Below are 72089 nucleotides of genomic sequence, written 5' to 3' on the forward strand. Positions count from 1 at the left end.
CTGAATTAAAGGAACTTGAATTTGAAAAACAAAACATTAATAGCAAAAAATTTTTTGTCTTCATTTTCTAATCGACTCCGTTTTTTTCTGTTTGCAAAAAATGGCCCTACATATTCTTTTTTGCATCTTATATATTTTGTCAATATGTGCCTTCTACGTGTATTCATAAATTAAAAGACCATATTCTATTGTAGATTTCACATAATCACTGAAAAACGTTAGCATTTGACTTTTTGTCAAATAATTTCTTGCCTTATTAACCAGAAAATTTTATCAATGGTTGCTCTTCAGATAATTTTTTATACCTTGTTTAGCCTTTGACGGGCTGGAAAATAACGTGCAAACGCAATTTAACAACCCTGGTAGAGAATGGATGGTTATTTAGTAGGAATCTGGCAGATTCTGGTTGATTCTTACAAGACGATGCATCTTCTGCCAGAAACTTCTTGAAGATTCTTACATGATAACCATTTTTCCTCCAGATTCCTAAAAGATAACCATTTTTCTGCCAGATTCCTACAAGATAACCAGTTTTCTGCCAGATTCCTACAAGATAACCATTTTTCTGTCAGATTACTACAATAGAACCATTTCTGTGCCTGGGTCTTACAAGATATCAAATTTCTGTCAGATTATCAAAAGATATCTATTTGTTTTTTAAGATTCCTGTAATATGAAACTTATTGGGAATTCTTTCGGGACTGATTCTTCTCTGGGAATTCGTTTATGTAAGTTTACTGTGCAACAACATAACATTAAGTGTGCTTGTAATGTATTCTGGCAAAAATTAATAAAATTTATGAAAAACTGATGAAATGAGATAATGAGTTTGTTGTAAAAATTTGTATTTCATTTAGACACAATAAGCATGTCATGTACACTACGTAAAATATAGCCAACTGAACATTTTGAAAAAGCAACTCAGCAAACCATCATATCAAGCAACTTTTCGTCAATCACTGTGTAACATTTTTTGCAAAATTTTTCGTGCTCTTTTATCAAATCAATAAGACAACTGTACTGCAAATAATTTTCTGAGAAAATAATTTGAGAAGATTAGATATTATTAACCAATTGAAATGCAGCTCAAATGAAACGAACTCATCCCCTTTAATCGGAATCTTGCAATATATCCATTTTTCTGCCAGAATGTTACAAGATAGCCATTCTTCTAGCAGATTCTGCCAGATAATTATTTTTCTGGCAGATTCTGCCTGATAAACTTTTTTTGGCAGAACCTTGAAGATTGTCATTTTTCTGCTAGATTTTGAAAGATAACCATCTATCTGTCAGAATCTGACAGATTCCATTAAGATAACCATCCGGTCTCGACTATGCAATTCTCCCCGTTTTGCATAACCTTGCCCGAGTCTGGTAACATTACCGTCAGATAACTGCAAAAAAAATTTGGATATAGTATTATCATGAGTGTATAACTTATGCTTATAGCCATTCTGCGAAATAAGGACTATGGCGTGGAATGTGCGGTGTATTTTGCGTTTTTGGTATACCTGATGAGCCAAATATAATTACCTGCAAGAACTGCTGCGGTCGCCAAATGAAACTCTTCCCTGCAGACAGCGGAATCGAAATACTCGTCTGAAAGAACTGCGAATATTACAGTCGATCTCTCCAGTGACTCATAGATAGCCTGTTCGATTGAAGATGATTGATGATGTCCAATATATATTTTTTTATTTTCAAAAATGTTTCATAACAGTGTGAATATGCATAGTTTTTAATGCAGCTTCGATCTTAGAACAAACATATGCGCATACATGGAACGACAACGTAAATAATGAGCAGTTATAAAAACCGTTATAATACAAAACCGTTTTGACGCTCAGTTTCTACTGCATTGAGAACCTGTATGATAATGCGGAAATCGAATAATTTATTGAATACTTTTTTCCGCAGTGGATAATCTTTTACGAAGAATTTTAGTCAAGCAAATTAATTGTTCTGTGTAAACCTATGGGAATTGTTTTGAACATCAGTTCTCCAGAGCTGACTACCCAAATTTTTGTTGGACTGTGAGTATATCCAGAAGTATTTAGATCATTTTTGCATTTTGGCAAGATTTAGTCATATTTTACTTTAGGAAATTTATACTTAGAGTCACTTGGACGTGAAGGTGAAAAGTAAGAAAATTGCCAATGACGAGCCAGATATGATTCGATTTGCCTTTTGCTAATAAAGCTTATAAGTTGGACATCATCATGATTTTCAACCTGTTGCCACTGGAACCCATGACGTAACTCCTCGCTGTCTAGAAACACCTGTAATGACGGGTCCAACTTCTCTCGGATTGAGTTCATGATGTCTTTATTTTTGTGGGCATAGGAGATAAACACATCGTAATTCGGAACATAAGCTGCACCTTCGGTTTTAGATTCGGCTGTCATTTTGTCGCGTGGAATTTTAGCTTCCGCTATTAAAGCGTTGTAGATCTGAAATTTGCAAAACCTGAGGTTTGGTTAGAAATTGGATGCTAAAGAGCTTTATGGTATCTATTCTGTTTCGCCCTCCCCGGCTTAGTGAGCTGAGCATAAATCTTTTATGACCCCCAAGCGCACGTGCTATTTTCTTACATAGTAACGTGCTATATAACAACATATAATTTGTAACTGGGGGTCATAAAAAACACTGGGGCGAAACAGAAAAGATCCGCTTTATGATTTCTGTAAGCTCCGACTTGTTTCAGGCCCTCTTTCGAAACACAAACCAACTTTTGAGTTTTGTCATAACAACATTAAACATTGACTAATTATCATAACTAAAAAATAGCTAAGGTGTCCATAGTTATTGTGAAAACGGCCATGATTATCGACAATTTTACTTAAATTTTTTAAAAAATAAAACTGATCGTTATTTTTGGCTTTTAAGGAAAATATAAATTATGATTAAATTATTAGAAATTTTATGGCAAACTCCACCATGATCTTCTCAACAAGCAATCCCACCCCCGGCGCCTCCGCTTCTTACTTTTTAAAAATGATCTGTTCTGTTTCGCCTCACTACCGTGCGCACGTGCCCGGTTAGCTCTTAAAGAGAAAATTAGCAAAGATTACTATGTTTTTCCGTCCTGTTTGTTACTTTAGCTGATTGGAAGTAATTTTGGGTCTTGGGGCAAGATGAAAAATGGCAGTCCCCCGGTGAGATTGTTTCTATTTTGATAGTATTTGGTTGCTCGTGCGGTTGTTTTTTTTTCAAGTAAAGTTCCCCCCACGTTTTTGTTATTCATTAAGAAGAGAACAACAATATTTATAGATATTTCAGTATCCGATATTAAAATTTGTGACGCAGTCAGCAGCCCCAAGATAATGCAAGAAAAATCTTTCGATATATAAGAAGCTACACTTTTTATTTGGAAAATAAGAACGAGAAATGGGAAAGAGAAACGGAAACAAAATGAAAGCTTCTCCAGTTCAAAGTAATGAATGTACAACAGCAGATAGTTCTAGTTTTGTTGAAAACAGTGTGTTATCAGACACTTTAAATGAAGGAAACCAATCCTCTGGATTAACACAGTCAATGACCAACTTGACAGTTGACGACTCTGATCCCCGTTTTCAAGTTCCTGTTGATACAGTGCTGTTTCATCCTGATACAAAAGACAGACCGTTTCAATTAACTGTGAAAAACCACAAAAACAACAAAACTTAAATCAGTTATTCAGGTTGGGGACTACATTTTGATAAATGGGTGTGCTCACGATCCATTTGGGCATACGCTCAATTTAGCTCCTTATTGTCAAACACAAAAAAGATTCCACGTGATATAGCAGCCCGCATTGACGAGATAGTTTTGACTGGCGAAATAGAAACCAGTTTAAGTAGCGCCGAGGTCAGTCCTGGTGCATCAAACATAAATCCTATTGGACTGCAAGACATGGAAACAATTTGCAGGAAACACATTCTAACACTACGGTACATACCGGTCAAATTTCGACTCAATTGGTCTGACGTTCTCACCAAAACTATTGAGGGATGTATCTCACAGGCAAACTGCTCAGAAAACTGCAAGAAGCTTTTTTCCATTAGTAAAAGCACATTAAGAGCATCTAATAGGGGTAAAAATAACCAAAAACAAAATCAGGAAAACTTACTGTCAAAAACGTTTGAGCGCTGGAAAGCTGGGGACTACGCCGGAGTTTGGTATGAAGCTGCATCGATGAAGCAATGAAGAAAAACTGTTACTGAAACCATAGAAGCACTTGCAGCTCGTGCTAAGGCGCTGTGCCTCCAAGGCCAATTCGGGAGAGCAGCAAAAATTCTATCATCCGATGGAGTAGCGCCAGATAATATGCAAACATTCAGAGGGCTCAAAACTCTACACCCTTTGGAAGAAAAACCCCGGCTGCGGTTTCAAGATTACAGCTCTCAAGCTCATAAGTTTGGTGAGCCAACTGTATTTGGCCAAATTGAAGCCTTTCCCATTTTCTCAGCTGTTGGTCCATCTAAAATGTACCCTGAACACCTTTTGCACGCAGTTAATTGCGCTGCTTCTGATCAACCTAAACAAGCTATTACAGGCATAACAAAGCTAGTGAATTTTGCCAGCAGAGGTCAGCTCCCTGTGTCAGTGGCACCTCTTTTCTGCAGTGCTTCTTTAACTGCTTTAAAGAAACTAAAAGGTGGTGTACGTCCGATAGCTGGGGGCAAGGTCTTGCGACGTTGGGTTGCAAAATGCATAGCCAAACAAACACAAACAGAGTCGGCCAAACTGTTCTCATCTAAACAACTTGGTGTAGGAGTCAAGTGTGGAGCTAAAAGTACAAAGCACAGTCATCTTTATTATAGTAACAAATCTAACGAGTCAATCTGGAGTGCACCAAGAAGAGCCATTGGGTCCTCTGTTGTTCTCCCTAACCTTGTGGTCTATAATAGAAGAGATTGAATCAAAAATAAATAATCTTACCCATAACTGATGGTACCTTGAAGATGTTATTATTGCTGGAACAGAACCCGAACTGAACGAGGCTTTAGATATATTGACTGTATTGGACAAAACTTGCGGCCTAGAACTCAGAAGAGACATATGTGAGGTCTGGTCAAAAAGAGCTCTGAACACGATCGATAGCAGAATTAAAAGAAACAGTAGAGAGGCACTTTAAATACTGGGTGCTGCTGTTGGATCCCCCGCTTCATTGCTTCCTTGATACATAAACGTATTCAAAAGATCGAAAATTTTCCGGAGAACCTCGAGTACATAAACGACCCACAGTGTGCTCTTGGCATTCTACGTAATTGCCTGGGTACACCAAAAATGGTGTATTCACTGCGCTGCAATACACCATCAGATGAAGCTATAAATAATTTTGATGAATTTGACTCGCTTCACATGAAAACTTTTGAGAATATACTGGGAACAGTCTTTTCCAATTAATCATGGCATCAAACTTGTTTGTCTATCAAAAAGACTGGAATTGGAATCCGACGAGCGTCTGATCAGATAAAAGCAGCCTATATTGGTTCGATATCGCAGTCAACTACATTAGTAGAGCTTAAAGCTGGCCAATGTCCGACAGCAGATCACACTTTTACCAAAATGATTGATGAAATAAATGGTTTGTCAATATCGCAGCTTACTCAAAGCAAAATAAAGGAAGTCCTCAAAGAAGTTGCTCTCAATATATTACTTGAAAATCAAACGTCCGAAAGAGAAAAAGCTCGTTTATTGTCACTCTCTCATCCTCAATCAGGAACGTGGTAATCGGCAGCTCCCATACCGGCTCTCGGCCTCCATTTTATGCCAAACGAGTTTCGTGCAACTGTGAAGTACAGACTTGGCGCTCCCATATATGAAAGAGAAAGGAAAGGTCCCTCTTGTAAAAGAGGATCTTTGGATACACTCGGTGATCATGCTGTTCGGCGTCATGGGCGGGGCGATATGATTTCGCGACACGACCGCCTAAGGGACATAATTTTTCCACTTGCAGCGCTGCCAACCTGTTACCAGTTTGCGAGCAGAAAACCTAATACCAGAAACAAATTCTCGACCTCGAGATGTGTATTTACCTTGTTGGTCTGCTGGGCAACCGGCAGCTCTGGTTATAACCATTACCTCCCCACTGCAACCAAGTATTATTTCAAATGCGGTGAGGAAATCTGGTTTTGCCTTGAGAGCTGCGGAAGACAGGAAGTTGGAGCAATATTCCCAACATTGTGCCAACATAGGTGTTCAATTTATTCCCATGGCTTTTGAATCATTTGCAGGACATTCTGAATTGGTCAGAAAGACGTTGAAGCGCATAGCTCTGCTCACTGACAACAGAAGTTTGGACTCAGTTGGTTTGTCAGTTGCTTTCAGCAGACTTGCGCAATCGGTTTCAGTCACACTAATGCGAGGAAACGCTATAATGTTGAGAGCAAGAAGTGCAGAACTGTGAGCTAGCTGCAAGTAAAAGAAGACTCCTCAATGTCTCATGACTTTCGATTGTGCGGGTTTCAGTATCCCATTTGCAAACCAAAAAGTGTGGGTTCCACTATCCTAGTTTAAAACCCGATTGTGTGGGTTTTACTATTCCAAATGAAAGCACGATTGATTAAGTTTAATTAATTATGAGTTTTTATTCTTACCTGACCAAAGTGGGGAGAATAGAAACATAAATTTCATATCTGGAAATGGACTATTGAAAATTGATTTATTAAACTGGTGATCTGCTGTTTTATAAACCTAGTCATGGTAACCAAGTTAATTGTTAATTCAATTTTTCCTATTCTAAAAAAAACTTATATGGAAGTTATGAAAAAGGCGGGTCTTTCCCATTATAGCCCCCAGCTCAATGGTCAGATAACATATAGCCCCGTCCCCCAATCATGGTAATTATACCATAATGGGGGGTTATAATTTCAAGTGGGCTAATGGGAAAGACCTAAAAAGGCTATTCAAAGGGTATGCAAAAGGCTAGGAGTAGGGGGAGTGAAACAGAGTAAATCCAAAAGAATGAAATGTTGATTATTGTTGGTCATATTTTGAAGAACCCTAATTACTGAAAATTTAATGAAATTCAATGAGCCCAAAGCTGATTGGAAGTTAAATTTTATTGTTGTTCTATAGAGAACAGGATGTCTACTTCAACTTCAAAAAGAGTGAGTAAAAGAGGCTCTGAGCGGATTTGAACCACTGATCTCCGGTTTACAAGACCGGCGCATTAACCACTATGCTACAGAGCCGGTATCTCTTTTTGCGTGATAATGATAATGAAGAAGTCAATAATAAAGTTATGCATTGACGTGTAACTCGGCGTCCAGGGCCATAAGACATATATTAAATGCACGTTTGAAAAAAAAAAATGACGCTTGTTTTTATATAGTAAATTGAAAAAAAACTGTAGATGTGACAACGTTAGCTTCTCTGTTATATTATATCGGACAAGAATGAGCATTAAAGGATTTTGAGCGAAACAGAATGGATCCAAAAAATATGAATCGTGCGACATATTTAAAAAGCTTCTTTTACCTGTTTGACAGCCTGTGCCATTTTGTTCATGTCGTATTTGTGACAGTTGAACCACTGGATCGACTTCATGTAGTTGGGCAAGGCTGTCCCTTCGTCCAGAAAAAGGGGAGCTAATAGACTCCCAATAGAGTTGTTCAGACAGTATGAAATGTTGAACTGCTCAACACACTCTGCTGCCTTAAAATTGAAGAATAAATATGTGGGACTTCATAAGTTACGAGGATTCCATTCAAGTAAGTACGGTAATAGGCATCATAAACAACCCGGTTTTACCACCAAGATAGAAATTTACCAATCATAAAACGCATTATATGGATTTTACGGAAACTTACTAAACATCCCAGGTTGTTGTCCAGACCAAAATCGTCTCTGATCAGACCGTCAAGACAAAAGTGACCTCTGATCATACCGACCTAGACCGAAGTAACCTCTGGTCAGAATATTGCGCGCTCAAAATTCCTCGTGCGCTAGAAGTGTTCTCGAAAGCCTCTTCTGATCAGAATGACGTACGGTCGAAAGCCAATCCTGATCAGACAAATGTGCGCTCAACTCCGCCTCTGAGCAAACAAGTGTGCGCTTGATTCAACCTCTGATCCTAATCAAGTGCGCTCAAAATTGCTTCTGATAAGACTCAAGTGCGCACAAAATTGCCTATGATCAGATTAAAGTGCGCTCGAAATAGCCTCTGATTACACTCATTCCATATAAATTAATGTCTTTTAGTAAAACTTTCAACTAAGTAAAAGCCAATCCCACGAGTATTATAAATGAAAAAACCAAAGTGTCCAGAAAATAATCTAGTTAGTATGACTTTGGTGCATATTTCTGACTCGATAGAAGAAAATTAGACACCTTTCCATAAAAACATTTTAATCAACAGTTAAGGGAATTTTCCTCCAAAAAGGATTGGCGTTTGCTATCAGCTGGACCCCCTGGTTCTGATCAGCCCCACCAGAACCTAGATAAGTCTTCAATAAAAACGCTGCTGTATGGTTGCCTCTTGGCGGCGCCAGCGTCCCTCATGTTAAAAAATGTTTTTAAAAAATTAACTAAAGAGTGCGCTTAAAACAGTTTCTGATCAGACTAGTATTTGCTTCAATCCGCCTCTAATCAGACAAGTTTCAGAGCATTGTACAGACTAAAGTACTCTCGAAGACTTCACAGACCATGTAATACCTGCGCACCATGTACGAGCGTGCGCTGGAAGATGGCCTGAGCAGAGGTCTAGTCAGTCTTGACACGTCGAACTGGGATAGAACGATCGTAAAAATTTATATATGATACATTACTTAACACAGAACGGACCACATTTGGTCCATCGAGCTTTTAAAAAAAATGCTTGTGTCAAATATTCATATGGACACTTACGTACCATAGCGAGTACCATATATGGCGCCTTAGTCACCACAACAGAAACATAAACAAATTTTTTACTGGCTGTGATTGACCATATATGGTCCTTTCTATGGTGAGATAGGTACCATAATGGTAATTTTTATCGTATGTAAGATTGCTCCCCCTTTAGACCGAATGAGATCAATCTGCCGAATATTTTAAATGGGAAAAGATAAAAAGGAGTTATATGCATATAGACACATTTTAAACTGACTAAACTGACCTTCAAGTAGGGTGGGCTAAGAAAGTGAACAACCTTCTTAGACGCTTTGACATTACTGTACATCTTAGACTGCCATGAAGACTCTTCAGAAAGCGTTTCTCTCTCGTCAAAGAAACGGATAGAAGACGCTTGTGCCTTCATCACTCTAAACACGATTGCAGGATTAGAAGCACGTTTAGTTCAGCTAATAGTTCAGTTAAACAGGCAGATACGTTTGGAAGCATGTTTGTTCCAGAGCATGTGGACATGTCAATCAACAGTTGACCGAGATTTCAGTTAGACTTGAAGTGTTTAAACAAAAGGATGCATACAAACTGCTTTGTGTTTTTGCATTAGCCGGTGAGGACCATCAATTGTGTAGCATTTCAACAATAAATGTTGGCATAGCCTGTTAACGGGTTGAATTATCCGGTATATTTTGAATATACCTTTATGAGAGGCTAAAAAAAGAGTGGGGTTGCGAGAAAAAAGCTTTAGAGATCTATAATAGCAACTTGGTTTTAATCCTACTTGCTGAACTGTTTTGCGTATTTGTCGTCCTGTCCACTGTAAGAAAGATAGAAGTCAAACGTCTCTCCCGTTTCGTCAGCTTCTGTTTGTTTCTTCACAAGCTCATTTATTTCACTTTTGAGATCCCCAAAGTGTTTGATCAGTACACTGTACGTCTGGAACATTTAAAAAATTTCCGCATCATTGCAGCACTTTCATTACCCCCCCCCCCCCCCCCCGAACATACTGAGTATCTTGAGTGGTGATCGCCGTATTGGCCGACAAGGCGTTCAGCCGACAACCAAAAAATGAGAAATTTAGCCGACAATTTAAGTAAAATGAGCGATGAAATTAATTCTGAAGCTCTGTGATTGGCTAATTTAAATCCCTATTTCCTAAGCGGACAAATATACCGTCAACTAGCGTAACGAAGGTCTATCCGAAGGCCTATCCGTGGTGATAAAACTATCGGCTAAATTTCTCATTTTTCCTTGTCGGCTAAACGCCCTGTCAGCCAATCTTCCTAGCACCATTTTGAGTACTTCGAGGAAACATATCTCGGCCGCATCAACACAAATTGGAATAGCCAAAAATAACGCTTTCCTCTTGTAATGTGGAATGTGTACCATCAAACTATAAAGCACCCATCCAGAACCAAGAATGGTTTCCAAGGAAGGATTTAGGTCGATGATTTACACATGTGAGCCCGAAGTCTAAAATTCTCGCAGGCCTTAAGCGACATAGACAACAGGCGCCTCAACAATTTGCTGTGGCTCAACAAAGAGGGGAAATCACGCGATTAAAGAAAAAGATAGTTACTGCCATTGAAGTGAGCCCCCCCCCCCCCCCCCCCCCCCTCCTAGAATCTGCACACGAATATCAACCAATGAAAAATTGCGAGCAAGTGCGTGGAAATTATCGTTTCGAAAATCTATTTAAACTTTTCGTTTTTTTTACTGGAATAGTTATTTTGTAATCTAGTCCATTCAATTACAACTATGCTTCATCGCTTCGAAAGTCAAGTGCGTAGGTTTTTAGTCGTGGGCTCTTTGGGGACTTTTTCCGCGGGACGTTTTTCCGAAACTACTTTAAAACGCTCAATGAACATTCAAAATAGCAGAATTTTTGGATTTTTTTTCCGCTTGTGCCCCCCAGTACGTTCGCCCCCCACCCCCTCCCCCCTCCCCAGTTACAGAGCACGCGCCATTACATGGTAAATCATTATGTAAAAATATAGCACCTGTGTCAGGGGTTGCAAATAATGAGCACCCACTAAGCTGGGGGGGGGGGGGGGGGTGCACAAACGGAAAAGATCCGAATATTTATTCAAATCAGGGCCATTATAGATATAAATTGAAGGAAATATTACTGAAGTGCTTAAATACACACATTATAACCAATTTATTACACGTTTATTGATTCAACATATTAGAATAATTTGTTTGTTGTAGGGAAAAGAATTTTGCAAACAAAAGTATACCAATCTGGAGCAACGGGGGCTCAAAATTTTCACAGTTGTGATATAAACAAGGATCTGATCCTTTTTTCAATATTATAAACTTCGCTCAAACTTTTGGTTAACGATGGCGCGATTTTGTGATCACTAGCCATTATAACATAAACTAACATAGCTTAAAGTATGTCATTTTAAAAACCTATACTGTGCGCGGAACAGATTGTTCCGACATTAGGATATACACAATTTAATAGATCACTATATTAGAAAGTGCAATGCAGCCAATTTTTTTCTTCCAAAAGTTTTTGATCAAAAAGAAGGCTGGCAAAAAATTAACGATTTTTTGAGAAGTTTGATTGAATCAGTAACAGCTGTTCAATATAATTGTTAAACCCAATGTTAAACCTGTTTTTAGTAGTTATGGTTAAAATATTTCATACTAAAGTATGCCATACTTATCTACAGTGTTGCAACTGTTTCATCTTGTCTTTCATTTTCTTTTGCCAGTTTTAAAAATTGAATAGCTTTATAGTTTTTGATTTGCAAGTCTCAAAACGCGCTCTTAATTCAAAATTAAGGCAGAGAAATTTGCCCTATAAGTGTCCTTTATCTTCTTAAAATAACTGGTAACGAATCATCTCGTTCTCGTAGTTCTGAAGAGCCGGCCAAATTTATTCAAAATATTGACAACATTAAGAAGATCAGTGCAAATTATTTAAGAAGAACAAATTATTTAGCTCACGCATTGCCACGCATTCTTTACATTTTTTCAATGTTTTATGAGATCTGTTGCTTAAGTTTGAGTTTTTTAATCAATAAGCACTAACGGTTCTAGTTTGATCTGAAACTAGTATTCTGGACGATACAATTTGTCCGGATTTTGTCACTTTAGTTTTTGAGCGGAATGTATTAAAATCAAAAGCAGCAGACATTAACTCTTAGAAGAAGTCTTTGGTTTTTGTTAAAGGGAACTAATAATGAACTTTGAGTTTAGGTTGCCGACGCTAGGTAACAGTATAAAGAAACAGAGTTTGACACCGCGTTTGAGTTTTGGGTGATAGCGCAAACTGATCAATAAGAAAATAGAATCAGCAAGAAATTAGTCACAAGAAGTTTTGTTATAACCCGGGTCGTGGAAAAATTGGAAAAGTATGTACGATAAGTGGTGAAAAGTTGTTTTTTCATCGCACATTTTGTACATAATTTTGCGGTGAAAAGCGGCGAAATTATGCAACTTCATCGCTATAGTAAGCGGTGAACTTACAAAAAGTCACCTCATTTCACCGTTTTCGAATCTCACACCTCCAGCATGTCATGTACTTCTTCTGCCGCTGCGCCATCTCTCACTAACCTGTAGTATTTTGGTTTTTAATATAAATCAAATTCACTCTACTTTCTGTAAAACATGCGAATTTTTTTGAGATTTGCTATTTTTCGCGGTGAAATTACATATTTTAATGGTGAAACGTGGGGATTTTTTGTTAGTTCACCCCTTACTCTAGTGGTGAAATTAAGCTGTGATTTTATGTAATTCCATCGCAATCAACGCTTATCTCACATAGTTTGGACACTTTTTCAAGAGCGCAGAATTTATGTAAATTCACCGCTAAAATCTGTGAAATTTTGGGCTCATAGAACATTAAAGTGATTCCACATACATTGGTCTGGGATGCCTTCAAAAGAGTCAAAATTATTCTAAGCAAACACAGTTAGTATACTGTGCTCACGGTTATTTCAAAAAACGTGGGTAAAATTCAAAACTATAAAACTAATAAAAAACGAGCAAAAAATTCGAAAAATGAACAAAAAAGGGGGGTGGCATGAGAGCCTCCCATTTTTTCCCCAAAAAGGTGGGAACAAGATGTGAAGATGTGACTTAGTATAACACTGAGAATGGAAAAAATTCTATAATAACTTACCTTTTTAGCAGCTTCCACGTCTCCTTTGCTGAAGAGGACAATTGAGAATGTCTCAATGGGAAGTCCGGCCACCATCCAGTGAGCACAGCTGTTCACCATTGCCTTCAGCATGACTTTTTTGTCATGTCCACTGTCACCTGTTTTCAGAAGAGAAGATACCACTCTCAAGTCACTCCCCATGTTGCTGAAACAAGGAGAAAAAAATGTTTAAATGGCTTCTATTTTATATTTGTAAACATTTCAAGAAGTGTTTGCAACTGCCTTATCCATTTCATTGTTGGTTTCTTTTCTCTTGAGATATGAAAGAAGAATAAGCTGTTATTGTAAAAACAAAAAAGGAACGCTTTTACTAAAAACAAACAAATACATCATTTGCAGTAGCATGTTTTTTGTGTGCAAAATTGGTATGCCTGTGTGTGATTTTTGTGTTTTTGGTCCTATTTTTCTGGGGATCTTTCCTTGAATACTAATGAAATTTGTTAATCAATAAAATATTTTCTTCATTCATTTACTCAGAGGTTGAACTGAACTAGGAATATACATGTCTTCATTCTGTCCATGCCAACTATCCTACAAGGAAACAAAACTAACCGTACCAGATTGATGTAAAAAATTTAAACTTTCCGTTGCTAACCCATGCATGGGATCCGACAACTCATAAATAAAATAATCCTGAAGCGCTAAGATTCACTCTTACAAAGTTTATGGTCCTTGTCAAAAATCACAAATGGTCCTCGTATGCAATCATGTCATCCTAATCTGAAACATAGAAAAAACTATTTGATAAAAAAAGAAAACCCAAATATTTTAACATCCTTAGTATGACACCAAAAGGCTTTTTAAAGACGGTAGACGCTCCTCATATCAAATAAAGATAAAACAAAATTACAATAGGAACATGCTAAGACAAATTTGTGTTTAACTGGGATCTTAATAACCCATAACTGATCATTGTATGAAACCAAAAAAATGGGTTCTTAGGATGGCACTTAGGAAGATTAGGTTCTTAGAAATTCTTGAGGGGAAAATTGCATCTTCTATTTTCTTAAAAGAAGTCAAATGAGAGTCTAACTACAGGTCTATGGAGACGAGTATTATTCTGAATAGTAGTGGTTATGCTTTCATCCCAGTAACCATCGAATTTCACGTTTATATGTTCAGAGTAAAAAACCTGGAAACATTTTACACAAAAATTTTTCATACTTCGAAGGAGTAAGAAAGTTTGATCCCGGACTAATCAATATATCAGAAATGCCAACACTGCAAAACTTCCATAACTAAATATATATTAGTAAGTTAAAAGTTTGTTTAATATGTCATATATTTATATATATATATATATATATATATATATATATATATATATGCATATATATATATATATATATATATATGTATATTTATATGTATATGTATATATATAAATATATATATGACAAATTAAACAAAATTGTAACTTACTATTATATTTAGTTATTGAAATATTGCAGTGTTTGCGTTCTGATATATTGATTAGTCCGGAATCAAACATTCATACTCCTTTGAAATATGAAAAGTTTTTGTGTAAAATGTTCTGAGGTTTTTACTCTCAACATTCTGCTGTTGACGATCACTTAATTGCAAGCAATTTTTACGCAAAAACTCGACATTTTTTATTCAAATGAGGGACAAAACTGCACAAAACAAATGCTTCTGGTCGTAAACAATCAAATATTTTTTCATCTAACATATTTTTCAAATTTTTCCAACCAAAGGATTTTTTGGAACCAATTTTTCTGATTTCCAGTGTTTTCTTTTAAATTTATTGTTGTTGATATATTGTCTTGAATAAAATTTGAGTATCTAAATTTTTTCCAGGTAACTATCCTCTTTGAAAATTTTGGTTCTAAATATGTAAAATGTTAATGCTTCGTCAAACTTTTGATACGCACAATTTTGAGAGGAACAACAATTTGTCCACTTTTTTTAAGAACTAAACATTCAGTAATCTTTGTATGAGACAAAAATATTTGAGATAAAAGGGCAGAAACAGAGCGAGTGTCTTTTTACGTCTTAATTATTTTTTTGCAGTTTCTATGAAGTTTAGTTTTGCACCCTTACGTTCTGCAAAAATTTCTCAAGCAGCTTGGAGTTCATTATTCTGCTCAGAGTTTTTCAAAAAATATCAAAAGTATCCGGAAGCACCAGTAAAATACGGTCACTGTCAAACATTTCAGATCAAAAACGTTCACAGGCTCACAAAAACTCTCTGCTTAAAAACGGTTAATAGTTAATTTAGTGGATTTGACTAGACTAATTTCACAAATTTCCCTTATTGAATGGATTTTTAATTATAATTACCTGAATTTTCAAAAATCTGCTTTCATAAAAGCTGTAAATATCAAAGGCGTGGACATCAATTACACTAAGCGAAAATTTTGAATACATTAAAAGTGGATTTTAATTACAAAGCGCGTGGAATTTAATTACATCAAATCTTAAAAAGTACTAGCGTTGAGAGCGTGAAATCTACTTGCAACTTTTCGTAAGTGTTTTCAAAATTTCTTTTCTGTGAACTTTGCTTACGGTTTCTTGCTTATATATTTCAAAATCCAACAAAAAAATTTAAGGTAAGCGTTGCTCACAAGTGGCAATTAAGAATACATGTATAGAGGTTGTTTGTGAACTCCACTTACAAATGAATGCAAATTTATTCGCAAAATTTAGGGTCATATAAAACGTAAGGAAAAGCGCTCATTTCCCCCAGTCTTGATTGGTCTGCTCAAAGTGAGGATTGTCACTCATAGTTTAGATGTCATAGTTTAGTTTGCATTTAGTTATTTTTGTTACTCAACAAATTAGAAAAAAATGAAATATTACGAACCTCACAGTTGTCAATCCTCTGAACATAGTTCCGACTTCGGCAACTGGGGTTGAATTGCGACCTGGTGTGATCGGGTTCTCAAAACACATCAACCTCTTGAAAGGGCAATCTTTCGCTTCCGTAATAACATCCGAAACGGGTTTCGAATACCAGCAGTAAAAATGGGCGCGTAAATCTTCCTCTTTTTCCTTCGACAGTTTCCGAACGCTTATTCCTCGATTGTTCAGAGCTCCCACGACCGAACTTGGAGTCGGGGAGTAATCGTTTGGAAAAGCCGAAATTAAGAGGAAATCGGTGTTCCACTCATTTGGAACTCGAGATAAATCTCCGGTACATAACCGGATGGATTTGGTTTTGGAGTTGCACTGGATTTCTATAGTGTCAAAAACATGCATTTTTAATTTTAGTTATTTAAAAATCAAAAACCGACAGTAAATAAAAGCAAACACAGTGATAATGAAATTTAAAACAGAAGCGCTGAATAATAAAGTCTTTATTTTAAAAGGAAATACTTAATCATAGAAACCGTTCTGCAAGCAAGCATTCAAATAAAAAAAATGAACGAATGTTATTTTTGTATTCAATATTACATGCACGTGTATTTTAATGCATGCTGTAACGTTTTAAGTATATAACAACAAAGAACCAGAAGAATATAGAGCCAAAGGTAGATTGAGTATATATGCTAGCATGTATTCATCTTCATCGTATATTCACTATAGATCGTTCCAGCACTATATAGACTTCAAATAATATGACGTCATCAGTATACCAAATTCAATCAGTGCAAGAAGCATCTATGGTATTTTGAACAAACTTTCTATTGAGAATTCTTCCTAAATGGTTAACAATTTCTGTCTGGCTTGCAACGAATCGCATGGAAACTTTGATAATGGTCGTATGACGATCCGATAAAAAATTACGCAAGATCTTAAAAGCCACGAATAACGTCATAGGACTCACCAGAGAAACGAAACTTGATACACCTTGCCAAGACATGCATGAGCTTGACAGTCTTGACAAAACGTGGATTATCTTACCCAGATTTTTGACAGGACAAAAATTCTTGGTACATCTTGATAAGATCTTGCCATGATCTTATCAAGCTGTATCAAGAAAATTTGTCGATTAAAATTGCTAAAATCATGGTTAGACATGGCAATAAAATTTTCACTGAAATTGAGAGGCGTAATAAAAAATCAAAGTGTTGTGATTGCTCTTTTCCTGAACATTATTCGTATTCAAAAATGGAGCTTTTTTCTTGATTTCTCTCTAACTTGATTTTTTTGGTTCCCTGTCGTTCAGGACGTGTTAATTATTGGTTGTATATGTGTCCGATGCTAAAAATAACTACAGTTTGTACTTAATTGTGGTCTTTAAAAGAAGAGTTGTCTTTCGTGGGCAAAAATTATTCTCTCTCAAAAAGCGTCTCATTTTAAAAGTTAAAATTTTTGTATTCCGTTCTTTTCCGCTTTTCGGTCCATGATTCATTGATATCAACAACACGGATTGCACTGATGCGCCTAAACCCAACGATTTGTTGATTTTTAGAAAAAAAAATGATTTTTTAAAAATGATTTTTGTGGTCTTTTTTAGTTTAGATGCTTTAAGTACTGTAGTTGCTTTGATTTTGATCAGTTTGCTGAATTTACCGAGTCTTCCTTCATTTTATTTATTGTTGCTATCTGTTATGTTAAAAATTTTTTGTTTTTAGGTTTTTTACATGGAACCCTAGTGAGGTCCTTCTCGTTGGCGGTCCTGTATAAGGTGTGTACTATGTACATACCGAGCTAGCATCTACTCAAAAATTTCAATATACTGGAAAAAGCGGCTCATTTGTTGGTTAACAAACTAACGGGAGCTGCATTTTCCGACATTCTTGATAATTATTAATAATTCTTGATAAATCTTGATAATTCTTGCTTAATCTTAAGATTTCGTGCTAATTGACGTTTTTGGGTGCTCTTGAATTTTTAATACTTGGTACGTCTTGCCATGTCATGGTTAATTTTTCTTGGAAATCTTGCCAAGATCTAGTTTCTTGACACCCATGCAAAGATCTTACAAGTTTGTACGTATCTTGATATTATCTTGCCATGTAATATGGTAATATGTAAGGTAATATGTAAGATCTTGGCAAGAGTTTCCATGATTAAATATAATTCTTATCAAGGGTTTCCAGTTTCTTGTTACTGGGTCCTCATACCCGTTGTCGTTTGGATTTATAAACAATATTCAAAGAAAATCAATCATATGGAAAAGATTTTAGCATGATAGACCAACTCTTTGTTTTTAACAATTATTGATTAAACCGAAAGCAGCGCTTTCCGAGGAAAGCAGCGCTTTTCAATCTGGAAATTTTTTTTGATGGTATTTTGTAAAAGAAAAAACAGAATATGAAAACAAAAATTTCAAACCAATATGAAATCACAAACAGCGTAACACTAACACTTCATTGATAATATTAGAGAGAAACGAAATCAGTAATAAACCGATACAAAAAACCGAAAAACAAACTAAACAACTGATTATTGGAGGCCAATAATAATACAGTCTACTACATATAAGAAGAGAAATGTCTTTCAATAAAATTTTAACTAAAAACACCTTCTTGTAGAGTCAAATGTTTAAAAAAATTCGAAATTCGATAACCAAACTGTCGAAGGCACAATCAAAAATAAAAGAAAAATTGTTGTGCCCAAGAAATTGGCCCTTTTAAACAAATACTACTTACCGTTGTGATGAACCTCAAATTTTGCTGATGGTAAAATTTCCAATGGAAAAAAACATAAGTAGTCCAGCGTGAGAAGGATACTCAAAATATCACTTCCGTTTAATTCGTGAAACTTTAAGACATAGCGGTTTACTTTTTATATCTTACAATAGAAACTAAAACTGATATTCCGGATAGTTTTCGAATCACTATTTGGCAAAATATGCAAAATGTCACCTTAACAGTTGAAAACGTGAAATGAAAAACGAAAGCAAACTCTGCGTACTGGCAGGAATCCGTTTGAATAGAGTAGTCACACACCTGAAGTATTGCTATTTGAGAGGAGACAGTATTCATTAAATCAAACTTGAAAGCAAAGATAACTTCATTAGAACAACTAATTTAACAAATGTTTCAAAATAGGTGTCTAATGTGGAGACTAAAAATATAATCCGCAGAAGCACGTTTATCTGAAGTTTTGCGTAAAATTTATAATCAAATTTAAAATCAAAAGGAATTGCAATCTTTCAAAAATTTTTTGGAGGGCAGAAAAAAACATTAAAAGCTGTCAAAAAATTAGTGATTTGTAATTTTAGGTTCATCTTATTCATTTTTTAAATGTCGATGAAACAGTTTGATGATGAAACAAGAAAGCTGAATTACATTAGATTGTTAAAAATTTTCTCTTTAACCAAGTTTTCTAATAGTGTTTTCTCAGTGTTTGCACTGATTCAAGTTGAAGCCTGAGATAATCTTTACACATCAAGTTATGAAGTTGTTGTTCTTTTAATGTAAACAGTATATCAGTTAGGCGCTGAATAGTAGAAAACTTGAAATCATTTGTAATTAGGCAGGTTAATTTTGTTAAGGATAAGCACTCTCTTATTCTATTAATAATTTCGCCATTAGAAAATTGTAGGATTATTTTAAGAAAAGCATTACAATTGGAAAGCATTAATAGATTTATTGATCCCATGTTTCTTTAAATAATGAGAGTTTCTCCTGTGAAAATGAAAATTAAAATTGAATTGATATGCTCTGACAAAATGATTTCAATAGCTCTTACTATATTCATGTTTACCTTCAGAGTTTTAGGTTTGTGCGGAAAATTGTCACAGTAGGCTAATTAGATTAAATTTGCTGCAGATTTGGATATTTTTGTCGCTGTTTTCATAAATCCTTCGTTTTGTGCAATCGAGGAATACAGTGAAAAACGGCAAATGTTTTTTTCTTTTGTCGACGCCATTGTGGTATCTAATAAATACGATAGTGTCAATGAGACCAAATTGAAATTAAAGTTATTTGTTGTTTAATTTCAGAATTGTCTGCCGCAGATTTAATAAAGAAAAAAGTTTTGCAATTACCCAAATCACTTTTCACAAGCGCTATTAAGTCTTTGAAATGGGCCTCAAGTCATATTAAATCAAATCCGAGCAATTTTATTTGTAGGTTTATTAGATGCTTAAAGTCGTGGAAACAGGTGGCGTTATTCGTGAAAACAAGTGCGAAAAAGTCATGTCTATCGCTGACTTTTATCACAATTGACATTCAAGGGCTATATCCACAAATTTATCGCGAATAAAAGTTAGCAAAGTGAAAATTGGAGGTATTATTACTCTTTTATACGAATAATCAAATTCACTCGAAAAATAGCAATGTAGACATCTAACAAGTAAGGCAACCCCAGCTCACTTCTGAACTCAACAGGTTATAGCCAAATATTTCTTGTTAACGTAAAAAAAATGCAGTTTTTACTAACTGCTTACGTTTCCGATTAGTTTTTGTTAACTCTTTCGTTAGAGCATCGCCTTTTTAAAATACATTCAGTTATTCACTTGTTCATTTCATCTGATCAATTGGCATTGAAAGTCGAACTAGTATAAAAAACAGATGTTTCGATATTAACAGATCGCTCTATATCAAAATTGTAAGATTTTTCCGTATCTTTTGACGCATTTGTCAAGCAAATTTGAAGGGCGACTCAAGCATTGGTCAAGCAATTTTTGGGAAAGGGCCCAAAATTTCTTACTGCAAGTCAAAAGTTTTCACAACAGAGCAGTAGCAATTTTTACGATAATTGTTAACCACTTATGAAAATATCAGCAAATTAATTCCTATAGAGTTACACATTATCAGAAAGAAAAAACATTAGTGAGTCAAAGAATTTGTCTAATATACCTGTATGAGAGTTCTCTTTACCACTCGAAAAGGAGTATTTATTGAGATTCTACAGGGTTTTTTTAGCTAACGAAAGTTTGTTCATGACTTGAAATTTCACTTCTTTCGTTTCGAACATTTACCTCCGTTTTTGATTGTTGACTTCTGTTTTCGGACTTTAGACTTTCACAATAGCTGCTTTTAATGCATAGCAACTGGGAACTACTAGTATTATTCAAGGTGAAGAGGTCGATATGAGAATTTTTGATCCCATTTAACCACCTCCTACCCCCCCCCCCGTACCCACTCACCCTCCCCCACGTATCCCCCTCCCCCACGTACCCCCCAACGTTCCCCCCACCCCTCACGTGCCCACCTCCCCACCCATGTTCTAACCTAAACCCTGCCCCTCCCCCAACCCCCCCCCAAAAAAAACTACCCCTAACACCCAGCACATACCCCCTCCCCCAACACCCCACACCTACCCCCAGCTACCCCCGACCCTCCTCCCATTTATCCCCGTCCCCACCTACCCATTTCACTAAAAATTGATTCTTTTTCTCACTGTATATTGCTTTTTGTTCATATGTCTTAGGTTTCCTTAGTTTTCATGTTTTTATAGGTGGGGTTAGATAAGAGATATTTTGCCCGACTTTTCGAGTCGTTTGCGGTATTCTACAGGCTACGTTTTGTATTCATCCCTTTCGAAATGTTTTCGTTTTCCAAATGAATTGACTTTTGATCTTTTGTCAAATTTTCAGTCAAATTCAGAGGACAGTTTTGTTTTTATAAGTTCATTGTCTCGACAAAATGAATTCTTCTGTCTTGGTTTATGTTGGAACCTTCAGTGACATTTCAGTTTGTTTACTAAACACACTCATAACCATTTGACATAAAAGCGTCTCAATTATTTGATGTCAAAGTTTGTCGGACGAAGTTGTGCCTTTACGATAAATTGGTCTCGCAAATTTTGACCGGCAAATTAAACACGAGATGATAGCCATTTCAGCTGTTTCAATTAGTTCGCTCGTTTTTCTCTGCGTTTTGGTTAGTTGTCAACACGAATCCGATGAAAATTTGTTCGTGTACCCAGACGTGTTCTCAGATCCGACTAGAGATGAATTTGAAATTGGGTCGTTTCCGGAGGATTTTGAGTTTGGAACTGCAACTTCATCATACCAGATAGAAGGAGCTTGGAATGTTGATGGAAAGGTGAGCATTGCGATGGAATTAATTGAGAAAAAAGCACTTGAACTATCAGTTTTTTTGCATAGTTTAGCGCCATTCATTGCTGAATGGAGCTATTATTAGAGGTTTTTGAGTATATGTAACGTTACCTGACTGGAAGATACTGAGAAAATCTGGCTGTGATCGAGAACCGCGATCCCAGTTGTTGAACCAGATTTTAATATACTTCTGCAGAGTCGCGTAATCGTATTTAAAAAGGGTAATTTGCATTTTGCAATTGCCAAATTTTCTGGTTATGTACGCCGGAATTTCTGGCTGTTTAACTTCTAGCTTTGCCGAACTTGGGCATATTAAAACCTGCTTTCGGCATTTTAAAATCTATTTTAATCACAGCCATAAAAACTATATGAGAATTTTTAAGCCACGTTATCTTTGTTGAGAAACCGTTTTGTATTTATGTGCTTTTAGGGCCCACATATCTGGGACACATGGGCCCATGACCCTGTTAAACACGTGTACAATGGGGAAACGGGTGACGATGCTGACAGGAGTTACTATCTGTGGGACAGAGATGTAGAAATACTGAAGGTGAAAATATTGTTCATTAACTTCAAGAAGTGTTAGAAGGTTGAAAATTAACAAGCTAACGAATATTGTGAATGTGATAAACTTGACACAGTTTATCGAGAGACTTGTGCAACGTATACTTGGCTATATAAGTGAATCCTTGAGAAACAAGAAAGAGTAAAATAATTGGTTGCAATAGATACAATTGTAATGAAGGCTATTAAGTAAAAGATGGTGGTTGGAATCCTGTACTGATCATTTCTACTCTAGATGAGGCCCTAGTTCAAAACTAATGCCAAATTTGCAAACATTTGCAAATTTTTGCTCAATAATGCCAAATCAGTAAAAATTTGCAAATTATCTCTTCACAAGGTCGAAATTTTTCAAATTGATGTTAAGTTTGCAAAAATTTGCAAACGATGGGCCGGTCGAGCTCTGCTCAATTTATCAATGTGGTTTATTTTCCTAATTATTTCTCAGAGATTGCTTAATTTAATTGAAAAATGTTCAAAATACACCTTGTAAACGATTTGTGTGCTAAAATCACCCTACAAGGCCAACTGCGAACTATAAGAGACATAAATATTCCGACCTGTTTGCAAATATTTGTAAAATTAATGCATTATTTTTACAAAATTTGCATTTTTTTATAAATAATTGCAAATTTGATATTAAGTTAGAACTAGAGGGTTGCTGATAGCCCCCCCCCGTAATAAGCAGTAATAAAACATTGTATAATTTCCTTTCAGAAGAGTTTTCAAAGTTTTTCTCTTTTATTTCCGGCGTCTACAGAATTATGCAACATTTTTGCATGATGATGAAAAAAAATAGTTTTCATGAGTTCAACTCAGCACTCTGGCGGTTTTTATCAGGGTGCTCCAATGCGCTGCATTTCCCTGAGGCCAAGAAATCTGTTTTGCAATGCTTTTTTGCTGCCTTGGGTCGCGGAAATGCGACAAAGTGTTGCGTGTTCAACGCATTTTTACACAGTTATGTGCCGAAATTTTTTTGAAATCTGGACCAATTACAATTTTTTTGAGCCCTGGTTGAAGCCCATATTCGACAAAATCTTACGAGAGTAATGCGAGAAAGTCGAAGTTACTCCAGCCGCAAAGCTCGAATAAAATACTTAGGGTTCCAAAATTTTTTTAGAAAAACGTTATATCTTAGGCGAGCCCAATTTCTTTATCTGAACAAATTTTCTATTTACTCTAAAGCCTACCTAGACATAATGAAATGTATGAAATGTATCAGTTTTACGTTACCAAGATGCTTCTAAATTTCACCAATGTTCATGATCTTTCTACAACTGTGGACCAGTTTATCTATTCTGTGCTGAATACTGGCGCGTATACAATGAGCTCCCCAAAATGTTTGGGCAGCAAATAATTTTTTCGGAACTCTTTTTAGCACCTGATTGATTTTCGATATTTTTAATGCTCTTCTTTAGTCGATCTGTCCATTAAGTATTGCAAAAAAAAATTTTGGGCAAATGACTAAAAAATTAGGGAAAAGTTTTTCACTAGTTTACCAAAATAGAAACTGAAAAGACTTAAAAATACACGAATTTATCGCATTTTGAAAGCAGACAACAATTTGTAAAACGAATAAAAAAATTGAATAAAAATTTGAAATAAATTAATAACTGCTAAGTTTTAGCAATCCGAAAAGGTGAGAAAAATTAACGGACAGGCTCTGATTAATTGACTAAAAACAAGATATTTTGAAGTGCATTTTTTTAAATTCAGGGACTATGTCTTCCAAGTTTGCATTCAAAATGAAAACATCCAATCTCTATTGAGCATTGAAACAAGGACACAAGTGAAAATATGAAGCTTAAATAATTGACAGCAAACTTCTTGGCAAGTTCTAACTACAAAAGAAAGCAGATTTAACACAGAAACCGCGAAAGCAGAATCTTTTGATCGAATTTTACATTAAAAACCTTTCAACCCAATGTCTATTGTCTTGATTGCTGCACTTTTTAAGTGGAAACATAACTAGGATTAGTTGAAGAAAAATTTTAGTGGATCGCAAATAAGAATACTTTCTTTTTCCATTGGTAGGCCTTTACGTTTGTGCTTTTGTGAGCTATCTCCGCATATTTCCAATTGCTTTCATAGGAACATATTTCTGGTAACTTCTCTTGGATATCGCAGAAGACTGCATGTAAAAAACAAGTGTGAATAATTAATTTTTGTTGACCATCAGTGGCCTAAAAACAAGCAGCATTTCTCAAAGGTAGTCTAAATGGCTGAGAGGTGAAAAAAATTGGTTTAAAAATTGAACCTCCCTGGCTTCTTTTTTGAAGTTGAAACCTAACAGAACCCACGAGTAATTTTCCGCATATTTTCAAATGCTTTCAGTGGAACATATTTCTCGTATCTTCTTTTGGATATCGCAGAAGATTGCATGTAAAACAATTGTAAATAATTATTTTTTGTTGACCATAAGTGGCCTAAAAGCAAGCAACATTTTTCAAAGCAACATTTCTAAATGGCTGAGAGGTGAAAAAAATTGATTTAAAAATTGAACCTCCTTGGCTTCTTTTTTGAAGTTGAAACCTAACAGAACCCACGAGTAGTTTTCTGTGCTAATTTTGAGCAAGAAAAATGAAATAAGGTGAAATTACCTCCAAAATTCATCTGTGGAAGGCCGAAAAGCCAAAAAAAGATGGACAGAAATTTAATCTTACCGCTCTACTACATGGGGTGCAAAAATCATCTGGTAATGTTTTTAGTAAACATTTGTTGCGATTGCAGCAATCATACAATTTTCACCGCACTGAAATTGATTACAGTGTTTTGCCACTTTTTTTTCGCAAATCCTTCGCATACCAACAATGGCGAGAAAAAAAGTGGTAAAAAAAATAGAATTGCAAATCTTTAATTGCTCTGGAACAATATTTGAAGCAAATATTCTACAAGTGTGTGTTTTTCGTGCAAAATTTATGCTTTTCAATTTGCGCTTTTCTCTTGAACAAAAGACTTCTCAAGTGACTTTTTCACCCTTATCATCATCATTTTTGAGTGATCTCATTTGCTCTCACAGCAAGGTAAGGTGTTGGTAAATTAACAACGATTGCTTATTCATCCAGGAACCAATAGCCCAGTGGCGAAGCCAAGAAGGCTAGGACTCCGGGGTTCGCGGTTTCGCATCCGCTCCGGTGGGACCCTTTTCTACCCATAAAAAACTATTTATCTAAGCTCCAGCCCCTGAATTAAATTGGCATTGCTGTCATTCGAGAACAAAATGTTTGACATTAGTCGGTTTATGTTTGTTTTGTTTAATGGGGGCTAACATTTATTTCATCTGTAAGTTGTGCAAATGCCGTCATCGTGACGAGACTCGGTTAAATTTGTCTTAAAAAACAACGTCCGGTTTTGGGCAAATCGTAGCAATTTTTATTGGAGCATCATCTAACCACGAAGATTGCCGCACAACTTCTTGTAAGATTTGCACCAAAGTCCTATAAATTTAAAGTTAAAGAGACAATGAGGCTAAAGTTGAGGGAATTTGGTTGAAAATAATGAAATCCGAAAAACGTTATTTTTTCGAATTAGGCCAAAAATAGCGTAACTTGGCGCTAGCATTTAAACCATTCGACTTCGCGAAATATGCAAATTTCAACGGACGGTTTTGCTAGCTATTTGAAAAAATGTCACCTTCCCGTACTCCGCAACGACGGAACGTTCAAAGAATTGTTGTCTCGCTTGCGTGTGAAATCAAGCGTGACTTTGACTTTATTGCTCAATGAAAATTTTATTGCCAAATAATGCGCTACGTTCAAATACAGCTATTAGCGATAACCAAAATTTCTTACTTTATTGATGAAAGAGCCTACTATTGAACTATTAATACTGGAAAAGTTGTAATAGCGTCCAATTTTTGATTGTGTAATAACCCAGGTTTAGGTCCAGACCCAAATTGAGCTATGATCAGACTATGCAGACTGAAATGACCTCTGATCAGACTTTCCAGACCGAAGTTACCTCTGATCAGACCTTCCAGACCAAAAAGATCTCTGATCAGACTTTCCAGACCAAAATGTCCTCTGATCAGACCGAACCCAGACCGCTGTCCAGACTATAGTGCGCCTATGATCAGACCCAAATTCAGACCATTGTCCAGACTATAAACAGACTATGATCAGACCATCTTCAGACCATGGTCAAGACTCAATTTCAGACCATTGCCCGGACCTTAATCAGACTATGATCAGACTGAAGTGCGCTCAAAATTGTCTGATCAGAGAAAGATTTTAATTATGAACAAATCTCTTAATTTTGCTATAATATATTCATTTCATAAAAACTGGTGTTTGCAGTATTAAAATCATCTAAGGAAAAGCCAATTCTGAAAATATTGCTAATGAAAACGAAACCTAACTGTTGAGAAAAAAATTTGTTTGCCATACCCCTTTGTTCATATTTCTGACTCAATGAATGAACTTAGACAGCTTTCCACAAGAAACGTCGTGGTCTTCAGTTAATCAAAGTTTCTTCTTGAGGGGACCGGCATTTGCTAACAGCTGGACTCCTTGTTTCTGATCAGAGTCATCGGACTTTAGATGAGTCTCTGATCGGAACGCTGCTTTATTGTTGCCTCTTGGCAGAGCCAACATCCCTCAATAAAAAACCAAAAGAAATTGAAAAAATATTGCACTCGAAATCAGATCTTCCAGACCAATTTGACCTCTGATCAGACCGAACCCAGACCATGGTCCAGACTATAAAGACTATGATCAGACCGTCCAGACCGAATTGACCTCTGATCAGACCGAAATCAGACCATGGTCCAGACTGTTGTGCGCTCAAACCGCTTTCCAGACCCTGTAATTTTGGTCTGGGAACACAGGGGTGTGCGCTCGATTGAGTCTGATCATAGCTCAATTTGGGTCTGGGCCAAAACCTGGGAACCTATTTTTACGCCTTTCTTTTCTCGGTACTGTTGCTGTATGATGATTTATTTCATATTCACAGATGCACCGATGAAAACTGCTCAGTTTAATTTATTATATCTAAATTATTAGTATCACCATTTTAAAAACTATTAAATTACTATTATCCTTCATTAGAATTTAAAATTACTGAGACCTTTTGGTTTCAAACGCGAACTGCGGGTGTGGTTCAAAATGGACGGCCAGAATTGGTAACTGACTTTAGCAGAGGCACGTAACCTCGCTCAAAGCACGCAACTTGCACGCTTGAAAATTCCAACATTTGGACAAAGGAAAGTTCTGGTTCTAAGTTTACAAGTTTTTGGAATTTTTTTACTTCTTGCAATGAGAAATTTTGGCATTTCAAAAACTTGAGCAAAGATGTTTTAAATAGAGGTTTTGGTACTCTGCTTGAAGCCTCTCGGATCGTCTGGCATTTGTAGAGAACCAGGTAGCGGTTCAAAAAATACGCCAGCATTTGGAATTCAGTTCTGTGGAGTCACGTGAACTTGCTTAAAACACGAACTTGAAGATCTAAAAATGTCAAAAGATTATAAAAGTCATCTTATAGTAGGTATATAGGAATTTCTGGCATTAATACTTCTGGCATTGCAAAATTTCAACATTTCGGGTTTTAAATATTGTTGTCTTTTTCCAGATTCTGCAGAAGCTATCCATTATTTTCTCCCTTTTTCACTCAAAAATGATCGAAACATGAATATCTTTTTAGATGAAATGTTTAAGTCAAACTCAGTCAATTTGACAATGACCACCAAACATGGGCGACCCAAGTTGAGGTCTTAGGCGAAGTCCAGTATGTCCAGACCAGGCTGGGTCCGTGAGTTCAAAATTACATAATCTGGAAACTTCGAAAATCTCACAAAGGTCTGGACTTGTGAAGCACAATCCGTCTGAAGGGGTCTGGACATAGACATTTTCCGTCCCTGGATGTTCGGGCCTACTTGGTTTCCAAACGTCACCTCATCCTAGGAATATGTTTCAAAGCTCACAGCGTCAAATTTTTTTAGGAGCTGGGAGTTAAATATTATCGCTACTCATTTTCGTGGGCTCGAATTCTACCTTCAGGAGAGCTGAAAAACCCTTCGGCACTCTACTCAACAGATGCAACAACCTTCCCAGTTGACTCTGGAATTAACTGGCCTGGAATCAAGTTTTACAACGATACCATTAACAAATTGGTCGCAGTGGGCATCAAACCAATTATTACTTTGTTTCATTTCGAACTACCACAGGCGTTGCAAGACCAGGGTGGACAAATTGATCCAAAGTACCCCGATTGGTTTTCAAATTATGCCGAACTTTGCTTCCGACTCTTCGGTGATCGGGTTAAAACTTGGATTACGTCCAACGAGCCCCAAACTGTCGCCAGATGCTATGAGTACGGAGCTTGCGCACCTGGTGTGTACATGCCAGGAGTTGGAGGTTACCAGGTAATTCATCAACAATTGCTGGCTCATCAAGCTGCGTGGCATATTTATGACAAAAAGTACAGAACACTGCAAGGTGGAGAAGTTGGGCTGACAAGTTCATCAGGTTGGTGCGGGCCGGGATCGAACCTCCAATCAGACATCGAAGCTGCGCAGAGACAAATGGAGTTTACAACTGGCTGGCTGATGTCGCCGTTGATTGGAACGGGTAATTACCCACAGGTAATGATTGACAATATAGGGAACCGAAGTCTCGATCAAGGCTTCAAACAGTCGCGATTACCTACTTTCTCGGCTGAAGAGCAAAAATTGCTTCTTGGAGCGACTGATTTCTTTGCACTGAATTATTACAGCGCATCACTTTGTATGGCTTCTAACTCGACAACAAACCCAAACCCAACAATGAGCAATGATCAGGATGTGAAATCTCAAACCCCGGATGCCTGGCCCTACACAGCTACTCCCTGGTTTAGGGTTTGCCCATTCGGAATTCGAAATATGTTAAACTGGGTCCAGAAAAATTACAACAAATTTAAAACTCCTTGGTACATTACAGAGAATGGGTACAGTGCGTACCCCACAAGTTGTGAAGAAGTTATGGACGTGAACAGGACACAGTTTTTAGTTTCGCACGTGAACGAAGTTTACAAGGCAATTCAGGATGGTGTTAATGTAAAGAAATACACTTACTGGTCTCTGATGGATAATTTTGAATGGAACGATGGATATAGTAAAAAATTTGGATTGTACTGCGTGAATTTCGAGGATGAAAACAGATTGAGAAGCGAACGATATTCAGCGCATACATATGGGGAAGTTATACAAAACCATGGCTTCGAAAATGAGATACTGATTGAAAACTTGATTCAAATTGGAGTATTAACTGTTACTTAAATGCCAAGTAATTATATTAGAAGATTGATTTTATTTATAGATCACATTTGTTTCATAACAACCAAACAAAGCTTTGATTGCATTAAAGATCTGATTCGTTTACAAAAATGGAATTTTAGGATACAAAAGTTACCTGGACTGGGCCTAAGAGACTTTCAGCGCACAACCATTAGATTTCAGGTGATCGCAAAGATACCCGAAGTAAAAGTAAGCCAACATAAATGCAAGCCGAAAGTTATGTAATAGTTATGAAATCTATCAAAAATAATACATAGTTAACCCTTAAAATCAACAATGCACATAGTATTATATTATAGTACAAAATGTATTCCAATGCACCTAATATATCGACCTAATAGAAACAAAAATAAATCAACTTTTAGACATCTTTTGGGTACGAGCCTCAGCAGACCACTGTCCATGGCATACCTCTCATCCGCCGCGGGATGGTTATCGTGGCGAAGCCGCGACGCGCGCGAAGCTTGCCCGCCATCCCGCTCGGCACGACTTTAAATACGGTATCCGAAAATTTTTCGGCTTACTTGACCTCATTTTCAAAATTCGGCTAGTTTGCCTAGCGGCTTGCTTGACCGCCAACCATTCTTTTGACGCCTGAAGAACTCTATTGAACGGAAATGACGGTGCTATCAAAGATGACGTACAGAAACTTCAATTGGGGCCAATCAGAATTGAGAAAATGGAAATACTGATCTCTGATTGATCCATCCGAATATGATCGAAATATATGCTGATATATGCTCAGAAAGCACGTTAAAACAAAACAGTAAAAGGTATTTTTGGGGAAGTTCACGTGCGGTTGTCATAGATTAATATCAAGTCCCAAAGACTACTGAGGCATGGCAATGGTGGACGAGGAATGTCCAGCTCCTTGATGATCAGAAACCTATCACAAAGCTCATCGACAACTTTTAGTGGGATGCGGCTGAGAAACGACTTTGATTATCTGTGAATTTCGTTGCCTTTTAAATAACCATTATCATTTGAATATTTCTAGGGAAGAAGGTGATAAAAATTATAACACTTCAACTAATTTACTTAGCTCTCTTGAAGATTTGAAGAATTGGTTGGTTAAATGTTCCAAAACAGTTCTGGTTAATATGTTCTAAGCCAGTTACAATAATCCTCATATTTTTCTTTCTCTTAAAGTTTTTTTTTGAATTCATTATCTCCCTAACCTGTGGATCGATTAAAAACTATCATCCTAGTTTGATAATAATTTTTTATCTTATACTTAAAATTCTCAAAATAGGTGATTCTCATTGTTAGAATAATTTATCAGGGGGACAAAGTTCCCAAGATTATTTTCCTCTTTTTTCAACAAGATGTGTAAAGCAGCTGCCTGATTTGTTTTTGTTGAGTTAAAGTTGTTTTCAAAATGTCAAAGCATCTTTCAATATATGAGGGGGGATTTTGATCCTAACCGTTGGGTTGTGAAATAGAGCTTAAATCAAATTGAAGCTATTTGGTGGGAAATTGCAAAAAGGAAGTGAAAAAGAGGACTTGGAAGCTATTATCTTGCATCTTATCCACTACCCATTGCCCTAATAGGCTTCATCTTCCTAGCTTTGAAAATGAATAATTTTGGAACAGTTTTGATGATGAATTAAGGTCATCTTTTAACCGATGAAAGTTGCGCTCTACTTCGCTTTTAGGTCCCGTCAAATGAGTGAACGCCAGAATGATTGGGGGTCGTTTTTTTCTGGAAGCATCCGTCCAGAGGCTTTTTTAAGACCAGATGACCCGATTCGAGACCAAATGGCTACCTCTTGTGACATAAAGTTATCTTGTGACATCATTGAAAAAAAAGCTTGTGTTGCAAAATACAAGAACTTGCTGGATGAAATCTTAATTTGTAAAGTAATGCAAAATGAAAATTTATCTTGAAAGATTGACTTTTTTTATTTGTGCAAGCCGAGGTTCTTTTATACATTTACTTTAGAAAGCATGCGTGAATAAATTAGTTGAACAATTCCTTTCACACAAAATCAATCTAGTAATTACTAGATCTGATTTCGCTCCTTTGTTTAAATTTCGAACTTTGCGGAAATTAACCTGAAAGTGAACTCATATGTAAGCCCGAGAATTTTGGGGCAGTATAGGTACGAATTCTGCAATTTAATCAATATCTTTGTTGTATTATTACAAACTAATCTGCTTGAACTGTCTGTAAAACATAACCTATCCAACGAGCTAGCTTGTATTTCTCGAAGCATTTACTTTAGAACAACTCCAACAGTATTTCAAGACGTATTACTGATTTGAACTGTGATCGTTAAGTAAAATTTAATCTAACTATTTGTTTTTCAACTGCTTTGATTATTTTTACTATTGTATTTGATTCTTTCTTTGTTTTTCCTTAATTCGATATACAAATACTGAGATTTGTTATCCCACTTTAAATTCAAACCCAGGCAATTTCCAACGTTCATCCTAAATTGTCTGAAAAATTTTCGCACTTAAATCTCATCTTGAAAGACCTCGCCAAATTAGGGAAAAAGGTGATGTAATCTGCCCGGAGTGGTAATATTTACTCCCAAACTTTTTAAAAACGTTCAATTCCAAAGTCATGACATACATTAGCTATCAAGGGAAACAAATATCTAGTTTAATTATACCTCCATAGGAAGCTGGTGTGGCCTGTCAATATCCAGAATATGTCATACCACTACAAAAATACGACGAATACTGAGAAACGGAAATAATTGAATAAATTTTTAAAAAGAATTGAAGATTTGAATAAATTTTTGAATAGTATTCGAAACGACGAATTGAAAACTTGAGAATCGAAAAAAAAACTTGTCGAAGCCGTTAAAAGCATAATCTAATAAAAAAGCAACATAAAATTTCATCTTATTACAACACCATTAAAGTGATATGAGACATTTAATTATTGTGATATGATGACAAGACGACAAAAAAAACTCATAGAAGAAATATCCGAAAAACAAAAAAGTTATGAAAACTTGTTGTGTCAGAGCCAAGAAAATAATTACTTAAAACATTAAACAGCAGTGCAGACTGAAATTTGGGTTCACCTGAAAGAAGATGCGACCTCTCTTTGCTTATACTAAGCGACTTATTGACGGTAAGTTGAATAATTTTAATATTCACAGCAATAACAAACTTTCATTTTTTTTAAACAAATAAAACTAAACATTTTGACATGCAACTCCCTAAAAGACGAATTGGAAATGCATTTAATGATACTATGTAAAAAGACTGCATAACAACGAATGAGGGCAAAATTTAAAATTCGCAAGACTTTTTACGCAAACATAGTGTTGAAGCTATACAGACAACATTGTTTTCATTGAAAATTTTACATGTTTTCATTGGGTCGCATTTGCACATTACGGAAATCTGTCAAACATTGAGCTCTGATTTTCAGTCATTCTGGTCAAAAAGTAATACAAAAGAAACAAAAAAATCAATTTTATTAAAAATGAGACAAAGCCCCAATGCACAAAGAGTCATTTTTGGATTGTAAAAGTCCAGAACTAAGACTAGCTATAATAGCCTTGCTATTGATGTTTGACCGTTAAGAATGTTATTGTTCAAAATATTAACGAAATAGATCATTTGACTTAAAACAACAAATAAATGTACACTTATAAAACAAATTAGCAAAAATAAATCAGGAACACTCTCCACTCTCATTGACAATTATAGTGATTATAGCCCTTTTAAAAGTTTGAAAGTTTTATTCGGTGTTTCTTAGATTTACTTTTCCGGAAGAATTAAACAGAGTTGGTTAAAGTAGCATATTTGGTGCCATTTTTGAGGTTTTTCGAAAAACTTAGCGTAAATTTTAGCCAAAAAGTCGGATCAAACAGCGGTCAACAAAGCTTTTTTGTCTTTAAAAATAAAACCAATAATAATAATAATAATTATTAATAATTTGAACACATGTTTCGCAAAATTGACGGAAACGTGAGCAGAAATGCGGATATTTTGAAAAAAAAACGACGGACTTCAGTCAATTGTTTGCTAAATTCTAAAACTCGATAACACCGTTGATAAAAAGAAATTCAAAGAAAAAATCTTTGTAATTATATATTCTCGGCCGGACAGTGGCGAACCAGAATAGATCTCTATTTTGAATGAATGTTTAATGCACTTGGTCATGCCTGACCTAATGTGGGATTAACACGTATACAAAACACACACATTTATTTTCATTATATTTAATGTATAACTTCAGCGTCATATTTCAAAACATGGAAAATATGGCGAGCAAATTCGTTTATCGCTTATAGTCAATCAGAACTATATGTTTTCTATTTCTGATCAGAAAATCTTAAAAATCATATATTGATACCCAAAGTGGAATTTGTGAGGATACTTAAACTGTTTTCACTTTATAGCGCTAATTCCGCTTACTTCGCGGTTATTACCCCTCAGCCACAGATAGAAAAAATTATAGAAATAAAACAAATAGAAATGAAATCGAACAATTCCCGCTCTCTCACTGGTCACTTTCAAAGGCATATTGCTTAAAACAAAGAAATAAAGAAGCGCAATAAAGAAATAAAACAGGGAAATACAGAAATAAAGAAGCTTTAAAATGAAGAGGCGCAACAATGATCTATCCGTTGTCGTCCTCACCAACTCACCAACCCCCCCCCCCCCCCCCGTCAGGAGGTTGGGGTTGCAGCCACGGAGGAGTCAATTGGAGTTTCTCACAACCCGATCGCGGATAACCAAGCGACAAGAAATGCTTACCATTCACCTTTGCTTACATTTTTTTTTACTTTGATTAATAATTAATAATTATAATAATTTTGGTTCCTGCGTAATTGCAGCGGAACAGCATTAGGCGACTTCGGCCTGTTCTCAGCTGCCCTTTTTCTTATTTTTCCCCACATTTCAGACTGATCTTTATATGAGCAGACTTGCTCGTTTTTTGGTGACTATAGCCACTTTTTTTGCGTCAGAAACTTTCACGTGGTACCATTATTGCAGCCAACATTGGTCAGGCTATGGTCAACCTGAAGCTATGGTTAAGTAAGAGCTCATCCTTACACAGACAGCTTCAAGGAGGCAGGGGATTGAACGCTCAATCATTGGCGTGTAAATCACACACCTTACCTCTCGGCTATCACTCCACTGAATCTATTAGATCGTTTTGGCAATAAACTTCAAGCCTAGGGTGAGAACTTTCTTCTTCTCGCATTCTGATAGAGGCCCATTGGGCTTGCTAATTCCCATCTAGAATCTAGATGGTTTGACACAAATTTTTTATTTCTTTGAACAAAAATGTTTTAAGCAGAAAGAGATCACCGCAAAAGTTATACAGAATTGTTCTTTTTTAAAATTTATGTTCATCTTTAGTTTTAAATGATATAACTGTACAATATAACATTGATGATAATTACTGTAAAAAGTGTCAAATTTGGTTCTAATGTCATTTTTGAAAGTGATGGCAACTTTCTTAAGTTTTCAAGAACCTCAAATCTGTGTGATCAAATTCTTCTTAATGAAAAAAAATTATGGTTTGAGCGTTGAATTCTTATCGCTGTTTTGTTTATTTTGGTTTTAAAACTACTGTGGTGAAAAAAAAAATGTTCTTTGCTAACACATTTGACCAAAATGCTAACATTGAATTCCATCGTGTTATAAGATTTATGCGTTTTACAATTATTTTGTTCAGTTTTTTTGTTTTATAAGTTTATTTTACTTTATAAAACATTAGCACAGAGCGTTTAAATGACGTCTACTTAGCTGTTTATTTTTTAGTTTTGATAAAACATTAGCGTCGTTGCTATTAGCATATCAAGTCGCAAACTATTTTTAACTAATTTATGACCTTTGCAGGCCATTTTAATGGCTATTTAACTAATTAGCTATAACATTTTGGCTTATTTACGAAACACACCCGGTGGTTCGACTTAAAATGTGTCGATTATTTGATTTTAGATGTTGTCGTTCATTATGCTCATGTTTGCTCAATTGTTGCAAATTCGAGTCATCAATCAAACTCAACATGATTGTCATTTCTATCAGCTCGATCATTTTTCTCTACATTTTGACCAACTTCCAAGTGAAATCTGAAAAGAAGTTGTTCGTGTATCCAGACGTCTTCTCAGATCCGGGTAGAGATGAGTTTGAGATCGGATCTTTTCCTGAGGAGTTTGAGTTTGGAACTGCGACTGCAGCGTACCAGATAGAAGGTGCATGGAACGTTGACGGAAAGGTATGGGCAGGTTTAGTGGTAGAATTGAAATTGAGATTTTTTCCGTTATTTAAAAATTTGTTTATGTTTATTAAAAATTTTATTAGAAATTGTTTTTGGTTGATGTTACATTACATGCAGTATTTTATTGCTATACACACATTATTTTCAAACCTCCACTCTAGTAGTATTTTCTTAATGCCTTTTCATACGTATGCATACGTAATAAATCAAATGCATACAAAACATATACAAATGGAGGTGCCCAATTTACAGGGGGGGGGGGGGGGGGTGCTAACAGAAAAGATCCGGAATCGTTTACTCCAAAAAGTTGCACATTTTTCGTTCGGCTTAACGTATTAATTATCTAATGATCAGATCCTATTTTAAAACGCTTCTAAGATAATTATTAACCAAAGATAATTATTAAACTTGATTGGCCAAATAACCCGATTGGTTTAAGTGAAAGTGCAACAATCATAAGAAATGGCGAATTGACTAGTTTTCGTCGCTTTCTTATCTAATTATCTTTGGTGTGGGGTCGGGTTGCGCTCCCCTCAAGGTCTCCAGATTTGAGAACGCACAAATTTTGTTGCCAGAAAAACACGTTCGGTCGTGATATTTTGTTCGGTTGTGATATATTCATATCAAGTCCCATAGGCCGCTGTGGCAGAGCCGTGAACCGCGAGTTAAATGGTTTTGCACCCCATTTGCGTTTGCTTACAGCAATTATTACTTCTAATGTTCCTCCTTTTGATCTTTTCGGCTAATTTTCACCACTGATAATATTCCGGACGCCAAAGTTTTTGTCGCCAATAAGAGAAATTTTTAAATCCCTTTCACGCTATCAAGTACTTAAGAGTCCCCAAAATGAAAATGAGTGAATCTAATGCTTGCAAAAAAGACTACGTTTTCAAGTTATCGCATTCTTTGTACACCTCTGCTGAAAGAATTTTGACAAAACATGCAAGAAGAACAGGAAAACTGGGACAAAAGGATAATTACTCTATTCTAGTTACCTTACCCAAAGGTTGGTGTCAGAGTAAATGAGCATTGAATCTCTATAGAGACATTCTGTTTTTAAGATGGCCAGTACGCTGCTTATGTCCCAATTTACATGGGCCAGTCATAATTTTTGTGTAAAATTTCCTGCATGAAAAATAATATGATCAGCTCAACTGCAGTCAACAAGGTTTGATTTATATGCGATTTGAACTTTTGCGTGGGTAATTGTAGCATTTAATTTGCGAAGCAGTCGTAACCACTAAGCTAAATGGGCTTTGTGGTAAATGCCTACAAATTAGCTGATACATAAATAGTATGTATACTACTACAGTAATTAATAGTTATAATATACAAATGTTCAGACTGAATTTTGGGGTATGAGTAATTTTCAGAATGTACACGATAAGTTGAGCCTGGGCTAACTCTATGGCGTCAATATAATCACAATGAAGAAGAACTGCACATAAAGAAACTTAAAATATTCTGGAGATGCAATGTTCCAAAGCTGAAATATGTTTTTACACTTGAAACGTGCTGATTCAGCTCTGAAATGCTCTGATACTGAGATCTGGGTAGTCTTAAGTTATGGGTTGCAGAATAACGGGAGAAAACTTTGCAATAAAAGGAGAATGGAGCTAAACTAGAAGGCTACAAGCGTTCAATATTGAATTATTAACTTCGACTGATTTTTAAAAGGTATTATCATATTTTGGCGTAAAGTCAACTGTAAAAGACTCTTTTGCGATATATGCCAGTTTGATTTTGAGTTATGCTCGGCCTTTAATTGCTTTTATTTTTAATAGCCTAGTGCCTACAGCACCTTAGTTTAAAGTTTTTGCATAATGAATTCAATTGTCCATTTCGCCTAATCCAGCTTTTGTCTAAAATCCCAATCCCGAAAACTAGCATGCAAATGATATTCAACTGCAGTTACCACTCGGAATGTAATTAGGAATTGTTCCAAAACACTAAAACTGTTAAGATTTATTGCATTGGCTACAGAAAAAAGTTGTAGCATTTCAATTCAACGATACCTCACTTTACTTTTTTATAGAGTGACAAGTTTAATTTTTGCGAACTGTACACCAACCGATCATCTGACTGACAAACCGACCATCTGACTACTTGATGTGGGAGTCTAGGAAATAGCTCGCTTGGAGGACATTTTTAGCACACCCTCATCTCAAAGTTCATGTCAAAGTTTTGAAAAGAAAACCACTCACATTTCTTCACTCTCCAAATTGACCCACCAACAGATAATGAAACAGAAAACCATAACGCCTCTTCGAGCCGTAAGAACAAAGCGCCCCGACTGAGTTCAAACTCTTTGAGTTGTATTAAAAGTAAAAATATTTAGCTCTCAAAACAGTCAATAGTTGTTTCACAGGGAGAGGTTTTGCGGGATTCTTTTTCTATAACATTCTGCTCTGAAATGTCATTTGAATAATGATGAGTTACAAAAGCAAGAAGAGCTTTTTCTGAACGATTAATGCTGATTAGATGTCATTTTGAAACCCTTACCCAGTTGTACATTTTTAGACTTCTTTATCTTGCCTGGCATTTTCTGATATCACGCCATCTTTCCTGACTTTGTCTGTTATAATTTTTTTTCATGGTTATAATCTTTCTTATCAAACTGTCTGTTCTGTGTATTTCTGAGTCAAACTCCAAATCCCCCCCACTTCAGTTGCTGTTGAACCATAATTCCTTTGTTTCTTTTTTACTGATTGATTTCCCTTCATCCAAGTTTTTCCAGACTATTATGGTGGAATGTTCCGTCATTCAATTATGTGACCCTTTTTATTTCTGACACCTTTTTATTGTGATGATTGTATTAAGAACAGAAATGTATCAACAATTGTGGTAATTGATAATTGCAAACTGTAAGATATCGATATAAATATTATTGTCAGAGTTTTTCTTGCGGTAGAATTTACTCTATCATCACTTAAAAAATATTTTTTAAATTTTTCCTTATAAGTTTAAAGATTTCTGTTGTCGGCAAACGGATTAACAATTGCAACCTCATCAATTGTCACAAAAAATGAATAAAGAAAGGATCTTTTGTCGGGAACAAATTTTCGTGAATTGAACTTTCGAGATTTTTAATGTAAAAAGTCGATGTTCAAGGGCTTGTTTCTATTTCATGACACAAAAGTTGATTAGAGAAAAGTTAACAAAACTTTGAAACTTCGTCAGTAATTGTAATAGATTCTGTGGGAACGTTTGAGCCTCTTTGAAACAGACTGCCGTAATTAGAGTTTTTCACATTTTTGTTGTTGCCTTCGTCCCAGCATCTGACTACATGATGCAGGGATCTAGGAAAAACCCTAGGACAAAGAATGCCTCCTAATTTTAGCTGGAAAATAAACCACGACGAATTAAACCCCCTTGGAAATAAACCACATTTCCAAGTTCTTATGACGTCATGTCGGGTTTTGTTTCCGAGGGGGTAATTTTCGCCAGGGGTTTGGTTTCCCAGCTAAAACTAAGTTAATTTTTGTGGGTTTTTTGGAACCGATGATGTGCACAATTTTACGTTGAGTAGAGCTTTTACTGTTAAACACGAATTTATTAGATCTTACACAATAGAGAATTTAGTATAAAAAGGTCTATCTATTAGAAGCAGAAATTTTTTGTGTAAAGTTTATTAATAACAATTGTCATTTAACGTCCTAAGAAATACTTCCTTAAAAATTTTCCCGAACCACTGGGGTGAAGACCGTTGAGTTTTTAGGGTCTGCATGAATAATGAGAAATTAAAAAAAGCATTGCGAAAAAAATCTGGAGGCAACTCAGACGATCGGATATTCACAAGGAAAACCGTAAATGCAAGTGAAGCCATTGCAGTTTGTCTTAGAATTTTAATTCTTTTTCTCGCCAGATTTAATTTTTTTTAAAAAAAAAACAATCATATAACTACCAGAGCTGACACCATGACGATTTGGGTGTTGACATCATTAGAGCAAGTTGAAATTTAAAAAATTATATGATATCGCTTAGTTAATATATTTTTAAAATAAAACATAACTTTCATAGAACAAAATAAGTGAACTTTTTAGGAGGGTAAAATACTGATAGGTTCAAAAACGGACAGGAATAAAAACTGTCAAGAAAAACCTACAATACTAGTTTTAAGAAAATGTAGACCTCCACAAACAACCCTGCGAACCAGGGGACACATCTTGAGAGCATAAGGTATATGATGCCCTTAGTAATTAAACTAAATTTTTGAAAAGGAAAAAAATACTTAAATTTTGGACTCAAAACTTTTTTTACTCTGGAGCCACTACCTATGAGACAAACATAGTTCATACTTATGATCTGTTGGAGATATCATAGACAACCTTTTGCAAAAATTATACTAATCAACAAAAGACAGAAGTATTAGAACAAAATTCAAAATCAAGATAAAATTTTAAACTCGAAAAACACCCCAAGTTTTTGCAGAAAGCAATAATAAGTCAAAATTTTCATGCAGACATCTTTCAACTTCTCAGTGCTGAATTATGCTATATGAAATCATCTAGCCAAAAAATAAAACAAAAAATCCAAAAAAGGCAAAAACAATGATTTTTTTAAATAAAAGTGGGTCGAATCATACAATAGGCCTGAGGCGAGAGATATTATTACGCATGCTTCAGTGTGGTGAAGAACATGTTTTTTGTTTCAGCTATTGTTACTATTTCTTTTGGTTTAAGCAGTTCTCGAGTCTACCAGATTCGCTTAACCTATAATTGAATTGCCAATTCAAGTTGGTTACAGCGAAAAGTTTCTTATCTTGTTTTCAATTGTGATAACTTTTAGGGGCCACATATTTGGGATACATGGACCCATGACCCAGCTAAGCACGTGTACAATGGAGAGACGGGTGACGATGCTGACAAGAGTTACTATCTTTGGGACAGAGATATCCAGATGATGCAGGTAAGCGCTCTGTCCATAAAAGGTCGAATATCTACAAGACGCTAGTCTAGACCTGGAATTATGAAGAGACTTAAAAATTCCAGGTGGGGGTAAAAATATTAGTTGCTCTCAAACGACGGTTGTAGCAATTATATTGGTCCTGTCGGTCTTTTTTAACGCAATTTTTTGTTTGGCAGATTTCTTGTCTGACCCATTGACTTTTCGTCCTTAAAAACAGAATAAACAGCTAGCGCCCAGCGGAAATTAAGTGCTCTTAGAGCCTTTCAGCTCACTAGTCTCCAAGTAAACGATTCACAGAAACTGTTTTGGAGAACAATACTGATGGCGTGAAGGGCGGTTCTTAGAGTTTGAACCTCCCCCCCCCCCACCGCTGCACATCGTTCAGCCCCACCACACCCCCCCCCCGTTGGCCCCGATCCTTTGAGATCACTTCGCACAACGATTGTCGGTTATGTTTCATTTAAATTACACGGTCAAGGACCCTAGTTAAAGTCGAGGTTTATTCTTTTCATAAGTCGAGCCAAGTTTTTTTCATGGTTCGAGTGGAAGTCTTTTCATAGGCAGTTTGGATCAAGCAAAGTCGAGGACGGCACGCCCGACAAACTCTTTTCATATTAAAAATCTGTCGAGGACATTCTTTTCATGCCTTAAGTCGGTCGAGGACGGTCTTTTAATAATTCCAGGTCGAGACTGGGGGAACGGGCTGTCATTGGTCTGTGATTTTCTCAAGCAAATAAATATCACCAATTTTTTCAGGACCACCATGAAATCTTGTGCACATAGTATTAGTAAATAAAAATATAAGCAAAGTTATTGCTTGCAAAATCAAAAACCATTCAGTATAGATATTGGTCATTTTGGGCGCTGGTTTGTCGTAGTGATGGCTAATACATGTAAAATGAGATACTCGTCATTTACACTTCTGTATGGGTTGTTTCTGATAGCTTTTCCCGGAACCTTAAATTTGTAGTGTAATCATTGCACTCATTGCAAATGAATATTTTCTTGGAGTATTTGAAATTGAAAAATGGAAAGAAACCCAACATGGATCAAATGATGTCAAATTTGAGTTCAATTAGCTCTTAAGCAGATGATCAGGTTCTTTGAACTGTAAAATATGCTGTACTTAATGTTATACTTAATAGTGTAACTATCTCTGATTTGTAGAATAATAATCCAGAGCTACAAATCTTGGAACATTGGACGGTCTAGTCTGATAGCTTATACGTATAAGTAGGATGATAAAAATTTTTTTTATCGTTCTTAAGCTAAAGTAAAAACTGGTTGTGTTTTTTCTGCTCAATTTTTCTTCTTGTTCTCCTCTGACTTGGCCAAGAGTTTTTAGTTGATTGTTTTTATAGAAAATTACTGTTATAGATCTGAAATGTCATATCTCTACACTAAAACTGAAACTACCTTAATTACATAATTTTGAAGAAGTATCGCCACCCAGTTTAACTAGGAGGAGCAATTTGGTTAATGCCTTCTTATCATCTAAAAATATACTAACCAGAAATGGTTGTACCTCGTTAAAATCGCCTGTAACACACAGTTCGCATGGCAGTTATCAAAAATTACTCTTAGTACTGTTGAATTCAATTACGCGTTTATTAATATCAATTTTTCAATGGCGGTTTGAAAAGCAAAATGCCAAGTGTGTGCCTTATCTTCAAGAAAATACTTTCTGAGTATTTTTTAATAACAGATATTGTTAGTAGTGCGTCTAGACACGTCTTTGCTAAGCACTTTTCCCAAATTCGATTAACTTCCTAATTTTCTTTAAAAAAAGGTACGTGCTAATGCACCACATTTTTGCTATCTAATTCTAAACCTAAGTTATTTCAATTTGATATTTTTTAGGTTCAAATCCGTGAATTATCTACTTATACAGACTACAGAAAAATTTGGTATAGTTATTATTCTCGTCGCATTTTTGATTAAGTTTCTCAATTCTGATAGAACTTATTGTCCGTATAAACGGCCATTCTTCTAATTTTAAGGACAAAAAGGCTGTTTGGGACCAGTATTTCAATTAATTGCGTACCACATGTTTCTATACTAATCATGGAAATGTATAACTAAACCAACGTGAAGAATTTAAGTAGATACTTCTATTTAAAAAGTGTTTGGTCAAATTTGTAACCGCATATTTTACTTTTGAGTTCAATTTTGTTAAAGAAGTGCTACAAGCATCATTTGGATCGTTGGAATTTTGTAATTACATTTGAAAACACTATATTTACAAAAAAAATAAGTTTTCTGCAAAAATCTTCTTCCAATAGCTCCTGTTTGCAATTGTTCTGATTTTTGCCCAAATTTGTTTTAGAAAGGTATCTCCGCAAAAATCGAATTAACTCAATTTAATCACCAGAAGTTTGCAAGAGAGCATATATTTTTTTATTATCTGGTTTCATTTTTCTCAATTTACGTGTTTGAATCCAAAAAGTTGACGTTTTATTGAAATTAACTCGCCGACACGTTCCTTTTGCCAGAAAATTATTCCTAGTGGATAATTGTTGAGCAAATAAAAACCTGGTTCATTTCATTCAATTTTGTTTCAGTTAGACGGTCATTGCGGAGAATCAAGTCAATCAGATATAATGCAATGCAATCTTAGGCAGTTTTGCTTAATTCTATTTACCCAACGCGAAAACAGCCAATGTGCCAAAATACCCAATGTTTTGATACATGCAAATTCTTCTTTGTGACATTTTTGTTGAATAATCCTAGTACCAACTAGCATTTGGCACTGTTTGCTTTATTTAATTTAAGTAATATTAGTCTCAATTGTACTTCTTTTCATCCCGATTTTTTAACCCTTGTAATTTAACTCCCTATAAATTATCCCCTATTTTTTGGCTTTATTTTCCTGACAATTTTGAGCCATTATTTTACAGATTGAGATCGGGGTATGAGACGTTTTATTAACAGCTCAGTCATTTCGCCAATTTTAAGCTCTATCAATGAGAATAATTTTAACTGATTGAGACCAAATTATCCTCAATTACAGGAAGCTTAAAATCGTGTGAAACAAATAAGTGGTTAAATTATTGCGGAGTTATTTGATATGGGGTTTAAAAAAGTGGGTTCCAAATATAGGAGGTTAAAAGAATAGGGATTAAAAAACAGGACACCATAATTTCAATTCAAATTTTGATGGCCACTGAGGCATAAGCAGGGCCCGCAATGCATGGCCAAATGACTTGTCTTACATTTAAAACGTGGTAAATATACTTTATTACCGAATAAATTATCTTATTTCAGCGTTATTATGCAAAATGGACCTTCTGATAATTTTAACAATGGGATAAATTTGTGGTTTAAATGTTTGGTTTTTTGACATTTGATGTTTTGTCACTGGGTATTTTGTTCTGTCACTAAAATCAACAAAGTTAATTTTTCTTCTCTAGGAACTCGGCATAAAATTCTACCGCTACTCAATTTCGTGGGCTCGAATTCTACCTTCCGGTGAACTAAAAAATGCTTCGGTGCTTTCCTCGACTGATCCAAAAAACCATCCTGTTGACGCCGGAATCAACTGGGCAGGAATCCAATTCTACAATGACACAATAAATAAACTGATCCGAGCGGGAATCGAACCCATGGTCACTTTGTTTCACTGGGACCTGCCGCAGGCTTTGCAAGATAAAGGCGGCCAAACTGATTCAAAGTTTCCAGGGTGGTTTTCTGTCTATGCCGAACTGTGTTTCCGGCTCTTCGGGAATCGGGTTAAGAGTTGGATTACGTTCAACGAGCCCCAAACGGTGGCAGGCTGTTATGAACATGGGAATTGCGCACCTGGGGTTTACATGCCAGGAGTTGGGGGTTACCAGGTTATTCACCAAAACTTGCTGGCTCATCAAGCTGCTTGGCATATTTATGACAAAAAATATAGATCACTGCAAAAAGGCGAAGTTGGAATCACTATTTCCACACACTGGTGTCCGCCGGAATCGAACCTCCAATCTGATGTTGACGCTGCTGAAAGACAGAATGAGTTCACCATGGGCTGGCTACTCTCCCCACTAATTGGAACCGGTACATACCCACAAGTTATGATTGACAGTATTGGGAATCGAAGTCGCGATCAAGGTTTCAACCAATCACGATTGCCGACTTTCTCGGCTGAAGAGCAAAAACTGCTCCTGGGGTCGACCGATTTTTTTGGGCTAAATTACTACAGCTCGGCAATATGTCAAGCTGGAAACGCTACAACAGATCCGGACCCAAGCATGGATAACGACCAAGATGTTGATACCCGAGTTCCCGACAACTGGCCTTATTCCGCCTCTAGCTGGCTCCGTGTTTGCCCGTACGGAATTCGAAACATGCTAAATTGGGTTCAAAAGCACTACAACAATTTCAAAACGCCCTGGTATGTTACTGAAAATGGGTACAGTGCGTACCCTACAAGTTGTGACGAAATTCTGGACGTAAACAAGACACAGTATTTAGTTTCGCACGTGAACGAAATTTTTAAGTCAATTCAAGACGGCGTGAACATTCAGAAATATACTTTTTGGTCATTGATGGATAATTTTGAATGGAACGATGGATATAGTAAAAAATTTGGGATTTATTGCGTAAATTTTGACGATGATAACCGGGCTAGAACCGCTAGATATTCCGCTAATGTTTATGCTGACATTTTGCAAAACCATGGCTTCGAAAACGAGATTTTGATTGAGAATTTGATTCAACATGGTGTTATAACTGTTGTCTAGTTATAAACTGTTAATAGATTAAATTATATATATTTAACTTGTAATCTCAACCTATCTATTCTGTTTTAAATTATGCCAAATATTTGGTTTTGATTTGTCTCGAAACTGATCAGTACTCGTGATAAATTTCTTGCACAAAAATTTCCACTTTAATATTGTTATTTTTCCAATAGCAACGAAATCGCTTCAAGAATATTTAATTGGACCAAAAATAAACAAAAAAACAATTGATTATTAATTCTGATAAAAGTAATTTATTCTCAACGTGCTGTATAATATTGCTTCAAGAAAATTTAAGGTACATATTGAGGTTTTTTGATGAGAAAAGGAATCGAATCGTTGAAAGAATCTGAAGAAGGAGTTTTAGCTGCCGAAATATGTTATCTGATGGTAAATATGACATAACTGTATAGGTTTGGCTTCGTTTTTCTATTAATAAGTTTGGATTTCCAATCAAAACTACAATCTAAATTGCAATGCAGTATATTTATCCAAGAATTTTAATTTAATTTTCATGCTGAAAAAATAATATATAAGAAAAAGTCTTCAAATTAATTTTTGTTTTCGAAAAATTACAAAAATTGGTTTTTATAAAGCATCTGACGTCAATTATTTTGAAAAAGTTGCTACTTTTTTTTTAAAAAAAAAGGTTACAATTCTGCTAAACAATGGAAAGATCTTAGTATTATGTTGCCGACTGTATTATTCACATTGATGTTTTTGACATTGATTATTCACATCTCAAAAATGTTTTTGAAGCATGCTAAACAAGCGCAATTGGGTGGCCACAAACTTATTTCTTGGTCTATCCCTATGAATTTATTATCAAAAGCTTGTCATTTTTACTTCGGACCATGTTAAGCCTAAGTTAGCAAAAAAATACTCAACTGTTACTCTAACAGTTTTTAACTTTTTAGCTTTCCATCTAATTTTAATTAGCTGCTATTGTGATCAAAAGACTTATTATTCCAAAAAATTGAATCCTACAAAATATAGAAGTTCTTATTAATGAAAAAAATGAAAAACTGTTTTGCTATTTTACTTCTTCTTGTGTGAGAGAGGGGGAACTGAATTTATATTGGACTGCACAGAAAGCTGGCTCTCGAATTTATTAGCTGAATTTTGATTGTATGAGTTAGAAGTATATCAATTGAGTATTTTTTATTGTCGGCTTGTCTAACAAGACAATCAGGCTGCATCAATTGTTGACACAGAAGAGTAAAAATCTTTTTTACTGTATTTACAGATCAACAGACAAAGATTGTCAATTTCATTGTTTGTACATTTTCTTAACGAAAATATTATTGTAATGTCAAATGAGCTTTTGCTATTTTTCTTTACTTCAATCACTTTTCTGAAACAATGTATTTCTATAATAACTTTTTGAGATAATATCCCCGAGCATGGATTGTGTCTCAAAATTTTATATATGACATGATGACCTTTGATAAATATCTTACAAGATGCCGTGGAAGAAAATAACAAGAAGAACCGTTGTTTTATCAGATATGAAATTAAATTGGTTTTCAGAATTTAAGAACATATTATCCACTCAGCACAAACACATCAGTCAGTTCCAACAGGTCATCAATAGGCTTCAAAGAAGCCTAGTCTAGTGATGACTTGAAGCAGTTTAAATGTCTCTGGCCAGGAATTCTTCTCCAAAGATGAAAGCGCATAATATGTATGTGAGGTAACACATTACCGTGCATTATCTCTTCTGAAATATATAATTATTGTAATATTGTAATAATTACTTATTTAACATAATTACTTGTAAAATACAGTGCCTGGATTTTTACACTAGTCTGTAAGTACTCAGGTAATTCACTGTTTCTTTTTTTACAGTTCACCCATACTCACCACCAGTTATTATACAGTTGCTATAATGTGGTGATTCAATTTCATGGGGTTATAATGGGAGACCCCCCAAATTAAATGTCTCTTACATGGAACAGTTTTGTCAGCTGAATGATACCTTTATCAATATCTTCTGTCAGAAAATTTTGGAAAAAAGCTCAAAACTACAACTAAGCCGTAATCTATCTGATCATAACTGACTATTCGAATTGAATGAAAACCAGCTGCGTTAATTTAATGTGATAAAAAATAAACGACTTGAAAGCGTTCACGAAGCGAAGTACTAAACTTTTCTTCTGCTTGTTTTGACACGTTGTCAATATCTTGTTGCCGCCTAGTCGGACTATACGTTGAACCAGCCATGGATGAAATTGCTGCAATTTCTAAAGCTTTCTTCAATTTTCTTCCCGTTTATTTGGAACTCCGGTTATTCTTTTTTTTCAAAATTTATCCAATCAGTATGCCCAAAATTTGAAACCTTCTTCAATACCCCCATCCCGTGAAAATTTTTTTGAAAAAATACCCCCTCTATACCTATTTGTGAACAAATTAATGCACTTTTTTGCTCTAAAAAGGGGAATACATGGTCTGATAAGAGTTGGGACTTGTCCTTACCAGTAATGCATAACGCATGAAAATTGTAAGGATGTCATTAATACATTAGGGGATTAACATCGGAGGGTTTCCGCCGAAATCTCCACCGAAAAGCCATTTCCGCCGAAAAGCCATTGGTTGATTTTCCCAATAAAGGTGGATTTTGTCAAAAGCTATTGGTGGATTTTGATCTTTTTCAATAAAACGAAACAAATCAGTGCTATTACATTTTTTTATTATTATTGCACTGCGCACAGTATTCATTAGTATTCATTATTCAAAATAGGAAGCATAAATGGCAGTAATTGCAAATATATTTCTGTTTGAAAAGCTGGCTACAATTTCGTGGTCGAAGCTCGTGTTCCACAAGCAACGGGACCCGACTAGAATGCCTTGGTTGTCAAGTTGGCCGATTGTTGTGTGAGCTACTACTTTGTATCTGTACCCTCCAAGACAGTTGTTCAGCATGTTTTTGGCTTGCAGCTTCACTTCCTGAAAAATGGGAACATTTTTCCTTTTTCCCTATCCTATAAGACCATCAGCGTCAAAAGATAGTGAATACTCAATATATATATGAAACTCTGATTCTAATCTCGTAACGAACTTCATACAATTTCCAGAGAAGTTTGAAGTTCGAGATTTTTTTAAGACCTAGGAAGAAAAACCGGCACTTGAGTATTGGGCAAGGGGTCCAACATTGGGACCTTTCTCAGCATAGAGAGTCAAGATTTGGGTTTTCTGGACGGAGGAGAAATCAAGTCTTGCATAGCATCTCTGTGCATAGTGATGTCTGATATAATATACCGAGTAATGACCTAATTCAGAAAAAAAATCTGAGTTTGTATCAGACAATCAAACAAATTCAGTTTAAAGTATGACTTGAATCAGATTATAAATTTTAAATCAGTTATGATATTGTTCTAAACTTCTTTCTGATTCACTGGGTAATTCTCCTTGGTGTTAGGTACTGACTTTTTCAGCTCTTTTTGAGATCAAATTCACCTTATGCGATATAAAAAAACAGTTACAAGATGCTAATGAATTCGAAATTATTGCTCGGATTGTGGCAGGAAAAAATGAAATCAAAGTTGTAATCTCATGATATGATGAAAAATTCCTTTAAAATGGCTTAGTTTTTATGTAGGTAATGTAAAAAAATTCTTTAAAGCTGAAAACCAAAAATTGGTCACATTTTACATATAAAAACTTTACAATAGAGCTCTATAGACAAAAAAAGTTGGTTATCAACGCACTGGGTCACAGCACCATTCCAGTCTCTGCTTACCACATTTCACCTTTACCACCACATAGCGTAGCAAAACAAAAAAATTTAAATAACGTTTCTTTGAAATTTTAACTAAAATTCAATTCACTGACTTTGATATTAAAATTTTTACCAACTTCAAAAAATGGGCCAAAACTGAAAAATTATAGACACGTATCAATGTAGCATATGTCTTTGGTCAACCAATAATATAAAATTATACATATGGTTTCTTCTATATTTATAAATTCTTTCATCTCTTACTTCTCTTTGGCACGGTTGACATTTTTTATATAGGTTGTTCCAAAAAACCATCTTTTGCTCTTTTGGTCTGTGGCAGCATAGTTTTGTTTTGTTACAGGAGATATTGCAGTATCAACTGAAGCGTAACCATTATAAACTAAATCATTTCCATAAGCTACTTCATAGTCACTGGATTTTTCTTTCATTTCCCGCTTCCTTCAGTAATCAGTGAATTCAATATGTCGTCATCTCATCAAAATCATCAGTCCCGTAATGAGAACTGTATATGTGAGTTCAGTATCAAAAATTTTTGAAAATTGCAAGCGTTTTTTAATATCTTTCATTGCTGAAAAATGCGCAAACATCAACATCCAATGGCCATTTGCATAAACATGACTCATTAAAATATTTTCATTCAAGAAAGGTCCATATAAAAACAATTTATCAGAGCTCTGATGTAGCACCGATCCAACACATGCAACTCAACTAAATGGCCCATCTTTGAGGCTGGTCTCTCAGTCCCAGAAAACTGGTGTGAACTTTCATGGTGAGGTAATCAGGATCCTATCCAGACCTATACTTATGAAAGGAGCCAAAAACTCTAGTGTCTGCGGTGGTCAATATTGTTTATAATTACGCAGTCAAGCTTCTTATTTAAGGTCCTGCAAAACTTATGGTTCATTTTGGTCTTCTCATGGGTCAAGCAAAAGTCTTTTCATAAAATTTTTGGTTCAAGCATGATCTTTCCATAGGCCTTTTGGATCGAGCATGTTCTTTTCATTGGTTGAGCAAAAATTACTTTATGTGCCTTTTTTCTGTGAAATTCAAAGAAAATTCCGTTTGCTGCTGGTTGTACTGAAGCAGCACCAGATCAAAACTATACAGCATTGCACTACTGCAGTAGAACTTTAGAGATAGTTGAAAAACTGCCAAGGGTATTAAGACTTTTTGCAACTCCTAATATGGAGCGGCTTTTGCAGCTGGACTATATTGCTACACGAGTTGATTATATTGCTACACAAGTTCCAGATAGCTAATTTGCAATGATGTTCTTCTTCCCATTAACCATGATAAAAATGTGTGGTTATTCAGTTGCTTTCCCTTCAACAATTGTGAATTATATTTTTCTTAAAATAATGCAGATTTTAGAGTAGCGGTTCTACGGAACAGCATAAGATGAAGAAGTATACATTCTGACTGCCTTATAAGCTATATTGACCAATAAAAATGCACGCACAATTTTCGAGCCAAATGAAGGCTCGTGGAAAGATTTTTTCGCGACCCATGATTTGACATTAAACCTGAACTGGTCAAAAAAGACCCGTGAAAAGCTATTTTCTCGGCAAATGATTTGACTTTTGCTGGACGCAATTTTTACTCCTCATTGATTTTGGTAAAATAAAAGTCCAGCGCCCCATTATAGTCGCGCCAAACTCCGGATTAACATTTTGGTTCACTAAAGTTGTCCAGGGTGATAATATCTGGGTCACGCAAATGTCCAGGAGATTAATAAACTCTAGCTCTTTTGGGTTCAGCTATTCATACCCCTTTTTGGTCGAGCTTGGTCTTTTCATAGGTCGAGGTCTTGACTAGGGAAGAACTTTGAAGCGTGTTGTACCGTGACATAATTTTTTACAGTCTACGTACAAAGAAACAATTGAAGATGATATAGGCCCAATTATAGTTTTTCGTATTTATTTAACACGTTGCTAGTGTAAATATCGAAATATAGCTGCTTGGGCAATTTTTTTCAACCGTATACAGTACCTCTGGAATGAGCTTGGTGAGTTCTCCCAGTTTTTCATGATCGTAATCCTTGCCGTCTAGCATCCGTCGCATGATAGATTCCGTCATTTCTTTCAGATCTTTCTTCGGTAACGAGCTCTGGGGCTCCAATCTGAAAGGTATAGAACCCAAATGGTAACATAATGTGGTCACTATAAAAGTATTTGAAGCAATAACTTGGGGTGGGGTAGTAGAAATAAGAATCGAGCGTCTCAAACACTCCCAGACGTTAGATAGACGGTCTAGAACATGCTTGTTGTCGTTCTAATCCGAAACATAAACCAGTTACTTCCTATCATAAGCGCTTCGAATCATAGTAAAACTATTAACTTTCCACATTTGGCCACTTTTAACCAAAAGAAGACACTTTGACAAAAATTTTGACAAAAGGGGTAACTCACCAACGATGTAAAGCTGTTGAAAGCGTAAATTCAATAAATATTATTCATATATTAGGCGATAACAACTTTTTTTTGGGTTTTGTAAAAAAGTGTTAATGATTGTAATAGAACCTGAAAGTGTTCTCTACTCTAGCCATTGAATTGCTCCCCAATTGTGACAGAAGACCTCCTCCGTTTCCCCCTCCGAAAGTGCTCGACTGTGATTGGTTGTCGTCTGACTGGAACTCCTCAACTCGAGAAGTTCTGCAAAAATTTTTTAAAAAAATGATTGTAATTGTACAGATTGATCCAGAAAATAAAGTTTGGAATGTTTAGAAGATATCCCAAAAAAAGATTGACCACCCGGGTCGAGAAAAAAAAACGAAAAAAATATGTAAGATAAGCGGTTAAAAGTTAGTTTTTTTCACCGCAAATTTCGTACATAATATTGCGGTGAAATGCGGTGAAATTATGTAAGTTCACCGCTAGAGCAAGCGGTGATCTTACAAAAATTTGCCACAATTCACCGCTAAAATGTGTAATTTCACAGCTTAATATAGTAAAATCATGTAAAATCATGTTGAAGAGAAGTTGGATTCTTGCAAATATCCGTATCTGGACAAATTTTACGTGAGTTTAATTATACTAAAATTCGCATCGCTGCTACATCAGTTCAACAACTAAATCTAACTAAAAAAGAGAAGTTTTACCGATCATGGGTTTTTTAAGCGGTGCCTGTACCATTTTTAACACAATGCATTTTTGGTATATTTTTCATGGATTGCCTGGCCCCATCAGTTGGATACAAAATCAAGTAAATGTTTTCAAGTAAATGCATTCTTGGTTTACAATTATAATTGTTTATGCATAGTAATACGTTAGGGATAAAACCATGTATGGTATCAAGGGCAACTTAAAACACAATAAATACTAAACACAAAGTTTCCCTAGTCAAGACAAGATGTTAATCTTGCAGCATCTTGTAAGGTTCTTCCAACAAATGGTAATCTTGCAAGATTTTACAAAAGAATTTTTCCTGTTCTGGGTTGTTCAGTTTTCTTTCTTTGCGGGATTCTTTCTCGGCTTGCTTCTGAATGTACGGGTTTTGTAGGCAAACGAGGACGAGGACACGACACTCTTGAATGAAACAACAGTCGCTTCAACACGAAAAAAAAGAAAAGAAATAAAAAAATGGAAAAATTAAAGATAAAAGAAAAAGAAGATTAGCGAAGAGTATTATCTGTTTCCTGTTGTTTCTTGTGATAGACTGGTTTTTTTTGATGTGATGTTTTAATTGATTTGTTTTGTAGTGTCGTTCTTCTTAATTACTATTTTATCTGCGGTCCTGAGTTTTTTCACGTAAAACTTAGAACTAGGACAGGAACGGCATTTTGTATTACAAAACTAGGATAGGAAATTATTTCCGCTGCTTTTTAATCATTTATTTTGTTTACGTTAGGGTAGGAAGCAAATAATTTTGTCCGCATTATTGTTATTGCCCAGAACACCGACCACTAGTCGGGAAATCTTTGGTTTTTTAATGTAAGAAATAGTCGGTGTCACAAGCCAAAAAACGACTAGAGTTCCTACGATTTTTTAGTCGGCCTAATTGTTTTTTTTTCGGTTCTTAACATGAGAAAGGTTTAGCAGAACTGTTTTTTCAACTTAAGAGGGAATCGGTATCGTCGTTTTTTAAACATAAGAGAGAGTACTGTTGAGAAAATTACCACAAACCATTCTGGGTTTTGACACCAGAGTAGTCGACCAGACCGAACGAAAAACGGCCGGTGTGTTCGGTTTCAAACGTAATCGACCGTCAAAAATTTTGCTTGTAAACTACAAGAAAATATGTCAAAACTCAGCGAATGTGAATTTAAAAAAGAATTTTTTTCAATGTTCAACAATTATGTTACATTTTTTGAGCTCGATAATTACCAAATAGTTCATGTTTGTTCAATTAAATTTAGAACAAGCTAAAGGAGAGTTTTCAATAATTTGACACATTCTTTTAGAATGTTTCTTTAAAAGGTACGTTTAAAATTCCTTCAAACGCAACGCTATCACAGTTTGACTACTTTATAAACAAAAAAATCTAAATTTCCTATGCAAAAAAGGGACAATTCAGGTCTAAGACCAAACATACCCACGATCTTTCACTTTTAAATACCGAACATACTAAGTCTTCTAAAACTGAACATACCGAATCTCTCTTGTTCAAAAACGAAGTCCAAAAACGAAGAGACTGAATCTTTCTTCCATTCGAAACCGGCGAGACCGATCAAATCGAACTACCGACGCTTTCTTACGTTTGAAACAGAACATACCGAAGACTTCTTACAAATTTGTCGCCGTTTTTGTTCGGTCGTCTCAACTAGGGATGCTATGATCCTGCAAGGATGATGCGTTTTGGGTAGTAATTAAAGGAAGATTACCGACTATGCTCAGAATGCCCTTTTTAATGCCCAGTTTGTTCCAAAGGCCTAAAATATGACATTGTCATATTGTCATTACTGGTCACAGAGAATGCAGCATTGAGAGACTATGGTACAGTATCGATTTTGTATGGTGGTCACGTTCGGATACTGATGAAAAGTTTCTTTTGCTTATGCTTACATTTTTCGCTGCTCTTTGATGAATGCGTCGAGAGATGTCCTGTATTTGTTCTGTACGTTGCCAGCCCTCCTCTGACCCAGGCTAAAGTCTGAAACAATTTACTCAATTTACTGTAGTTATACATGTATGTCTTAGTGTATTTGCCTATATATCCTCAAGTTTATTTCTACAATAGAATAATTTCCGCTAACTCCCTCCCCCTCCCCCCCCCCCCTCTACAAAAAAATCACAACTTTTTGTGTGCTTGTTATTAGATCACATAGACCGAACTCTGAATTATACATTCAAATAAAGCATAGATTTACACATAGATATTATGACTACGATTTATTATGTACTGATGGCATGTATTGGGTTTTTGGGTGAGAGAGGAGGGGGGAGTGGGGGGGGGTACATAACCTACTGGAAGGAAAAAATCCCTTCCCTCTAAGGGCGGTAAAAAAATAATTTTCACCGCAACATCCAGAGCACTTCGGTGGCGAATGGGTTGTATGCGGTCGCTTCGGTGAATATACTCCCAAAGAATTTAGTCAGAATAACTAATTTTAATTGGAAGAAGATCTAAAAAATTTCAATTGGATCTATATAGAAAAAATTTATACTACTAATCAGGTTTGAATGAAAAATTATAAATCCGCTGTTGATATTAACTCAGCCCAGTTAAGAATAACTACAATATCAGGAAATTAGACTAAAGTGTTATTTTCAAGCTTTGGTTTATTGTGAGACATCACCACAGTTACAATATCAATGAAATCCAGACTCTCACAGTAATCTGATGTCATTAAACTTTTTTAAGTTAAAAAAATTTATACTTCTTGCATCTTGGTTAATCTTCAATTCTGGGTCGAGGTTTGGAGGTTAATTTTAGTAAAAAATGCGGTGGAATGCGGTGAACAAAAATTTCACCGCGTATTTCGTACATCTTTTTGCGGTGAATGCGGTGAATCGCGGTGAATTATTTATTTTCAACGCCTTCTCGGTATTCTTACAAAGTATACTCACTGTATTCTTGTGAATTTAAATCAGTTTCAATAAACGTTGGAAAACAAATGCGTCGAATTTTTGTAAGAAATGCGGTGAAACTCGGCGAATTATTTTTTTCCACCGCATTCACCGCATTTCTTACAAAAATTCACTGCATTCACCGCATTTCTTACAAAAATTCACCGCATTCACCGCATTTCTTACAAAAATTCACTCAAAAACTTCGACCCGGAATTAAAAAGCAATTTAATTAAACATGTAACTTCATGTATTAAACTAGAGAAAAATGAGAATGGAGGGGGGGGGGGGGGCTTGAGGTTCACATACTTCAATAACCTTCACAACCATGTACCCGAACCAAAACAAACCTGCTTTCAACTTTCAAAGAAAGTCGACGCTACGACTTAAGTTTAAAGTTTTTGTATGAGTGAAGTCTTTTGCGACGCATTAAATTACAAAAGTGCACACAAATTTCAAAAGTGAGTGAATCTGCTCAAAAATTCGGTACCAATAGAAACCGGCGTGATGACCCCTAAAAATAAAAATAAATGACACCGCGAAATCCAATAACAGCTGCAACGGAGAACCATGATAAATGATGATCAATGTTTTATAATATAACATTCTACTCAGTAGCATATTTTCTAGTCTGTTCAACTCTTACCTGTAGCGGCCAAGCTCTGTCTTCGAGAGTTGCTTGTAAAATGAAAATGATCATTATTTTAATATTAAGATTAAGCTGACAGTCTGAATGACGACGATATAAAGACCCTTCGCTAAATGTGAAACATTTTCGATTACTCTTGTGTTAAAATTTTATTTATTGAATTACCAATTTATGATTAATCAAATGTTTGATGATTTTGTAATATTTGCATTAACTGTAATTTCTGTTTCTTCATTTTTAAATTTTTGTCTTCTTAAATATATAAAATAGTGTTTAATGAGCTAATGGTATCAATATTCACTTACCGCTGGACAAAAAAACATATAGTAATATATTTCTATTCATTAAATTATATTTCAGGTCTGCAAACTAAAACTATTGGTAAACAGAAAAAATATTAAGCATTCCTGTACATGTCTTTCTAATACTGTTCAGCGCAGTTTTTTGCTAAATTTTAAACGAAAAACAAAATTTTGCAGTTTTTTAGTAGAGGTACAAAAAGAAGGCATGCCTGCTTTTTATACGTTGGCAATACAGTGAATCAAATTTTTGCATGGAACATTTTACCGACAATTGGAATCGTTCTTTGTGTTTTATTAAAAAAATAAAGATGTTTGAATTCTAGAAGAATTAAATTGGAAAAATGTGGCGTCCTAATTTCAGATCTCTCAGTTTTCCAAATGCTTTCTCAGTTCATGTTAGAAATATATAGGGCAGATTTTCAAACTGGAAATGGCATTTTCAAAGATAGCAACTGAGAAATTGTTTTCTTATGGTTTCATATAATCTAAAAAAAATTACTGGATTCCATACTTGAAATATTAAGCAGGAGGTTGCAACTCACATAATACTATAATATCATACTCAAAATTGCTCGAAGTTGTGCTTACTCTTTATCAAGTTCTTATTGTCAAGTGAAACGCTTGTATCATCTTATTATTGAATGCAAATGAGTCTATCAGTTTGTTCAATTCATTTAAGTAAAGATAAATTTCGAAAATAAGATAATCTAGGCCAAATTTTTCATTTTTCCAAAAATCAACTGACGTTGGCCAAATTGGAGAAAATTGTCTGTTAATGCCCCTGACAGATTATCAAAGGACATTGATTTTTTCTCAGCTTTCATTGTTTATAGCTGTTGAAGCTTTTCCTTGGAAGTCAAAAACCTGAAATTTAAGTAGTATATTGGTCTTGTCTGTGGCGTTCTTTTAGTACTATTTCAAAAGCTTCTTGGCTTCAGTGTAATGGGACACTCATAAGCTAGGCTTTTGAAATGCTGCAGCTAGTGAGTGGCGGTGAAGCAAGCCGATAGTCAAGCAAGACCAGTTTTTAAAAATCGGGTCAGGAAAGCCAAAAAATTTTGGGATACCCGTATTTTAAGTTTCCCCGGTGGGCCGGTGTCCGCGGCCCGCGGTTCCCAGATTACATCCCACAGCGAATTAGAAACATGGCCATGAACAGCGGTAGAGACCATGTTGAGACCCGTACCCACTAGATGTCTAAAAATTGACGTAATTTTGTTACTTTGGCGGATTGGAATACTTTGGCGGATTGGTATTGTTTCTGATAGATTACATAACTATTACATAACTTTCGGCTTGCTTTTATGTCGGCTGACTTTTACTTCGGCTTACTAGGTGCTCACTGCCGCAGCTAGTGATCTCTGATCACATCCTCAAAAAGTTTCTTCGCTATAATTTTCTATCGTTGATTTTTTTTGCTGTTGGTGTCTCTTTCACTACTTATAATCTAGATTATACAAGAACTCTGTCAGTTTTTTTCCTATTAAAATTACCATGAAGTTTTTGCTTATTCGGGTTTATAAGAAAAAATTAAAGTTTTTTTACCCGGTACCTTGAGCAACACCCAAACGCTTTCAAAACCCTTGCTGACGAAGGGACGCAACCGTGCTTCTTTGGATTAGTTTTCTCGAATTATTAAAAGTACCCAACCATCGTAAGATTTTTTAGATCACAACTAACGCAAACTACTGGATATTGTCCCCATCAATCGTTGTCGTTCGTCAGTCACGGTGCAGTAAAACAAAATATAGCTTTTGCAACACTCTTTAGGTATTTTCTCCGAATTTCCTATTAATTGGCTAATCTTCAACAATTAATCTGAACGGAGTAATGTGTTAATTAGCTCTCTGTTTCCGGTAAGGGAGTTTTCAAAAGTATAAAGTGGTCCAGGGATTACAAAGGAATTTAAAAACAACAGGCAAACTTTATTTAATACTTATTTTTCGGAATTTTCCCGAAACTGGGACCTGAGTACTGAGAGAAGTGTCCAGGTGTGGGTGTGGCCAAAACATGATTTCAGCCCATTTGTGCCGCATATCAGTTGCAACCCAATATTTGAATTTCTCAAAGGTAACCTTGAAATAAAGTTTTTTATAATGCTTTTTTGAAAGTTTTGCATCAAATCTTTGAATGTTATAAGCTAGTTTTAGTGCAAAAAACATTTGATATGCCCACAAATTAAATTAGCCCGTCAAGGCCCACTTTCATTAATTACACTACCTCTCAATTAACCACAAGGATTGTTAACGAGTTATAACTATAATTATGTATTTAAATATTATGATTTTACAAACTGAGCTTACCTGTGCATTTTTGATCGAGTTTTCTGTTGTTGTTTTTATTTTGTTGTTTATCAGCTTGAAAATGAAGTAAATAATACTCAAAACGCAAGTAAATTATAGCCGATGATATTACTTCACGCACGCAGCATTGAATAACGGATAAACAAAAACCGTCTGAACAAACTTAATTTACCATAGATTATTTTGTTCACCTGTTTTTCTGAAGTCTTTTGCATATTGTGTGCTTACGTGTGCTTAGATACCATTTTTGAATGCGTGTGCGTTTTTAGTTTCATTATTTATTCAAAATCATTTTTCAAGTTTTTGCAATTCAATGGAACGGATTAGAATGCGTGTGTTTAAATTTAGGAAGCGTTGAATGAGGAATTTGTATATAAAATTTTTCCATGTTTTTTGGCGGAGGAGTATGGCTTCAAAATATGATTTTAAGCTCTGTGGACTACAAAACTGCATACAAAACCATCCTTTGAAAATTTTCCAAAAAAATCGTAATTTTAGAATTTTTTGGACAGTATGCGGTTTCTCCACTAATTGAAGATCCGCCCACCACTAATTCTTTTGCCTGCAAATGTTCTCAAAATATCTATCCTTTTTTAAAAAAAAATGGCTCGACCGTTGACCGTTGAGTTTTGAGATATTTATGAAATGAAAACAAAATTTTAAGCAATTTGACCGGAAGTTGCTGAACAGTAGGAAAAGCTGGAAAGTTTCGCAGCTGTTATTTTGTTTCTGATCAAACCATGAACATAACCTCTAATTGTTTGGTCCTCTATAAGAGTATTAAACCTTTAGTTTAACCCGAACAACCGACCTATGATAATCTAATTGGAGTTGTGGCATTCTTAGCTTCATCGTCGGCTAACCCTGAACGCTGTCATAGACCACAAAAAGAAAGGGCAGAAGAGAAAGGCTGAATTCTCCATCCTGGTAGTGTAATAATTCTCACTAGAATGTGGTCATTGATTGGCATTGTGGTCTAATCAGAAAATAACCATCCTTGTGATGGTCTTGGATAACATTTTACTCTGGACAAAGGTCTGGAACTCGTCTGGACAACGGTTTGATAATTGTCTGATCAGAGGTCATTGCGGTCTGGAACTTGTCTGATCAGAGGTCTCCTTTGTCTGGGACGGTCTGATCAGAGACGATTTCGGCCTGGACTTCAACCTAGGTCCCAGGCCAAGATGTGCCAAAAGAGATGGACGGAACCCATTTGGCAAGCAAAAATCGTGGCTAGAATTTTTTCTGATTTTCAAAGGCAAGCGAGAATCTTGGCGAGAAGTTTTTTTCGGATTTTTAAGGAAAAGCGACCCCGGATTCTAGTAACATTATAAATCAGCGCTGAACCATAGTATTTCTCAGTCTGTGTTTTTACTATGAACAAATTATGATCATGTCAATTTTTACACTGTTCAGACAAAAAATTATAGTAAAAAACCGGCTCTCCGAAAACACTCTGAACAGTATAAATTCCAATTATGGATTTGCTCTGGGCAATCTTAAAAAACATACCATGAATACTCTGAATATACTTTTTTTTCAGAATAAAAAGCAAAACAAAAGATCTGACAACAATGAATTGCACCATAAATTGTATCTATCTTTATTATTAAAAAAGAATGGTACTGACTATTTAATATTATTTCAGCAATTTCAGCCCATCATTCATGACTCAGAATTTTGTTCAGAGTCATCTAAAGTCAGAGTTTGCTCATCATCATCATTTGGCTATCATCATTTTGCCCATTATTCCCAGTTTGTCCTTGTTTCGAAATACAAGCGAGCAGCTTGTCAAATTTCAAATGAATTCCTAAGTGGAAATAACCTGAGTCATAGACAGCCTCCTGAAAATTCCTGCGAAGTCACTTCGACGTCGCCCGCAGACTCAGTTGATTGTGGAATGTCCCGTAAGCACTGCCAGTCAGCCAGCCAAAATCCAGGTACTCGAATTCCATCACTTCAAAAGTGTCAAAATAAAAACAACGACAATTATATCGGAATGGAGATTATAGTCCGTTAAACGCAAAAAGGGGGGGGGGGGCAAGGGGATGATATATCGAGGGGGAACGAAACTTACGGATTTTTGACCGAGTATTGACGGAGTGTTAATTCCGTCAATTCCGTTATAACTCCGTCAATTGACTCCCTCCGTAATGACCCGTATTGAGTCCGTCCTGGGGGTTGACATACCCCCCCCCCCCGACATACCACCCAGCACCCAGCCCCCCTCCCCACTCGACATATCAAATTTGTGCAGCGTTATTCATATTTCGAAAATATCATCAAAGTGTCCAGCAGGGCTTGTAGCAATTCAGGCCCGGACACTAGTGCCATAGTAAACTAGTGCTGAAACATTCTATTCCATTTGTATATCGTCGGCCCAGAACTAAATGTTTTCGAAGCTAAAACTAAGACAAACGAAGCTAAAATTCTATTACAATCTGAAATAAAAAAAGCATAAAAACTGCAATTTTGGCCCTATTTGTCAGGTTCCAGGCACTCGGCGTGTGTTTTCTGGTTCCGGCGTGTTTTTACTGGTATTGGCGGGTTTTTTTCTAACCATAATGCGTTTCATGCAAGATTTTAAGATTATAAGTTATCGTCATGCTCAATAAGTGCATCGCCCAAAATTTCAAAGAATTTTTCGCGAAATTTTCACAATTTATCATGATTTTGCTATGAACATCATTGGAATCAAAATTAAGAATGCCATGTACATTTACAGAAAAAAATATCTCTGGGACTGATACTGCTGGATACTGCAAATCATGAGTACCATGATACTCTTAGGATACAAGGATACAGTACTGGGCCGACGATATACAATTGGAATACAATGTTTCTGCACTGGTTTACTATGGCACTAGGGTCCGGGACAGTCTTGGCTCGAATTTCATCTGATTTTGAAAGGCAAGCGATAATATTGGCAAGAAGTTCTTCTGATTTTTAAGAGCAAGTGACAATCATGGGGTAGAATTTTTTTCTGAATTTAGAATTCAAGGGCTAGAAGTTTTTCCGATTCTCAAAGGCAAGCGGGAAATTTGACCAGAATATAATCTGATTTCAAGGGCAAGCGAAAGTGACAATCTTGGGCTACAAGTTTTTCTGATTTTTCAGAAATGACAATGTTGGGCTAGATTTTTTTGGTTTTCAAGGGCATGTGATAATTTTGGGTTGGAAGTATTCTGATTTTCAAAGGCAAGCGGTAATCCTGGCTAGATAATTTTTTGATTTTTGAAAGCATGCGATAACCTTGGGCCAGATATTTTTCTGATCATAAATGCCAAGTGACGGTCTTGGCTAGAAGTTTATTTGATTTTTAAAGGCATGCGACAACCTTGGGCTAGATATTTTTCTAATTTTAAAGGGCAAGCAACATTCGTGGGCTATAAGTCTTTCTGATTTTCAAAGCAAGTAACAATCTTCGGCTGAAATCTGCCAGTGAAATGACAAATGTGAACCTTTTTTAAGTTTTGCAATAACGCATGTTTCAAGGTTAGCTCTTCTAATCTAAACTTTATGACTTGATAAAATGTGATAGTGTTTCTTGAAATGGCGCGCAGGGATGAAGATAATTTTTCCAAGTTAGTCAAGAAGGTTTCAATAGATTTGCTCATTTTGATATTCGTGGTATTTATTGGAGGAATGTAGGAATGTATCGTTTCATCTTGTTATAGGACTGAATGAATTTTCATGCGTGTACTAACTTCGGAAATTTTTGCAAAAAAAAAAATTTGTAACCCTAATTTTTTTTCATGAACTGATTCTCCAGCAGGCAATCTTATCTATTTTTATGCATATCAGTCTAACAATAATTTTTTCGGAAACGATCCGCGTTTGGAAACATCGATGAGTTTTATAATTTCGCAAATATTTCTAGCTCCATCATGGTGGAAATTTCCAATAATCAGATAGGCGCTTCGCAGTTGCTACAAATCCTTTTAGCGACACTCAATGATGCCCTCGCACGAAATAAGAGAACTGCAAACCTACATTTACACGTAATGAATGACAAAATATCCAAAAATTCCAATTTTGCAGCACATAATTGCTATTAGCCACACTTGTGGATGTGATGCAGGAATGATCCTTGGGCTCATGAGTACCTTATAAATTACCTTTACCGTGTGCTTTGAACTCGGATTCCTCAAGTGTTCTCCACCAAAAATGAGGGGGGTTGCAAATTTTTGGTCCCAACTTGTAAAAATAGTATAACTAGTTTTGACCATTTTTGAGCTTTGACAAAGTCTAAGTTTTGTCAGTTTTGAAAGGTATTTCCTGCTGTCTGATGACTCCTGCTGCTGATTTGAAGTAGCGCCAACAAGGCTTTGCCATTTTTTTCCACAAAACAAAAATTCTTCTCAACTGAACGGTTAGATGGCGTCAAAGTTTTATAAAAGTAGAGTTCACAGAAAATCTTTTGAAAAGTTTTTTTTTGCATTTGTTGTTTTGATTCTTATTATTTGCAGAGAAATAGGTAGATTTTTCTATGTTCTAGCTGTTGTTTGGGAAAAAAATTGTTGATGTAGTTTGTTGACCCGTGATTTTGGCAAATTATTTTCTTTGTTTGGCTACATAAGAGATAATTTGCGCTTGGAAAATTCAAGATACTTTTGAATGCTTGATTTCGATTGGTGATGTTGTCGAAAAAAATGAGAATTGAGCGTCTATCAATTTTGTTTGAAAGTCAACAAACACATTTTTGTTGGTCCTCTTTTTCCTCGATTGTTTTTATTATTTGTATCGAAAAAAAAACACTTTTAATCTCAAATTTACATGCCGTTCAAGCGAAGAAACAAAATGTTGCCTAAATTAGTAATTATGAATCAACAGAGCGGATTAATCTAAATGCGATAGCTCAAATGCTGTGGAAAGTTTTTCTAAAACCTCAGTTGTTAGATGATTCCTTATTCATTTTATGGTTTCAGTTCCTACAGACATGTTCTGTAGCATTTTTTGACTTGAGATTCATAATGAATAATGTTATTTAAAATATACATATTGGCTTACAGATTGGCTTTATATCAATCAGTTTCACTCTGTTCATGTTTAATTCTTGATATTTAAAGTATGAACTATTCTTGTTAAGAACTTCCAGAAATTTTATTAAGCTAACTGACTAAATTCATATAAAGAAAAAAACAAGAATTAATCTGCATACTGAATTTTTTGTTTTATTATATATTGAATTTTTGAGGCCCTTAACGTACAAAATAAAAACAAACGGACCATGCAATAGTCCCTGAGTCACCCATTCTTTTAATTGATACCAACTAAGGTGATCGCCCTTGATGCGTTCTTGTTGCTACCTATTGGATAGAAAATTTTCAATTAAAATTACTGCCGAAAAATTTAATTCAGCTTCCTTAAGTTTTTGTAGAAGCTTTGAATGAGAAATAGACTCAAACCTTCTTGAAAACTTCAATAGAGCCAAATGCATTTCTCATTTTACTACTTGGGCACTCTTACCAGAAAAAAAACTTCTTGACAATGACACACCTGGTCCAGCAACATTTTTCTTTCAAAACAATGAGTTGGTGCGCATGCTCTAAGCAATAGGGGATTTGACTCCAAACAAGCCAGTGAACAGTTACTTCAAGGGCAATTGAAGATGCAATGTGCATAATTGATCCACTTTTGACTGACATATTCAACGAAAGTATACCTCACAAAGTTTTTCGCAACTAATTTTGTAAATTGTTATTTTTTCCGACTACATTAAAAGCACGATCTGCTTATGTTATTAACTAGTATGTACCAGTTACTAAGCTTTTTTAAAACTTTTTGAGAAAATGGAGCATAAACAAATATCAGATTATCTTGCGACGCAAAACATAATAATTTATGAACAATTCGGCTTCGGAAACAAAGTTTATATAGCGCTGCCTTACTCATACTGACCGTGTCAATTCGTGAAATCGACAATAAAAGCAATGCATTTGGCTCTATTGGAGTTTTCAAGAAGATTTGAGTCCATTTCTCATTCAAAGCTTCTACAGAAACTGAAGGAAGCTGATTTTAATTTTTCGGCAGTAATTATAATTGAAATTTTTCTATCCAATAGGTATCAACAAGAACGCAGCAAGGATGATCACCTTAGTTGATATCAATTAAAACAATTGGTGACTCAGGGACTAGTTCATGGTCCGTTGTTTTTTATTTTGTACGTTAAGGGCCTCAAAAGTTCAATATATACTAAAACAAAAAATTCAGTATGCAGATTATTTCTTGTTTTTTTCTCTATATGAAATTAGTCACTTAGCTCAATAAAATTTCTGGAACTTCTTAACAAAGTTAGTTCATACTTTAAAAATCAAGAACTAAATCTGAATTTCGTGAAGCAGATTGAATGAAATTTGAGCCAAGCTGTAAGTTTTAAATAACATAATTTATTATGAACCTCAAGTCAAAAAATGCTACAGAACATGTCTGTAGGAACTGAAACCATAAAATGAATGAGGAATCATGTAACAACTGAGAACTTAGAAAGACTTTCCACAGCATTTGTGCTACCGCACTCAGATTAATCCGCTCTGTTGATTAATAATTACTAATTTAGGCAAAATTTAGTTTCTTTGCTTGAACGGCATGTAATTTTGAGATTAAAAGTGTTTTTTTTTATACAAAAAATAAAAACAATCGAGGAAAAAGAGGACCAACAAAAATGTGTTTGTTGACTTTCAAACAAAATTGATAGACGTTCAATTCTCCTTTCATTCGACAACATCACCAATCAAAATCAAGCATTCAAAAGTATCTTGAATTTTCCAAGCGCAAATTATCTCTTATGTAGCCAAACAAAGAAAATAATTTGCCAAAATCACGGGTCAACAAACTACATCAACAATTTTTTTCCCACACAACAATTAGAAAATATAAAAATCTACCTATTTCTCTGCAAATAATAAGAATCAAAAGAACAATTGCAAAAAAAAACTTTTCAAAAGATTTTCTGTGAACTCTACTTTTATAAAACTTTCACGCCATCTAACCGTTCAGTTGAGAAGAATTTTTGTTTAGTGGAAAAAAATGGCAAAGCCTTGTTGGCGCTACTTCAAATCAGCAGCAGGAGTCATCAGACAGCAGGAAATACCTTTCAAAACTGACAAAACTTAGACTTTGTCAAAGCTCAAAAATGGTCAAAACTAAAATTTTTACAAGTTGGGACCAAAAATTTGCAACCCCCCTCATTTTTGGTAGAGAACACTTGAGGAATCCGAGTTCATAGCACACGGTAAAGGTAATTCATAAGGTACTCATGAGCCCAAGGATCGTTCCTGCATCACACCCACAAGTGTGGCTAATAGCAATTATGTGCTGCAAAATTGGAACTTTTTGATATTTTGTCATTCATTGATAATATTTCTCAGTCGTTTGTTTATGATAACTTAGCTGTTCTTCAAATTTCAAATACAGGAAATTCGACGTATTTAGAGCTACGTAATTGCCATCCTTGCTTATGTCAATGATAAGAATATTGCAAGAATTTGACATTTACTATTTAAACAATGACCAAAGTCATTTACTTGATTAACCAAAAGAAACAAGTAACAATAATGTTATAAATGATAAAATTTTGATTATTTACTTGACAAAATTTTTTGAATAGTGAAACTATATTGTATTCAGAACCATTAGAAACTGCTACAACAAGACCAAAAATTAGATTGCTTCACAACTTTGGTTTTTTTTTGTAGGTTTTGCTTATCTTAAAATCTTGCCAGGTTTTTGCTAATTGAGATTACTTGACGAGAAATTATCAACAACAATTTAAACAAATTTAAATGCCTTCAGCACGAGATAGAATATATTTTATCACTAAGGATATTCTTAACTTCAATCATTAAACTTAAGTTACAGTCCTTTAAACGCCCGAGCGACTAATTATTTCTACGAGATCGTTTGACAATTGGACACAGTGAAGAACCAGGCCAACGTAAAGCTCGAGAACCAAGCTTTGATACATTAACTCCGCAGAGATTCTTGTACAGCCGCAACATTTGGTCCGCCTACCTTGATAAGAACATCAACAGTGATACGAAAAGCAACGAATCTTTGATTCAATTTGGTAGACCAGAACGAATTCTTTATGATGGCCAGCCAAGGTCCCAATAGACAAGGGAAAACAGATAACTGCAAGACGAGTGGTCAACTTAGGTCGTTAGGTAAAGAGCAGGCTGAACTACTCAAGTTATTCTCAAGACACCTCAGCGAACTAGAAGACTACCTGACACAAAACAAAAAATGCCTGCCCAATCTGCATATCGAGGCTTTATCGAGACATACGGCAACTTAAAAGAAAACAGAAAGCAGCAAAAGTTACTATTGCAGCAAAACTTCTAGAAACTTTTGACAATGACAACTGGCGTATGTTAGAAGTAAGGAGTAAAATTTTGGGATGGGTAGTAGACAAAATGAGAGACATTGAAGTTTTCGGCGCTGAATTTATCGGCTGTTGGAAAAACACATGGCAATAATAAAAATAAGGCGAAGCTACTAAAACAATTTTTTGTGAATATCAAAGCAAGAGGACTGCATCAAAGTGTTTGTGGATATCAGCGATAGTAGGAGTTACTATCGAGACCAAATCAAGCGGTAAAAGCACAGCAAGGATGGTGGTAACCAAACTTTCTTAGTAGCATCTACGTCGAGCGTCAAAAATGATCCAAACCAGGCCGTAATTGACAACAATAAAGGCGCCTCAAATGCAAAAAGAGAGAAAGTTGAGGTTTCTTTTCAGAAGTCTGCCACCTACAGGAGTAGAAAAGAACTCAGTGTTGCCAAGTCACGCTCGTCACAACCACGTGAAATTGAGCAAATGGTACTTGAAAACTAGATGCCAAAACAACAAGCAGACCAACGACTGTGAGAGCAACAGTTGGAGTTAGAACAGGCGCGCGAGGAAATAGAACTTTGGCGTCACGGAGAAGAATTACGGTTACATCAACAACAGCAACTGCAACAACAACAGCAAGAGCAGGAATCACGTCTAAATTTTCTAAAACAAGAAGACAATCTTGATTCTTTGCCAGCATGAGCGAGCTCTCGAAGACTAAAGAGGGAATTTTGAGGCCGAGGAAGAACAGAGACGCCTGAAACGTGAGCCGACCGAAGGAAGCTTTGGGATATCTGGATCAGTGACAGTTGAGATGGGAATTATTGTATCAAGAAGCCAGCAAGAAAAATTAGCAGGGTGGGCAGTATCAGTGGCTCAACAATTTGTCCCAAGACGACCGCTATCTTCAAAATTTAATGTCAACCTTCCAACGAAGTCACACAGGATGGAGATGACAAAAGGTTCAGCACCTGAACGAAAACTACCCCGCTCTTCCAACTGTGTGAAGGACTTCTCTCAACGCAACTGACAGAAACAAGCATTCTTAAGAAACCAGAAATCCATAAGTCATTTAGTGTAACGGACCTACCAGCGCCATTGACAAGGACGAAGCTTCAGCAGCAAGGAAGGTCAGCCTTCCAAAACACAAACAGGAGTCAGAGTCACATTAACATCTCCCAAAACACATCTGCCGAAGATTGAAACAAAAACACAGTGAAAATGAAAAACTCCTCAAGTCATTTACCAACCCGCACAGAGCGCTGGTGCCAGTAGCTTGCCAAAACTAAAGCTAACTGAGTTTTCAGGAGATCCTTTGGAAAGGCCAGAGTTAGAGTTGTCGGGTCTTTTTGAAGCTGTTGTTCATCAACTTCAATCAGCGATACAAAAAAGATGTAATGCCTTAAACCCCGTTTCATGGTCAAGTGGAAACAGTAATATCAGGGACGGGATTTAGCTATACTCTATGAGAAATAGGGCAGATCACATGTCATAGTCAAGGCTCAAATCAAGAGAACACATACTCTTTCTCCAGTTTGACGAAAATTGTCAAATTTGCAAATGCATTTACAAATGAGGTAAACAATTTAACTCAACCTGGATACACATCCGACCTAGAAGCAGAAGCAGGGCTAAGTTGAGAGGGCTAAGAAACGAAAAATCTTTCTCCTTAACTGAGAGAAGAGTGGTTGCATCATATGCAGGATCGCCGACTACAAGAAGGCAACCTGAATTTTTTCAATGAGTGACTTGTCTCGAAAGCAGTAATCCATTAGAATTTGTTAGCACAGACAAATTCGTCGTTTGACAGAAATAAAAATCGAAGCCGCGATTAACCGAGGAAGAGTAACTTTGATTCAAACGCTGAAAACTTAAACAAAGCAAAAAATCTCGAATGTCGCTTCAAAGATGAGCAGAACCTTTTTTAGACTTGTCAAAAGTTCAAATCAATGAAATTAAATAAACGACGGGAGAATGTCCAGAAGTTCCGTTAGTGTTTCAATTGTCTGAGAACAGGTCATCTGACAAAAGACTGCAATAGCAGGTCATGTAGTGTACCCATCTGTAAAAGCTGACACTACAGACTCCCAGTGGTGAGCATAAACTTGAAAAACCGAGACCTAAGCCTAAATATACTAGCAATGTGTGGTTCGGGATCCTCATTCTCATCTGTAGACAAGTCAACGATGTCTAAATTCCAGCTTCACAGGCTGAAAAGCTTCCTTATCTGTAGCAGGGATCCCGGCTCACAAGATGTTAAGACTGAAATTTCACTGCTGGCTGTTTCAGCTCAAGAGAAGTCTCGACCATTGACAACAGTGCAATTTTATGTGTACGGAAAATAAAGGATTGTCGAGCTGCAAGAATTGGAAGACCGTTACCCACATTTGAGAAACTTGCCAAATCAGAGCTACAATCTAAACTAAGCTTAAGTGATTCTTGGACAAGCCTGATATGACATCCATCATCTTTCGAGTTCAAGAAGTCAGAAGACAAAGTTGTACCATGGGCAGTGAAACTAAAGATTGGTTGTGCCCTAAGTGATCTGCCACCAGTGAAGCAGGCATCTACTCTTGCCACATCAGCACCATGAAAAGCAGATGATAAATTTGCAAACCATGTGAGTAAGTGGTGGGATATCAAGTCCCACGCCTGAAACTGCGATGTCACAGGTCATTCAAAAGAAGAACAACAAGCAATCCAGACTTTGAAGGAAACAACGCGTTTCAATGGTCAAAGATACGAAGCAGGGTTTCTGTGGCGAGAGGTCAAAGTGAACTTACCAGACAACATCTACTCCGCTATGGGGCAGATCAAGTCCCTAGACTGACGCCTGCAGAAAAACGGAAAGCTAAAGAAGCTCTACCAAGAAAGCAATGACACGGACGCCAACGATGGATACGTTCGAAAAATGGATCATACGGAACTAAATGAAACGAAATACAAACTCCAATGGTATTTACCACTTCATCCGGTCAGTTAACCCGCATAAACCTGAAAAGTCAGAAGAGTATGCAACACAGCAGCAAAATATCACGGCGTAGACAAGACCCTAACTACAAATATCTTTCTAACGAGGAAACCCAGAGCACAAAAAGATCATTTACGAGGACAGATGACACGCTTTTGGGGTTTTTGCTGAATTGTGCAAATTACGCTCTGCACAAAGTGGCGAAAGATAATTCAGTCAACAAAGAAAGTCCTGTCAGAATGTTTCAGTCAGTTGTCTTTATGGACGACTTTCTGAAGTCAGTCAGACCCTTTCAAGAAGAGGTTTAAATCTATCAGAAACTCAAGAACATCCTCAGCAAAATTGGATTTAAATTGACCGAATGGATAGCGAGTGATAACGGAGTCAAGACACAGATCACAGAGACAAACCGTTCAACGAAAGTTGTAAAAACTTTCGAAGCTGAACCACCATCATCCTCAATCCTTTGACTAAAGTGCATTCTGGACACAGATAGTCTCATTGTCTATCTTGTAACTGGGGAAGAAGATCCAGCAAAAACAACTCAGAGAAATGTCCTATCCTTTGTTTCAGCAGTGTTCGACCCGCTTGGGATATGTTCACACTTCATCATACGAATCCGGTTCCTACTTAAGAGCATTTGGGCAGCAATGGGGCAAGCATGTGACAAAATGTTGTCAATAGACAACTGAAATATGTTCATTGATTGCGCTGAGTTGAGAAAAATAAGGACGAGGTCAATAAATCGACTTAATTTTGCAAATTGATGATCATAACTGAGACTTCACTTTTCCACAGATGCATCGGAAGAAGCAGTGTGCATTGTGGCATCTCTGCAAGATGAAACAACCTTAAGACTGACCTATGTAGTAAATAAATGCCGTGTGCTACTCATCAGACATATGACAGTACGGAAGTTAGAACTCCAAGACCCAGTTTATGGAGTTCGTCTCAGAAAGCAGATACTCAGCGTTCGTGATGTCCCTTTCGACATTGGACCGACTCATCAAGGTTACTACAGTAGCTACACGTGGCACACAAGAAACAATACATACGAAACACTACTTGTTGCAAACAGAGCAGCAGAAACAATGGGAAACTAATCTCTCGACCAATGGAGACACATCAAAGGCGTCGAAAACCCTGCCGACATCGGAATCCGAGGAATATCCGATGAAGGACTCCGGGAGTCAGTGTGATTAAACGGGCCGGAAACAATTGTGTTTGTTCAAAACAGAGCAGCAGAAACAACGGAAAACTAATCTGTCGACCAATGGAGACACATCAGAGGCGTCTAAAACCCTGCCAACATCGGAAACCGAGGAACGTCCGATGAAGGACTCCAGGAGTCAGTGTGATTAAATTGTCCGGCATTGCTAGAAGTGGATGAAGATAAGTGGCGAAAGCCGTGGTTGTCAAGAGCACGTACCCGAACCCGATCATGCTCTCAGTGCTGTAGCAACAGAAACACAAGGTAATAAACCATTTGGTTAGAACCTCCACAGCAGCTTCAATGGAGTCAAAAACTTCATTGCCTACTGCATGAGGCTCAAAACGAAGCAGAGGGGCCCCAAATTTGATGTTCCAAATTTGATAGCAAGCAGCAAATAAGTCTCGAAAACATTGAACATCACACAATTATCACCCTTTGTAGAGGAAGATTGAAGGATTAGAGTAAAAAGCGGACTGAAACATTCAAATCTTGATTAAAATGCCAAACAACGGATTTTGTTGACATCAAAGCTTCCATTTGTTCAACTTCTGGTGGAGAAAGCACAACCAAAAAACCTACAAGAAGGCACAGAGTATGTCAGAAACATTCTTCAACAAGAACTCCGGATGGTTGGATTGCAAAATACCCTGCCAAAAATTAAGTCGAGATGTAACAAACGCAGACACAGGAACGTCAACCCAATCCACCCATCGATGGCGGACCAACCCCAACAATGACACTTGATGAACATGTTTTCCCATTCACCCACACCGGAGTTGACTACTTCGGACTTTTCGAAGTGGAGTTCCTACGACGTACCTTGAAAAGATGGTAATGTCTCTTCACTTGTATAACAACGAGAGCAGTCCACATCGAGGTCGCACAGTCATTGGACACCGAGTCATGTCTAGCTGAAATTACAAGAATATTTGCAGGACGTGGCTACCCGAGAACCATTATCAGTAACAAAGGAACAGTTTTCTTTAGAGCAGCTAACGATTTGGATGC

General features: G+C 36.0%; 3 protein-coding genes and 1 non-coding gene across 4 annotated transcripts in view; 1 reads left to right on the plus strand and 3 right to left on the minus strand.

Annotated features, from left to right (window-relative positions):
* LOC142350993 (uncharacterized) overlaps positions 1 to 16530 on the minus strand; it is a 20255-nt gene extending 3725 nt beyond the window's left edge. The window contains exons 1-7 of the mRNA XM_075403031.1: positions 15810 to 16530; positions 12947 to 13130; positions 9593 to 9747; positions 9083 to 9227; positions 7465 to 7641; positions 2232 to 2450; positions 1534 to 1651 (exon numbers count right to left, since the gene is read on the minus strand). Of these exons, the coding sequence (XP_075259146.1) occupies positions 1534 to 1651; positions 2232 to 2450; positions 7465 to 7641; positions 9083 to 9227; positions 9593 to 9747; positions 12947 to 13130; positions 15810 to 16204 (1393 nt within the window). The 5' untranslated portion in view covers positions 16205 to 16530. The remainder of the gene's footprint in view (positions 1 to 1533; positions 1652 to 2231; positions 2451 to 7464; positions 7642 to 9082; positions 9228 to 9592; positions 9748 to 12946; positions 13131 to 15809) is intronic.
* Positions 7106 to 7178, minus strand: Trnat-ugu (transfer RNA threonine (anticodon UGU)). The gene has a single exon. It is a non-coding gene; the product is annotated as a tRNA-Thr (tRNA).
* A 4933-nt stretch (positions 16531 to 21463) lies between the features above and the next one.
* Positions 21464 to 45873, plus strand: LOC142350479 (lactase/phlorizin hydrolase-like). The gene is made up of 6 exons (XM_075402330.1): positions 21464 to 21891; positions 22336 to 22455; positions 28402 to 29713; positions 35580 to 35929; positions 40721 to 40840; positions 44251 to 45873. The coding sequence occupies exons 1-6, from the start codon at positions 21673 to 21675 to the stop codon at positions 45562 to 45564; spliced, it is 3435 nt and encodes a 1144-aa protein (XP_075258445.1). The 5' UTR covers positions 21464 to 21672; the 3' UTR covers positions 45565 to 45873.
* A 2319-nt stretch (positions 45874 to 48192) lies between these two features.
* LOC142350630 (dynein light chain Tctex-type 5-like) lies at positions 48193 to 58789 on the minus strand. The gene is made up of 6 exons (XM_075402535.1): positions 58563 to 58789; positions 55955 to 55986; positions 54304 to 54391; positions 51823 to 51954; positions 51293 to 51422; positions 48193 to 48510 (listed from the first exon to the last, which is right to left on the minus strand). The coding sequence occupies exons 1-6, from the start codon at positions 58568 to 58570 to the stop codon at positions 48292 to 48294; spliced, it is 609 nt and encodes a 202-aa protein (XP_075258650.1). The 5' UTR covers positions 58571 to 58789; the 3' UTR covers positions 48193 to 48291.
* Positions 58790 to 72089: the final 13300 nt, after the last annotated feature.

The sequence above is a fragment of the Convolutriloba macropyga genome, chromosome 12, assembly GCF_964194025.1.
Source record: "Convolutriloba macropyga chromosome 12, txConMacr16.3, whole genome shotgun sequence".
Classification (NCBI taxonomy): Eukaryota; Metazoa; Xenacoelomorpha; order Acoela; family Convolutidae; genus Convolutriloba; species Convolutriloba macropyga.

Excerpts from the sequence above, each read along its gene's own strand:
- LOC142350479 (XM_075402330.1), top strand. The coding sequence starts at position 21,673 with ATGATAGCCATTTCAGCTGTTTCAATTAGTTCGCTCGTTTTTCTCTGC. Across the intron at positions 35,930-40,720 it reads CATGGAACGTTGACGGAAAG|GGGCCACATATTTGGGATAC; the intron begins GTATGGGCAGGT and ends GATAACTTTTAG. Across the intron at positions 40,841-44,250 it reads GAGATATCCAGATGATGCAG|GAACTCGGCATAAAATTCTA; the intron begins GTAAGCGCTCTG and ends TTTCTTCTCTAG.
- LOC142350630 (XM_075402535.1), bottom strand. Across the intron at positions 51,955-54,303 it reads ATCAAAGAGCAGCGAAAAAT|AACTTCTCGAGTTGAGGAGT; the intron begins GTAAGCATAAGC and ends AAATTTTTGCAG. Across the intron at positions 51,423-51,822 it reads AGAGTAGAGAACACTTTCAG|ATTGGAGCCCCAGAGCTCGT; the intron begins GTTCTATTACAA and ends TATACCTTTCAG.